At 48.5% G+C, this 62366-nt stretch overlaps 10 protein-coding genes across 10 annotated transcripts; 4 read left to right on the plus strand and 6 right to left on the minus strand.

Annotated features, from left to right (window-relative positions):
• Positions 1-8847: 8847 nt before the first annotated feature.
• Positions 8848-9321, minus strand: UCRPA7_8549 (putative asch domain superfamily protein; the record flags this gene model as incomplete). Its single annotated transcript, XM_007921061.1, has 1 exon — positions 8848-9321. One exon carries the CDS (start codon positions 9319-9321, stop codon positions 8848-8850), a length of 474 nt encoding a protein of 157 aa, XP_007919252.1.
• Positions 9322-16170: 6849 nt separating this feature from the next.
• Positions 16171-17368, minus strand: UCRPA7_8550 (putative ligninase h2 precursor protein; the record flags this gene model as incomplete). The annotated part of the gene is made up of 2 exons (XM_007921062.1): positions 16171-16401; positions 16457-17368. The coding sequence occupies 2 exons, from the start codon at positions 17366-17368 to the stop codon at positions 16171-16173; spliced, it is 1143 nt and encodes a 380-aa protein (XP_007919253.1).
• Positions 17369-18403: 1035 nt separating this feature from the next.
• UCRPA7_8551 (putative short chain type protein) lies at positions 18404-19308 on the minus strand (the record flags this gene model as incomplete). Its single annotated transcript, XM_007921063.1, has 3 exons — positions 18404-18643; positions 18706-18953; positions 19014-19308. 3 exons carry the CDS (start codon positions 19306-19308, stop codon positions 18404-18406), a joined length of 783 nt encoding a protein of 260 aa, XP_007919254.1.
• Positions 19309-26827: 7519 nt separating this feature from the next.
• UCRPA7_8552 (putative hexose transporter protein) lies at positions 26828-27644 on the plus strand (the record flags this gene model as incomplete). Its single annotated transcript, XM_007921064.1, has 3 exons — positions 26828-26859; positions 26922-27127; positions 27187-27644. The coding sequence occupies 3 exons, from the start codon at positions 26828-26830 to the stop codon at positions 27642-27644; spliced, it is 696 nt and encodes a 231-aa protein (XP_007919255.1).
• Positions 27645-37981: 10337 nt separating this feature from the next.
• UCRPA7_8553 (putative feruloyl esterase b protein) lies at positions 37982-39328 on the minus strand (the record flags this gene model as incomplete). The annotated part of the gene is made up of 1 exon (XM_007921065.1): positions 37982-39328. One exon carries the CDS (start codon positions 39326-39328, stop codon positions 37982-37984), a length of 1347 nt encoding a protein of 448 aa, XP_007919256.1.
• A 1786-nt stretch (positions 39329-41114) lies between these two features.
• UCRPA7_8554 (putative sugar transporter protein) lies at positions 41115-42941 on the plus strand (the record flags this gene model as incomplete). The annotated part of the gene is made up of 4 exons (XM_007921066.1): positions 41115-41359; positions 41432-42462; positions 42515-42767; positions 42821-42941. The coding sequence occupies 4 exons, from the start codon at positions 41115-41117 to the stop codon at positions 42939-42941; spliced, it is 1650 nt and encodes a 549-aa protein (XP_007919257.1).
• Positions 42942-43595: 654 nt separating this feature from the next.
• On the minus strand, positions 43596-46694 carry UCRPA7_8555 (putative alpha-l-rhamnosidase protein; the record flags this gene model as incomplete). Its single annotated transcript, XM_007921067.1, has 1 exon — positions 43596-46694. One exon carries the CDS (start codon positions 46692-46694, stop codon positions 43596-43598), a length of 3099 nt encoding a protein of 1032 aa, XP_007919258.1.
• Positions 46695-52341: 5647 nt separating this feature from the next.
• UCRPA7_8556 (putative fad binding domain protein) lies at positions 52342-53972 on the plus strand (the record flags this gene model as incomplete). Its single annotated transcript, XM_007921068.1, has 4 exons — positions 52342-52361; positions 52449-52887; positions 53062-53183; positions 53741-53972. The coding sequence occupies 4 exons, from the start codon at positions 52342-52344 to the stop codon at positions 53970-53972; spliced, it is 813 nt and encodes a 270-aa protein (XP_007919259.1).
• A 460-nt stretch (positions 53973-54432) lies between these two features.
• Positions 54433-55708, minus strand: UCRPA7_8557 (putative aldo-keto reductase protein; the record flags this gene model as incomplete). Its single annotated transcript, XM_007921069.1, has 6 exons — positions 54433-54728; positions 54790-54984; positions 55036-55149; positions 55208-55351; positions 55410-55488; positions 55550-55708. The coding sequence occupies 6 exons, from the start codon at positions 55706-55708 to the stop codon at positions 54433-54435; spliced, it is 987 nt and encodes a 328-aa protein (XP_007919260.1).
• Positions 55709-56660: 952 nt separating this feature from the next.
• Positions 56661-57806, plus strand: UCRPA7_8558 (putative aryl-alcohol dehydrogenase protein; the record flags this gene model as incomplete). The annotated part of the gene is made up of 1 exon (XM_007921070.1): positions 56661-57806. The coding sequence occupies one exon, from the start codon at positions 56661-56663 to the stop codon at positions 57804-57806; it is 1146 nt and encodes a 381-aa protein (XP_007919261.1).
• Between the last annotated feature and the right edge of the window lie 4560 nt (positions 57807-62366).

The following is a 62366-nucleotide window of genomic DNA, read 5'->3' on the forward strand; positions in this document are numbered from 1 at the left end:
GCATAAATTGAGCTGAATTGATTGGCTTTGTGGATTTTGAGAGGCCGATGTTGACGGCAAAACATCGTTTCTAGCATCGGCAACAATTGAATCGGGCGGAGTACCAATGGTAGCCGCGGATCTCTGCTCGAGCACACAAATAGTCGACCATAATCTGGCCGTATACGGAAGTTGCTTTTCACTGTGATTACTTTCGACGTAATGTTGCTGATAGACTCCGCCTAATCGAGCAACACGAGATGCTTGTCCTGCCTACTTGATATCAGCATCCGTAGGTCAAAAGCTAGATGTGTTACTCACATATAGATATGCAGCATGATGTAAATCAGCCGCACGTGCGTAAAAAGCCAAAAGGGCGAGTGCCTCAGAAGAGATCAACGGGCTTTGGGCCAATTCAATATTTGACGGGAGATTTTTGACGCCTTCCAAAAACTCTTTTGTACCAGGGGGACCGGAAGTGTCTGAGCCTTTTTCGAGGAAAAGTTTGCCCAACGCAATTATTAAAAGCAGCTTCACATGCCACACTTTTGATGAAGGCGACTCGATCGGCACTTGACTCTGATTGAGTTGATCTATGAACGTCTCGTATTCAAAGATGCAGTAATTGGGGCTGAGGTGAAAGTCCGCAATATGAGCGAGGTAGATGATATGATCTTTGGGTGGAAGATGAAGATCGAAACAGTCAGACGAAGCGCTAAGATCTAGAGAAACTCCGTAGAAGCTTCCTTCCCCAACGATTGGCCAGCTCCTGTCACATTCTGGATCAAGAATTTGGCGAATATTCTGAGCAAGAATCGAGATTGAGACGTGCCTGTGACCTTGATGGGATTAGCCTCAAGAAATCTAACGGATCTCTTTACGAAGGAGTGGTACATATATCTGTGGCCGTATTCTTCGAAACAGAGAAGACGGCATTTACTCTTCCTGATTCGGGGAATGTTGGTGCTTCTTGCTGCACATTACCCGTCGCCAAGTGAGTCGATACCGGGTTCGCACATTCAGGAGCGTGTGATGTGGCGGCACGTCGTTGAAGAGCACGCAAGTGTCTTGACACCAAAAACAATTTAACACCGATTGGGCAAAGGATAGATTAATAGCAGAAACCAACCTTTCCAATATCACGACCCTTCTGTCCGCTTCGTCGTATATGCAAGACTGTTGTCGACTTGCGCAGCTGAGGCACGGCACACCTCCTGAGCATTTTACTTTTCGCTGTCGACATGCTCGACACCTGATACCAATGAAATTAACAAAGCCATCTTACGGAGGCCTGGACTGCGTACGCGTTGCCAACTCTCCTCCTTGCTCGACCTCCGCTTGAATCAACGCCGATCCTCGGACTTGACATCCCGGCCAATTCGGGCAAACCGAGAATTACATGTCTCTAAAATGCTTCCCGAATTTTGATGAAATGAAGCACACGTCCTCTCGGACTAGGCATCCGAGAGTAATTTAATCCCTAATGTAGGCGTGGCTGAGTTGTATACTGATGTTCAGATCAAAGCGATGGATTAGTGTGGGAATGTTCCAAGAGGGTCTGTAATTCCGCCGGACCCGCTTATCGTCCCCCATTGAAAGGGCCCCTGGGGTCGGGGTGTTCGGTCCGAACATACCAGTATAAGTGGCCCCTTCTTTGGGTTTAGGCACTCTGACTTTGCACGAACAAAAGTCGTCAGTAAGTATCTGACATGGCCATCGCTAGGTTTAACAACTTCATACTCTGAGATACTCAATCACTACGATGTCTATCAATCCCCAAGACACTATCTTCAGCGTCGATGCAGTTGCTTAGGCACCTGATGAACCTCATTGCGTTGTTGAAAACAGCTTAGCCAGAGGACGACTCACAGGTAAAACTTGATCTTGGCAATGGCGCGTATAAAGGCAATGATTCCAAGTGTTGGATTCTACGAAAGGTGTGTCGACCATAGAAGGGTTGCCCTTTTTAACACTGAATTTCATAGTACACTAGAGTGAGGAGATATATCGTAAGCTAATTGCAATAAAATATCCCCCAATCTCAAAATTGTCTAGCTTTATATCGGCCGCTCAGACTATAAATTTATAACAAAACTCTTCTACAATCCCAAAGGTGTTTAATTTTGACTGATTATGTACATCATCTGGTATCTGTGTTCTATACCACTATTGATCAACAATGAACCCGTCCCGATGAGGTCGCATTTTGATGGGCTGGGGGCATGCTATTTTGCAGTCGTTCTTGCCAGCATCGGCCTTTATCCGACCAATCCTGGAGCTAGCTCTTGGATCAGCAACAATCTTGCTGTTGCTGCTAAACGCGCGATCGGAATTGCGTACATGACTTCGCTGACCAATATTGGCGGAATTGGCGCATCCTACATTTTTATTGATTCAGAGGCACCAGTTTACCCAACTGGATTTGGCACTTCATTGGCCTTCTCTTGCATGGGTGCCATTGCATCATTGTTGCTCGACTTCATCTACATTCGAATTAATAAGAAGCGATCGCTCCTCTCGGAGGCTGAGGTTCGTGAATCATATACGGAAGAACAGCTTGCAGGGCTTGGAGACCGATCGCCATTGTTTGGATACACGTTGTACTTGCTAATGTGCTCGTACCCGCTTCACGATGTACATCTCCTTATAGAGAGCGCCTAAGCACTTCAACTGCGGGTACAGAGTCAGCCTTGTTCGATCCGTGCCCTTTATAGGGTAAATATCATAAAGGATCATATGGGTATCTTTTAATGTCTGGCATTGGAGGACTGTTGTGGCGCCAATCAAAGTAGTTGTTCTCCACGATATTCACCTAGTCTGCAATAGAATGGGTTCACTCAAATCCCCAGGCATTTATGCACTCTCCTACTTTGCTCAAGGAAGATTAAACCAAAGCTCGGCTTAGCCCAGATAGAAAGGACACGTCGCTGGGACCTGCCATCCTCAAAGAACATCCAAATGTGGCTCTATATTAGGGTGGCTGGCACTTATGTTCGGGCTTCGAAAAGTCTTGTTTATATTTGGTATCAGATTTAAGTGGTGGGTGACCGGAATCACGATTTCTGAGCTCTTTGGGTCTGTTGCCTTTCTTCTTTCCACATCCAGGTTTCTTTTCAGTCTCTGGTAGCACAGACCTCAGGAACAGCTAGCGTGAGCGGGACTACTTGTGGGCTGTTGATAGACTGTTTGGGAATGCTTATCTCCTTGCGCTTCTCGTCCCACCGAAATGCAAAGTGTATGCCGACGAAAATGAACGCGGTCGTTACCGCGAAACCCATGTACAACTTGGCTCCAATGTGCCAATGAGGTGCTTCAGACGCAGGATAAACTGCGATGGGAACGAATGCATTTAAAGTGTAAGCAAGGATGGTTCCAGATGCAAACATGACAGTACGCACTTCGGGTTCATTCTGTAGATGCGTCGAGCCCCAAGCGCAAAGAAGCATAGTTGAGACTCTATAAGATCGATTAAGCGATACCGAGACAAGAAACTCAAAATGACAGGAGGACACTTACGCTCCTATATAGTTCATGTACCATCCGGCCATATATGCGCGCTGGTTATCAGGGCGGACAATCAGTATAGCCAGCGAGGTAATATTGATAACCTATACTCATCATAAGCGGTGTGTATGTTTCAAGCTTAAACATTGGCACGTCAACTCACGGAATGTAAAAGGAGCAATGGTAGTCGCTGGCCAAGCAGATCGCTGACACCGCTGAAAAGGAGCTCAGCAACAAGCTGGATAGCTTGTCCCACAATTGGCAGATAATTGAGCATAGCAACAGAACTAAATACGATAAAGTAAGCAATTTGAGTGAGTGAATAAAGGATCAAGCAAGCTGATGATTACTATTTGGGGCTGCCATCGGGATTATTCAAAGACTTCAGCCAAAGGTTGAAGTAGTTTGTCGGAGTGGTGTTGCTAGCGATTGGCCACGAAACTGTAATCTTTATAAGAGCCCTGCGCATGAATGGGAAGCACGAGCTTAGGATCGCTTACGAGCAATGGCCCAAATCTGCCAAAAAGTAAAGCATCGAAGAAAGCTTTTCACAGTAATACCGATCTGAGGTTTTCGATTGACACGACGGGCGCGTGCCCGAGCAATTTCTGGCAACCTTTAGCATGACGTGGTTTTCTCCGGCTATGCAACCTTAACAATTACCAATATGTCTCGGTTTCATATAGAATTTGGACAATGGGTTTTGACGCTCAGGCTGTGGAAGATTGCTATCAGCGCACGAGCAAAGGTGCGATATGAATCAATATCTTGTCACCCACATAGCCAGGAAGCAAAAAGAAACCTCCTAGAGCAACCCCAATGGTGCACACGCCCTGCTTTGTTAGCTGCGTATCAACATATTCTAGTAATATAGCCACTAACATTGATTAGGAACGCCCATCGCCAGCCGCTACGGCCAAGCACGCCTTCCAAGTTGGTAGAAAGTGCGCCTTGCATTGCGCCTGATAGCATGGCTCCAGTCGGTTGTGCGATATTATAGAGACTCATTCGTAGGGCGACTTCATGAGGTAAGTACCATTGACTGAATGGTCAGTAGATGTGGCGTAATGCACGTGAAGACGATAGCGCCGTTAGAGCATACCTAATCATGGTGAAGTAACCTGGCCATGCGGTTCCTTCAAAAAAGCCGATGAGGAAACGAAGACCGTATACCTTGATTGCTATGTTTAGTAAATGCTCGAAAAAGCGCCAACCGCTCCGGGGAAAAGCTTTTCGTTACCTGACGCGCGCTTTTGACTGTAGACAAGCAGCAAGTGAATATACCCCACATGACCTGCAACTATAATTAGATTCATGATGTCAACTAGACTTCAGGAGTGCACAACTTACCTCGCATGCGGGCAGCCATTGAGAGGGTCCAATATGAGATATTATGATGCAGGATGGGTAAAGCATAATCATGTATCCGATGCTAGGGATATTCAGCCAACGCAAAGACTGGTTGGTAAGGCTGGATTGAGGAACTTACTTGAAGAAAGTGGTGAAGTAATTGAGCTCGTCGCCGTATAGGGAAAGGTCTTCTTTCATGCCAGAGACGTAAGCATTGCTCTATTCAATAAATTAGTATCTCCTTCTCGTGGCAGATAGATATCACGGACAATGTTAGTTTGATCAAGGTACTTGAACATATAGCCCAAAAATCCGATAAGCAAGAATCCAAGATCAAGGCGCCAAAGCTATAAAGTCAGAAGTCGTATCAAGGAAGTTATGGGTTAACATACAAATTGCCTCTCCTCTTTTGGGTCAACATCGTCGACGAGTTGATCATCTGTCGCCGTAGAAATTTGATCATTAACCTTGTCTGGCGCTGTTGGCGAACTATTCGTAATCGCGCTGAGCTCAGTGTCGCTTACAATTTTGACAGCCATGTTGCCAGCGTTACTATTTGCTATGACTTTCGTATAAGTCAAAATTTTAAACGAGTACTCAACTGTACGGAGAAGAACTGTACAGAAGCTGGAAATTTGTTGGGCTTAGATTGAGTTTCTATGTGGCCGAATCTTGGTGGTGGGATGACATCAGCTGCAAATCTGAAGACGTGCTCATATTCATGAGCCGCTCCATGCTACCGCTTAACGTTGTTGGATCGTGCGTTGACTGTGGAAATCAAAATGGCGCAATAGAATATTGCAGTTCCGGAAAGATTCGTCAAATAAGACCCCATTTACACGCGTTCCACTAGCGTGGGGGTTATCACAGATCCGAGCCTTTACGCATCTCTAGAGATTCAGCTGTACCATGTTAAACTCTTTGTCTTGCCAAGTCTCGTCAAGAAAGAATTCTATTTTGCATATGCAGTAATAATCCAACGATGAAAGAAATACAGGATGCACCCGGACCAAAAAGCTGTGGTGGTGGAGACATTTGGGGGGGGAGGCCGAGAGAAAACAGGGGCAATATTCGCTGGCTCCATCTAATCGTGCTTTGCGTCATTATATGAATGATTCCCGTCCCCGATAGCCTCGCTTATTTCATACCAGTTATACTTAATGCAGATGAAATCTGGTAACCAATTCAAGAAATAGCTTAAGACGTTGAGCAGAAACCTCCTTCTTTCGCTTGCCGATATCTCACATTTTATCACAACAGTCGGTCCAACCCAGCGGCTTATAGTGGTTTTGGAATCTTGCAATAACAATTCTATGAAATTGTCCATTTTGTAGAAAGCGCCAGCGTGAGATGCCAAATTGAGCAACTACTCGGTTGACAAAGTTCAATCAGACTCTAGACTGCATACACATCAGCACAATGCGAAGTACGCTTTTGGCTATACTTCGTGATTCTATTTCAGTGGGATCGACAGAGAGTTAGCTTCGATCTATCAAGCGGGACAACGGATGCAAAATGGTCACAGAGATCCGCGGCCGGGTATTCTTCATCAACAATAAGATCAGAATACGTCCGTAGTAGAGATGCTAAAACGAGGTACATTGTAGCGAGGCTCAAACTATCAGGCATTAGTACTTGAATCATGAAAGGGTGATGTTAAACCAACTCTTTTGCGAAGCACTGGCGATTGTCCTTTCCAAACGTATTCAAATATCTGTTGAGGTGTTGAAGTCTTCCATCGCCAAGCCACCTATTAGGGTCGAACATCTCATGGTCTGGGCCCCAGATCGCGGCATTGTGATGGAGAACATATGTCCACACCCCTACAACAGTCTACCAGGATAGTCAGCAATCTGTCCTCAGACAACGCGGGCACGACTTACGCCAGTGGGGAGATGATGGCCATGAAATGTATCTCCTGGCTCCGGAACGACTCTTGGAAGCCTTCCAATTGCCCCGTATGCTAATCTCAATCCTTCATTGATACAAGCCGACTACCATCGAGGGTTAGCAGACACTCTAGCTGCCACATTCAATAACGCACCAGAGATGGTAATCTTCTTAGATCCGAGAATCTCGGTTTATCATCATTCTGGAATTCGTCCAGTATCTCGGCACGTACTCGCGCATATATGGTAGGGTTGGAGACGATATGGTATATTGTTACAGATATCGAGCCTCCAGCATTGAAAGCTGCAGCAGTGTTGAACGTATAGGCTTCATCTTTGAGTATCGCTTTGTTTGCGAGGTCATACGTTGTTAATTTGCCTACAGCCTTCTTGGTGACAACATCCTCAATGATGGATAGAGGAGAACACTTAGAATCCGTGTTTTTGGTTTGGTCTGACGCATCTGTTAAAATCCGAGAAATAATTGTGTCACAATTCTAGTGTGGTCAGTATCACCCTAGGGCATATAAAAGAGCTCGCATTACCATGAACAAGTTGAAAAACTCGTCATATCTGTATCCGTTATGACACAAGTATGCGACAATGTGTTGAAGCAGCCAACCCAAGATAGGGCTTGACATCTTGAGCCAAATCCCCACAGCCCCTTTAAACATGTTTGAAGCGTATGCATCGCCATATGGGCGGCTCTCGAGAAGCCCGGCACCTTTTGGCAAGGTGTATTCAGAAATGATGTCAATCATGAGCGCGTGAAACAAGCCCTGGATTGGTATGACTCCCGTCTCTTTCCACTCTAAGTCTGCCTTTGTGCACACTAGGTCGACTTTAGACCGTATGAAACCATCAAGACCATCAACAGCAGCATTAGAAAAGTATCCTGCCCATGGAGCCCTCAGCTGTCGGTGACGCTCATTGTCCCCCGCACCAAACATGCCATGAAACACGCCCATCGCGTTGTAGAAGCCGAGGTCTTTGGTGTAGCGGGTACGGACGTTATAAATACGCTCAAAATCTTCGCCGTCGCTGAGTGATACCTCGTTGGGAGCGACTCGGACAATTGGGCCAAATTTCATGTGCATCTGATGGACTTTACGATAGTAGATGCTGCCCTTCGGGGAGTAACACCAATATGTCTGGTATAGTTTTGTGGCGCCGGCGAGCCTATATCCAGGTATTTTGGCCAGTGGATGGAGGGTGATGTTGTAGATGGCAACGAGAACATGATAAGCGACGACTAGGAGCATACACGAAGCTAAGATGACTAAACCCTCATTGAGTGAAACGAATACCCGAGGCATGATTGTCAAACTTTCCACGACCTAGGACGACAACAGGTGTGTGCTCTGCCTGGACACGTTGGGGGACGACATTCTTAAGAAAATGGAACCGAGCCAACTTCAGCTCTCGGGAGGCAGCTGCTACATGCTAAAAAGTACCGTGCTGCTAAGCCCAAAATGATACACGTCACCCTGCCTGAATGCAGGAACTTTCAAGGGCGGCCAAGAATACTATTTGATGCTTGAGCTGTGGGCCGTAAAGCGTATGCTGGTAAGCTGTAAAAGCAGTCTTGCTGACATGGCGGTGCTGATCTGCAATAAATACGGAACTCACGAGATGTCATTGGCACCCCCATGCTGAGCTTGATTCCTTAATTCCGGAGACTGGAACATCTGCAAGTCTCGGCTTTCATTCTGTTTCCGAAGGATTGAAATCTGGGAGCTATTCAGACATGCTCGGCCAATGGAATGCTGCGTGGTAATCCATTCAGATACCGGTATCTGATGACGCTACTCGGTACTCGGCTCGCAGCATATGTCCGGATCTGGAAGTTTCTCGCAGCCGTATCTCAACATTGACGCAAATAGTTCAATTAGCACTACAACGCTGCTAGAACTGAGGCTGAGCATGGCTTATTTATGCTCACAATTGTTGGCTGGTCCTGCTGAGGTGGAGTTGATTCCATGGCTTGCATTCCCCCCGTTTCTGAAGTAATCAACTCGTCTTATTCCCATCTCAGAGATATTTTATTGATACCGTTTGACGAAATTGCTTGATTGGGGATGTGTCTTGCCTATGAAACCACGGTGCGATGTGTCAAAACACAATGTTATGATTTGTCAGCGTCCATCTTCGGGTAGATGACCTCGAATGTCTCGCATAGCACCATACTCTCATCACCGAATTCATGGCCATTCTCCTGCTGCCCATAGAACCAGATATGCCCCGTGCGATAGCTCTCATAATCTCCCTCCGCCTCGGCCAGCGCAAAGTCCTCCGCAACGTCCTTGAACTTGCACTTGACGAATGAGAGTGTCCGCATGATGGCGCCTGGCTCCCCTTTCCCGTTCATGATGACTGACAGATCACCTGGTCCCCAGTACAGCGGATCAGGAATTGGCCAGGACGTCGTTGCTGTTTTCTTCCCATCAATTGCAAATTGAAGAAGCTTGTCTGTCAGTGTGGGGTTGCTGCCGCCAAAGCCGAAGACGTCTTTCGGTGCGGGGAGGTCGCTGCCAAGCTCTTTTGACGCCTTGGCCATGAAGGCGACGATGTCGGATCTCAATGGGTCAATGCCCGACATGCTTTAGGGATGAAGTACTAGAGTTCGATGAAAAGCAATTGATGGCGGGGCTGCTTTATGAGTGGATCGAACTCGTAAGCAGTGAGAGTGCGCATCAAGTGCCTTGCATCTTCTTTCTTGAGATAATTGACAGACTCTTATATGCATCTAAGTCCATAATATTGCCCTACATATCTGAACTGGGGCTGCTGGATCAGAGGCTGCGAATGTGCACAAGAAGTTGCGGCCTGAGTCACCGGGTGTATGTTAGCTGCATGTGGCTTAGCATGGATAAGGGGCTGTGATACAGCCAGCCACAAACTTTATGTCAACATTACTGACAAACGACGTCTAGATTTCTTGGTATACCACATGTACTCAGTCGATTCTAAGGTTTTCAGCAATAAATGAAACACAAGGAAATAGGATGAATTTAATCTAAAGAGACATTCAATGAAGTTGATGAAGATAACTCGAGTCTGACAATGTCTTGACGTTCTACTGCATATGCTCTAAAATCGTGGCAAAGCGGTATTTCATTATTATTGTTAGTCAAGGTCGCAAGTAGGGGTCGCATAAGGGCGTGGTCTCATGAGCCTCCAGATGGAAGACAGCTGGCTACCTCAGAATAAGAGCCGCATACCTACTAGAGACATGTGTGATGGACCTGGGGAGCCTACCTGGTAGACAACAGACAGACAACGTTTGCCCAAAAGAAGACACAAAAATAAGGTAATTGTCTAAAGTAGATGTTTGGAGATAAGACGCTGCTTTGTGTCTATCACGAGACCCATCACAGTCATAGAAAGCTACGCCAGTGCGTTAGCGTGCCTTCCCGGACAGTCAACTCACACCTTTTTAAGGGCAACACGTCACCAATCTCACTTTCCTCGTCCTCAACGCGCGAATTTCCTTGTTTATATTTGTCCATCCTTTCTTTCTCACCAACTATTGCCGTGAGCCTCACCCCCGGGTTTTATAACCTCATTCCACATCACTCTAGTTCTCTCACCTTCCAACCGCGATGACTGTATAACTCCTCCTCAACATCACCGTTATAGCAGAAAAGTACGACATGATGCAACTCCTCGTGCCGTTTGCGAAGACGTGGTTTGACCAGGTGCACTCCAATCCCAAATGTCTCGATGACATCGAGGACGCTGCTGCACATATATGATCAAGTGCCCAGTTGGGATCCCAAGAAGGATTCGAATGTGCTGCATGGACGTTGATATGGGGTGGAGCCTGCGACAACGTGCCAGGAGAATTCAATGGTGATGGCGTGCGCCGTCTCGAGAAGCGTGATGCCGAAGGAAGGTGGATACAACTGGAACAATCCAAGTTCTCATACCTCGAAAAACTGGACATCAATGGTCTGTCTTCTACTCAACCTCGTGATCACCTCGAATCCACAGCCTGTAAAGAAACTGATATTTCTTCCAACAGAATGTCTATGGATGGGAAGGGATGTCCTGATCCACCAACTGTACAAAGACGCGGGCGTCATGCTCTTTGACTTCGTATCGAAGTCCGAAGTGGGAGAACTTTGGAACAAATTATTGGATGACCCAAATTCCTTGCCTCGCCCACGTTCCTATGAATCAACATCTCGGTTGGTAGCGGAGCTAAACCAGATGTTCACCGGACCCATACCAGAACATTGGGAGTGCGCCTATTCACCAAGACGCATGTATGAAGCTTTTTCGTTGCTGCTGGAGATATACAAACGCCAACATGGCGCTACCTGGGAGTTGCAGTCTACGAAAAAATATCGCAAGGAGGGTCTACTTTGCCTTGTGTGTCGTCCCTGGGATTGGTTTAAGTCACGAGTAAGGGCGCTTAACATGCTAGATAGAAGACCCTCCACTTACTCCAAACTGAAACTGCGACAGCTTGGGATATATAGTTCATGGGGGCCTGTTCTAAGAGTATGAGATAGGTCTTGCTAAATTACATCGTTACTGTGCATCGCCATTGAACTTCACGCCTTGTTTGCCGTTTGAAATATTGATCGATGCCTCATTCTTCCTTAAGCGGGTCAACTAAAATCAGGTGACTAATTTTGAGACGTGTGAAGCTTCGATCCGACTTTAATTATTCCTCGCTGGCACCGAACCAACAACACCGCCTTGGCAACTTGAGCTTCCTCGGTCTTTTTTATTTCTGGCCCTTCTCCGAGAATTTTTCATCACACTTCTGCGTCCCATTCTCAAACGAGCGGTGAGATGTAAAAATATATCACTAACCTACCTCGCGGATTTCGTCTCTTGCTACCCATTTCACTCACCCTTTCTCACAGCAATATCACTCAAATAGCTCCTCCTCCTCGTGTCCGTTCTTAACGCTGCCCTCCCTCTTCCCGCCCTCTTTCTCCTCTTTTATTCTGGTCTCTCAGTCACCAGCATGCCACTTTCCCTTGCGTCATAACTTTACCGTCTTCTACTCTTATTTCCTCAACTTCTTTTAACGACGCCCAACCTTAGATTTTGCGACTGTTCTCTCCTAAGAGGTTCACCATAAACACCCACCTGCCATCTTTGGGCCGAAGTATCACGACGCGCCGCTCTCTTCTCCAGTTTTAGTGCATAATCATCACTATTTTATTTTCTCTCAGCAGTCACCATCTTTCCAGGCGGAAAAAATCACCTTAAACCGTCACTGATCGTTTCCAGTCGCTCATAACCTCACGCTACGCGTCGAACACCACCGCCACCAAAGTTCGTCACCTGAGGGACGGAACGCGTCCTCGTCTGCGATTTCACAAACCAATCTTCCAAAATTCTTCAGTGCCAACCCATATGCCTGCCAACCGTTTCATCTTGAACGAAATCTGGTGTAGCCAAAGAGATGCTAACGTGCCATAGACAAAAGTTCACTCATTCTCCATTCATCCCATCTCACTTTCCATTCAGGTGCGTGTTTCCCGTTTGTTTATTGCCGCCTACGTATGGACTCCTAGCCCAAACACTCACCCTCATTCCCCAAACCCGGCGACTCCTCCCATCACCGTCGTTTCAGCTCATTACACACTGTCCCCTTCTTCATTTCTCGCGTACCGCCAATAGCTGACCCTTAGCTTCGCCAGCTCTAGACAACACGGAGCTCTCGAGCTCACCCAGCACTCACTTGCACAAGCACGATTTGGCGCCTCTGTCGACGAGCATCGAGTCATCACACCACCGACCTGCCTCAATCAGAGTGTTACCAAGACTGAGTAGGCGAGTTCAGAACACCCCACGGTGTTCTGGACCTCGGGATGGCCTCCTAACCCTCCGGGGGGGCGACAATGGTGGAATCAGTTACCGGTAGTTCCCTGTAGCGTCTTGACTGCACCACTATACCTTATGGGAACGTCTCCGCAACCGAAACTGTAGGACACGGAGGGGGCTGTCAATCCCCTTCCAACGTCCGGCGCCGGGCCATCCACTCGAACCCCACAACTCGAGTGGCGGAATGTCGACGCCGAAAGGGTAGTTTACCTCCATAGATCGTCGTCACCTCTGTCGGAAGGGTGGACGCGGGGGGCCGGTCCCGAAGTCCGCTTTGGGTCAATCCGAATCGGACCACGGGCTCGCCGTCGGCGCGAGCTGGGCTCTTTGGTCCAACGTGGCCTCGAGTTTTTTCCATCACAGGGGTTCACGCGTGAGCGGGCCTCAACTCGCAGCTCAGCTCTCGCCGGCGACGGGACGGCCTCCTCGTCAACTGCCTGCTGTCCTGCCAGCAGCGCAGCTTGCAGTTCGGCCGATTTTGTGGAGAGGGAAGCTCGATTGCGTGTGTCGTCCGCCCTGGCCCGCGGGAACATCAGGGGAAAAGCGCGGTACGGTCCCCCACCTGCGAGGGCTCTTCTCCGGATGAGGCCTCAATAACGGCGGATTAGTGTTCCAGAAAGGCTCTCCCCTGTCTTGCGGAAAGCGACGTGCGGCTTCTAGCGGCGTCGGCTGGGGTTTGCGTGGCGGCATTGTGGGCCACGGGGGATCAACGCGTAGGTCTCCGTCGGCGCAAGCGGGAGTTCTGTTTGATGCGTCCCCTGATTGGCTTCGGGCGCACTTGCGAAAGTGGGTGCAGCCGGTCGGTGGTTGAGGGCCGTGACGATTGTTCATGTCAGGTATGTCGTATATCAAACTGTTGAAGTCGCTGACACGCAGCTTGGGTTGGGACCATCTCTTGCTATAGTCACTGACATCATCAACATTCCTTCGAGGTGAGTTCAATGTGTTTTTTATTTATTGCACGGCGTGGGTCTGGCACTGAAGAAGATCAACAACATCGCTGGTAAGTCTCCTCTTTTCCCCCATTGCCTAGGGTGGCTGGTTCAGCCTGGTGAAGGGGGGAATCTGGAGTGAACGAAAACCCATACGCACCCTCCATCTACAAATCCACTATGAATACCAACAAGAGTTCTCGCAACTACCGACTTTGACGGCAAAAACATACTCGAACGGCAACTTACAACGGCAGGCCTTTGCCAGAACATGGTAAGCCAACGCTTCCTTCGCACTACTAGCTCCCTGGCCTACCCGGAGTGCCTCCTGGGGAGATGAATGAATGAGAACATACAGTCATCACAAACGAACGCGCTACTTTGCTTCTTCCAACACAATTTCCGTCAGCCACAGTCCAGCTTCCGCTTCTCGCTTCGTCGTGAAGTGCGTTATGGGGCAGCTGCCAAAGACATCGCCATCCAGATCGTGTTCAGGAACTCGATCACGCCACTTGTGAGAAACCACAGGAGCCACAGTATCTTGAAGAAGATGAAGACTCCGGACATGATAGCCATAAGGCAGAACACGGTCACGAAGATCATCATGCAAATTTGCATAATTTTGACCATGATGGCTCGGACGACCCGGCCAACTCGCCCTCGGGCATGAGGAATGCAACCCTCAATCGCACGGTAGAGGAAGGGAATAAGCTGGGTTGGGTCGTATTCGCCTGCTACTTCTGCCTGAGCCAGGTCGTCGGGTGGGTAAGCTTCAGCGATCACCCTGCCGGAATGGCCACCAGGGACGGCTCCAAGCTCAATGTCATCGTTCGCACTGGCAAGGCGCCCGCTCTATCGGGTCGGGTCGGAGGAAGATGGTCGGTTCGAGAGCCGAGCGTTCGCCATGATGATGATGCTGGTGGTGGTGGTGACAGTGGCTGTGGCTGTGGTTGTGTTGCTCGCCGCTTGAGTGAAGGAATGGATGCTTGGATGAGTGATGGAGACGGAGCAACAAAATTGATGATATCTGGGAATGATTGTGCAAGCTCAGCCGTTGCTAGCACTGCTGGTTGGAGATAACGAGTGTTGTCCAAAGGCGAGAGTGTGTATGTGTCTATGATAGAGGAAGAGAGAAGAGAAAGGCAACGATCGGGAGCGAGAGAGGAGATGTCAACAAACCAGCAAGGACGGCCTCCCTTGGACACGAAAGGAAGTCGCGATCTTAAGAAACATCACTTGATGACTGCTTTGGAGATGTTTAAAAAAAGAAGGAGCTACAGACGACGCATCGCCTCAAACTCGTCTAATACAGCTCGGACTTCCAAGGTTGCCTTGAGCGAGACAACCTTCGTACTGTGCCTTCCTTACCTGAACGAAATGGAGTCAACGCCAGCCGTAGCTTCCGTCTTCGTTGCTAACAGCTCCTGCCTCACGATGCTTGCAAAACCATACCCGCTCAACTAGTTCAGAGGGCACTGAGGGAGACCGAGGGAGACATTTGAATTGGAAGAAAGGTGCCACGATCATCCAGGTGCTTCTAGAAGTGAAACGAAACAGACAATGCCATACCCAGGTACTGGACAGGTGTCCTTTCAGCACCTCGCAGCCTGGGACCCCTAACCCATAGCGCATGAGCAATCCTTCCACAGGCCACTATAGGCCGGGGTCCAGAGCTGTTCCAGGCGAATGGGTAGGCGGCGTGGCGGCTGAGAGCGGTTAGGCGGGGTGAGATCTCCCCACAAACCACCCGCTGCAAGATCCGCCGTAGCGCAACTTAAAATTGACCTGCCCCGCCTAATACCAAGAACAGCCCAGGACTTTCGGGGGATGCCATGCCAACCGGATGAACTCATCTCGCCTTGCTCAATAGCTTCGTCTTCGAGATTAAATACGCGAGATTGCCCCAAACGCGGCCCGTTGCCAGGCACTCGTATCGAGACGGCGTTCAACATAACAAACAAGCAAGGCGTGGCGAAGAATAAATAAAACGTCGTTTCCTCTCAGGTAAGTTCGTTGGGTGGTTCTCTCTCCCTTTTGAAGTCAGCTTCGTCCTCGCTTCAGAGGCGACAAACAACACACCAGCAGCATGCTACTACTCGCACTACTCTACTCCCTCTTCCTTCTACCCGCGGTAGCTGTGGCCGCCTTGGGGTACACAGATGGCGCCGTGAAATCCGCCACCGAAAGCTTGCAGCTCGTCAAATCTGGACGCTCTCGTTCGTCGCAGAAGGGGGCAATGGCCACGACCAACCGAAGCGCCAGGAATGGGCACACTGCCGAGCGGTCTTTGCTCGTGAGTCTCTACTGACATGCCATATGGACCAGTTTAGTACTAACACTGGCATAGCCCAGCACGAAGGGGAGAGACTGGGCGCACGCGTGGGCCAGAAGACATGCGGTCATGTTATCTTGATCGCAACCGTAACTGCAACTATCGCGCCATCAAGTTCCTGGCTCTATGGCCCATAGGCGAGCAAAACATGCGTGCCGTATGCGCCTCGGATGGATGGGCTTTGGTCTGATGGGCTCACGAATGATGAGAGACGACACTCTTACTACAATAGCAACAACAACAACAACCCCCCAATGAATGACCTGTACGATATCTCCTTTGTCCATAGTTATGACCTAACGAAATACATGCGCTCCCCAACGGAGCTTGACACAAATTACAACAAACCCACAAGCAAGCTCGCCAGTGCCGTGAGCAAGTCGCCGTTCCGCAGTGCTTTGGCAATCTCTTTGATATTCTTAGTGGACTTTAGCCAAATGTCGAGAAGAGCTTGGTCAGGTGCACTGTATGTAGCTGTCGAGGCAGGAAGGACCTTGGTGCACTCCGTGAGGTTATTGATGTTGTAGACACCCAAGAGGCTCATACGAATATATTCCCGTGCATAGTCCTGTGTGAAAGAGCGTTAGCCTCGTGGTCGAACACGGCAGGCGAGGGCGACATACCTCGTTCCAGTGCTTCTGCCCGCCCTGCCCAGCAAACTCCTGAAACTCCTCGCTGATGCGCGGATCTTGAGAGAGGACGACATCGCTCTGGAACTTGAGCACGCGCTTCGGTGGATTGCCAAGGGTTTGCTTGTAAAAGAGCACATCCCACACGCCCGGCGTGCTGTCTTGCGGATCGCCTGCGCGAGCGGGGTCCACGAAGCGCTGCTGGCTTGTGGTGTGCGCTCCAATCAGTGCCGTCAATCCATGCGGCCGGATGGTCTTGTTCTCAAACATCTCTATCAAGAAGTCCGCGCTGCCGGTGACTGGCGGGAGAAGCCCGTCGGGGCACGCGGCGGTGCTGTCTGGCCGGCCCACATACGATCGAATCCGGGGACCAAGGGGACAGACGACTGTCGCGACGGTTGCGCCCATCTGAATCAGGTCCGCCATCGAGACGCCATACGGGTGATATTGACTGTACCAAGTCTGCATCTGCGCCACGATTTCCTCGAGACCCTTGTTCTCCTTTCTCTGCATCTCCGCCGGCGCCAGGATGATCGAGCCGTCTGCACCACCTCCCGGCGCAGTGGCCTTGGACCAGCCAGCGGCATCGTGGAAGCCAAGGCGGACGGCGCCGCGGGCCAAAGCCGTGCAACGGCCGGACTTGCCACGGAATACCTTCTGCATGTCGTTGGCGACGTACTGCCAGATACAGCATGTGTCGGCGGCACATTGCGGCGTGTCCTTCTTGGGATAGCTGGTCCACTTCTCTGAACTCTCGGGCTCGCCGTCACCGACCATCATACTCTTGACCTGCTTGCCGACAGGCGTGAGTTGATCATCTGGCAGTGTGGCTAGGTCTCCGGTAACTTCTGTCGAGTCGCCGCCGTCGCCTTGTCGTAGTCTGAGCTCAGACAACGCTTTGCCCATTCCTGGGTAACCAAACACCTGTGTTATGTACACGCTTCCCACGCATACGATAACGCAACCCCAGAGTTTCATGATGAAAGCAACTATGAACCCAAGAGAAAGTAAAGAATAGGAAAGATTGGCATTGAACAAAACCTCGACATTTCGAGCAACATCGCTGCAGCTCCCTGCTTTATATATGGCTGCAGTCGCTTTGTTGGCCGCGCACCTTCGCAGTATCGGCAGCAGTCCAATACCTTTGGACTACCAAAGCATCGCACCGGAGTTAGATACGCTTCTACTTGCTTGTTCTCGCGTTACGACCGTATACTGCTCCAATTTACAATATGCAATGAGGTTAGTTCTCCTGGTCGCTGACGAAGCCAACATAGCGGCAACGATCTGTCCCGGAAATCCTAATACGAAATAATGTTTCTTTAGCCTTATGATGCAGGAACCCGCGGAATAATCCGATGTCGTGCAGCCTCTTCCTAGGATAGTGGCAGCCACCGTGAAACCCTCGTTGTCTGGTCATACTCCTCTAAAGACATTTTTAACGAGTAATTACGGAGGACATGGTACGTTCGATGTGGTCACAAAACAGCACGAGGCTGATGTATCGAAATCGATGATACCTTCAATCACACTGATGAATGTTGCTGCTTTTTCAACACGGTCCGCTGAGGAATCGTAAGATTCAGCCTCTCTATCAATAAACAGATCCATGGGCTCTTCCAGGCCTTGACTCCACTGCGCCTTTAACAACGGCAAGTTCAGCCTTGGGCCCTTATACTTGCTTCCTCGCCGATAGCTTGGTTCGCGCCACATGCAGCTGAACAGCCACATTTGCCGCCATCGCGACGACGCCCAGCAACGTTGTACAAAGCTTAAATAGTCTCTGCTGTGAACTGCTGTTGCAAGTGTCACATCTACGCATACTATTGATGTCGATCTCAGTAGGTGCGATTGTGCTTGAACTGCTATTCGAGAAGGAAATACACTGTCGTCTCAATTCTTTCAATATAGCCCAACGACTCGGATGTGAGACAACATTCTTCAGCCACCTGTGATACCTCCACTGACCGAGATGTGCTGCCCCGTGATCCACCGACTCTTCTCAGACGCCAAAAGCAACACCGCATCAGCAATATCTTCCACGGTTCCAGGCCGCTCCTCCGCCCTCGTCAGGGGTGCCATCCCGTCAATGAACGCCTGCATCTGATCGGGCGGTAGCCCATCCGTCTTCACGGGCCCAGGTGAGACAGTATTAATTGTGATACCATAGCCGCGACCGAGCTGAGATGTCTTGTTAGTTTACTACTTCTCCAAGTCAAGATGCTAAGAACTAGTCGACGAACCTCGTGCGCCGTGGAGTAAGTGAATGAGTCCATTGCAGCCTTGGCTGCGGAGTATGCCGCAATGTGACCGATGCCCATCTTGGAAGCGACAGACCCAATGTTGATGATGCGGCCGCCTCGAGGCATGTGTGGCACCGCGGCTTGGATCAAGAAAATTCCGCCGAACACAATGATGCCGAAGGTGCGCTCAAGACCAGCTTGAGTGGCCTTCATGATTGGGCCGCCTTCACCACCGCCTGCGTTGTTCACTAAATCATACAGTCAGTAGCCAATATTTCGTACATGGCTTCTATATACTCAAGACACACCGATGATATCGACCTTGTTGACATTGAATGACTTCAAGGTCTCATTGACCAACTTAGTCGCCCCGTCGGGTGAGGAGATGTCAGCCTGGACTGCCGTTGCCTTACCGCCGCTGGCAGTGATCTTCTTCACTACATTGGCCGCTCTCGGTGCCGTGGAATCAGAGACGTAGTTGATGGTCACGGAAGCTCCATTCCGGACGAGCGCCTCTGCAATGCCGGCACCGATGCCGGTCTCTTTGCCAGAGCCAGTGATGATGGCGACTTTGCCTTGAAGGGAGAGAGTATCTGGGGCCATACTTGGATGTCTTCAGTGGCGGAGTGTGAAGGAAAAGAGCAAAGCTATGCTGCGGAAAGTCATTGTCAAAGAGCTGGCCATCAAGTCTACTTATAGCTTTGTATTCATCCTTTCATGTGGATCATCTCCTGGCTGTTGCCTTCGGTCGGAAAGATAAATTTCACCGCGCTTGAGTCATTGTGCAGTATCCATGACTGAAGAATCCCCTGATTCCACGCAATGCGCTCCATCTTTCGTTGTTGATGGATTGTGAATGAAGCATTTCGGGAGTTTAAGAGGTTAGCGCTAAGCCTTAATGGGAGAACGGTGATCCCTGTCTGCAGACGGCTAGTGTTCTGCGCCTTTCCCAACACACCTTAGTGGGAGACTTTAGTGCAGGTCGCAAGCGACTAAGCCAAATCAATATCCCGAGTCTTCCTTCTGGAGAACCGTAGTAAATGGGCTCGATGAGGTGTTGAAACCAACAATTTGAAGACGCCGTACACCTCGGAAGAAAATACGGTTCCGTTACGAGCATGATTGGTTTTCGCAACTCTTTGAAGAGAAATAGACGGTACATAACAAGTAGCGGTCTGGCAGAAAATCACACTTAGATATTAGACCATTCATAAGCCAAACTGGATCGTAGGAATTCGACCTATTAAAATCTATGATTTTGATTGCTGTCATAATGCGATGATGTGAAGCTTCCTGCTCAAGGAAAGTGATATGATTTTTATGCAATGGACTTCTCCAATGATACAAGAAAATAAAACCCACGATCATGAAGACTGGTTGGCGTGACCAGACTATCCATTCCCGCTGGGTGTCGCACTCACGCACGCCGCCAACGAATACACCAGACTAATAGCAAAGTCCGTTTCTCATAATGGGAGTTCTTCAAGTCTTTGACGGAGTGAAGCAATAGACTTTGGTATAGATTCAGCGCATCGCGCCCATTTTCCGCTCAGCTTCGGGAATGTTTTGGAAGTTTGATCAATGAGACGTCCAGAGAGCCGGAGAAGAACGCTTTTGGATTTTGGCAATGACTATCTGGCAACTGAGTTCGGTCGTGTTGGTGATGCTCTGAAGTCCTGCAAGCCGGACATCAGCGATCAGGGTGTTCGGCTCATTCTTGGCTAAGCACCTAGCATCGCTATCTGTCCGACTGAGACGCTAGTGAGTTCTGTTATCTTCCCCGCAGGCCTATCACTTTGTTGGTGTTAATAAACACACCCGAACGCTTTTCCGATCGCTTTGGCCTTTCTTTGTTTCTCCGTACTACTCCGTTTTAAACATCCGTTTTGTGCTTGGGGCCGCGGAAAAGATGGAACCCGACCTGTCTCCCAACGCATCCCTACACTCCCAGGACGCCAATGGAGAAGCACCGGGATCAGGTGTGGGCTCGAGAAGCCCAAAACAATTTGGTCTCAGTAGGAACGACAACGGCAGGGTCCGCAAGATCCAGCGAGTCAGCCGCGCCTGTGATGCGTGTAAGCTACGCAAGAGCAGATGCAGCGGCACCAACCCTTGCCGCACTTGTGTGAGCAAAAGACTTCAATGCCTTTATTTGTCCAGCTACAGTAGAGGTCGTCCTCCGACACCAGTTCCAGCCCCGAACTCGAGCCCAGCCGCAAGCACGACGCATGCTGGGCTACGAGAGCCTACGGCGACAGCCATCGTACCGGAAACAACAGTGGAAAGCGTCAGTCAAGGACAAGGCGGATGGCCCAGTACATCCGAAGCATCGTCTACGATTCCAAGGACTCACGGCCAAACTTTTGATTCCGCCTCTGGACGGGGATTTTTTCATCGAGCTTGGAATGCATTATTAGCGACGCTTAGACAGCCGTCTCTCGTCAATCAATGTGAATTCGCTGGCAGGGAAAAGAACCAGACGCAAATAGCGGCAGGTGACAAGCCTTTCGATGTCTTCTCGAAGTCTGACGAGCAACAATGGTTTCCAGAGCGGCCCGAAGCCCTCGATCTTTACGCATTCTACTTCGACGTCTGCATTGCAACTTACCGTTTCCTCCATAGGCCAACAGTCGAGCGGTGGTTACTGAAAATTCTTGAAAACAGTGAACAATGTCTCCCACATCATCATGGTGTCGGTGAGCTCAGAACTTCCATCGTATTCGGCATTTTGGCCATTGCAAAGTACCATAAGGCCCAGTCTCTACATGCTGTATCACGCGATGGAGAGGCATTGTTCATCCGCCGCAGCGACCAGCTCTTCACCAGAGCAATACGCTTGGTAGAGAGCGCTACTGGTTTCCCAAACATTGAATCTGTCCAAGCAAGGTTGGTTCAGATCCTATATTTACTTCATACTTCACGTATGAACCAAGCGTGGTATATGTTTGGCATTACTTTGCAAATGATCACGGCCCTGGGTTTGCACCGATACGAGACACGAACCCGAAACAGCGCGTCCAAGAATTTTCAACTAGATTACGTCCGATCACAATGTGAGAAGCGCGTCTTTTGGGTCTCTTATATCCTAGATCGGTACCTTTGCGTTCTTTTTGGGAGACCACAGCACTACCATGACGACGACATTGATCAGCTATTTCCTGATTGTGTTGATGATGAGGATATGACACCAGAAGGAGCTAGACCACCGCATCGGGCGAAGGATTGCGTTGTGACAGCCCTAGTGTTGCATGCCAAGTACGTATATAACTTAAGCTGTTATATGCCCATGATGATTGATCATGTTCTACAGGATTACTAGAATTTTGGGCCACGTCATGCACGGCATGTATTCGACCAAACCTCTCCCTCCCAACCGTCTGTTCCCCTTTGTCAACCGTGTTAGGTCAGATTTGCGTGAGTGGAAGGCACAGCTACCGTCCTTTCTTGGTGCCATCAATCCGTCCAGTTTAGCTCTCCCGTTTCGCCGCCAGGCTACGGTGCTCAGATTAGCCTACTCACACGTTGTCATACATGTCACTCGCCATTTCCTTGCAGGCAATATTGGAAAAGACAGCGACTCTTCGGATGCCGTCAATGAGCAGATATCAGACTGCATCTCAACTGCAAGGCTCGTGCTGGAAATTGTGGACACGACGGCTAGCGATGACCCGCTATTTCAAACCCTCTGGTGGACTCATTTTATCACATTTTGTGCTCTAGCGGTGGTTTACATTTGGGGTATACAGCATCGGCTATCTCGTCTAAACTTATACACCCAAGATTACCAGGAGCAGCTATTCGCCCTGGCGGAAAAGTGCCAAACACATCTAGCTAAAGCCACGGCATCAAACTCACCTGGACGGCGATACAGCATTATCTTGAAAGAACTTCAAGCGGAGGCGAAGCGTGCAACAGCAGCGCCTACTTCTCATTCAATACCCGAGAGACAACAAAATGATAGACCCGTCTCCGAATGGAACGACACTTCAAGGGAGGAAGAAGACTTAAACGTACGACGGCACAGTACACAATCAGGTTTGGGTCTTGTTGACGTAGAAAAAGGTGCGGAATTGCAGCATAATCTCTGGGATAATTGGCAGACACGAGATTGGCTTGAAATTGACTCATTGGTGAGATTCTAATCCCTCTTCAGCTAGATTTGCAGTGAAATGCCGGCTGACAAGTTCAAGGTTTTTGATCAATTTCCTGTCCTCGGATCTACACCAGGTTCGTGGCTTACGGACATACCTAACTCGCAGGGATAGTGTTATCACACAAAGTTCGTACGATTCATATCTAGCAATAGACTGTTACCGTCCTTCATTTCTAATAGTCGTGATCAAAATTCTTGTATTTGTATGTTTCTTTCAATCTGCATCACTTCACGCTACAGATTTCAGCCACTATGTTTTTGAAATGACTAGAATTTGAAGCGAAGCTCTCGAACGCATCGTAGTCAGGAAGGAGGATATTCACATTGACAGCTAGTACGACTTGGCACCAGCAAGCTTCAATAACTTGTCGCTTAGTTCAGGCATCTCAAGTGGCTGGGTACGATCTTTGGGATCCCTTGTCCCATCCGGAAGGATGGCTTTGGTTGTTTTCGGATAAACCTCGTATGGCCAGTGAAAGGTAAAGCCAAATTCCTCAAAACAGGCCTTCTTAGCAGCTATCTGTTCCGGGGTTGCCCACTTTGCTGGCATGTACGTCGCATAGATGGCGTTTCTGATGGTGTTTCCCTTCGGTGTTGCATCTGATGCGTAATGGACAGTTCGGGAGTCCCAGAGGATTAAGTCTCCCGGTGCTGCACACACCTTCTGCACTTTTATCCCTTTCTCTGCAAACCAGGCCATCTCCTGCTCAGAGAACATATAGATGTCTGAGATGTAATTCGCAGGGTTAATTTCTTCGCTGATATTTTTCGTCGGCCTATGGGTCCTCCAGAACTCATCATGCAGCTGGCTAGAGCCCGGGAAAACACATAACCCACCGTCCTCAGGGCCAGAGTGACACAGATTGATGATACCTTGAACACAGTGAAGGCCTCGCTTGTGTGGACTTTGGTCGACATGCTCCCAAGGCTTCCTGGCTTGAATATCCTTGCGGTTTGGTAGTCCAATGTTGAGACCACCGAAGCTGACTAGCAACTCGTCTGTACCCCAAATCTTAGCAAACGCGTCTAGAACACCAGGTTCCATCCTTGCATCCCACATGAATTTCTCGTGCGGGACACAATAAGCGCCATAAGCTCGGATTTTTGTTGGGACAGGGAGGTTCTTCTGTACCCATGTCTCGGGATCATCAAGGTCGAGATCAGTGCCAAATGAGCAGATCCAATCTCTGCCCTTCTGTGCATATTGAGCTGCTCTTTCTGGGGGTATGGCTCCCTTTACCACCACAAAACCTTTCTCTCGAAGATCATGCCGAAAGTCTTCGTAAACAGCCGATCTGGGCTCTTGAATTAGCTTTGGACTTCCCGTGGTGTTGTTGCAGATCACTTACTTAGGAAGAGCTTCGTATTTGGGATACACTGGGTCTGGGAACTTCAGCTCTTCAGCAAAATCTAGGTCTGACAACGCAGTTGGGGCCATCGTTGAAATGTGTTCCTTAAATGCTCCTTATAAAGTATCGTGCAAAGTTGACGATATTTGGTAGATTACTTACGGCTTTTTTTTTAGCTGTAACTTTGTTTAAGGTGGATAATTTAGCTCATGTGGACTTACGCTGTCAGTCATCATATATAGCATGGACTCTTAGAGACACCGTAGCGCCCAAGAGATTTCCGCCAAGGGGCCATCGGACTTCCCCGGAACCCCACACTGTCAATTCTAAAGACCCGGAGTAGTTTCCGGGGGTCGAGTCGATCTCGGAGTATCTACAAGTTTCACCCGTTTCTCCGAAAACATGCAACTATCACAGATCGCCAGATCCGACTCTGAAGGGAGCCTTATCGTTGCAATTGGAGCTCTTGACTTACTGTACGAGACCAAACCTGGTATCTACTCGTCAGATACCAATTTGTCACAGCCACTATAGCTACCGAAAACTTGCCCGGTACAAGGTTGGGAGTTTGACATATCACTGACATCATGGAAAAGTATTACAGTAGACAGTAGTCTTGGCTGTTGGACAGGCTCTGTATCCAAAATTTAACGACCTCCACTTTTTACAACGAACCCGTTCCGGTGGTTTGTTCGACTTCTAACGTGATTAGCATGATATGTACAGCATCTGGTATGCTTTTCGCAAAATTCGAGTTTAATGCGATATAAAAAGCGTGCAGTTTCAATTTTCGATGCACCTAGCTACTCATAGAAGTGAGCTTCGAATCATCGTCTATTGATGCCCCAACCACTTTCACGAAACGAAGATTGCTCTTCGGTAATACTGCAGGGCTAAGCGTGGCGCTATTGTACGACCTGATTTCTTCTAAGATGCCAATGCTATTCCCGTACGGGAGTTTATCAGGTAAATTTGTAAAGGAATGAAATGGGGAAATAGGTATAACGAATGACATAATCCTCATTTAGATGAGATAGTCATTAACTCAGATGCAATCTAGGTACTACAACTTCTTTATATGTTCCAGGTCTATAACCTTTTTCATCCCAATGATAGCGGCTCTTAACAGAAAGGACAAAGTCTTGTGATAAGTAACTACATGCTCGTATTTGAAACTCATATCTGCCTCATTAAGAAAATGTAATGGAACCGGGCCATACGACGACGAGAAAAATTGGCGACTCCGACCGTTAATCGCTCTGGGTTCTGCTATCTCGGCAATGTATATCCGTTTCATCAGAGACATGGTCTTAGTCTGACGGTGTATAGGATCAGAAGTATCTTGTCCTAGGAGTCTATCGTGTGTGCCTTGCAGTGCTACAATCATATTCTCCGATGATCGTCCTTTGTGCCTGCCCATACTCCGATGTTCTCCGCTATCTCTTCCCGGGTTGGGCGGATTTCAACGGAACAGCAGATAAGCTACCACTGGCGTCTGATAAGGGCAGACAACTAGCAACTTTTGCGCCTAGCGTACCCCAACCTAGAAGGAGCCCTATCTTGATCCAACCACATGTACAAAGATGAGGAGAATTCAGTGCTTCTTGATCGTTCAATGTATAAATATGTTCTGTCGTCTCATGCCTTGGACTTCACTTGGTCACCTCACTTTAGATTAGCTGGTCTTCTGCACACGAGTAACGACAAACCTACAACTTCCTGAAGATGACGTATCAACGCAAATATGTCTCGAGGTTCTGCCCGAGCAGTTCTACTGCCCTCTTCATCCTGCTCACTACTGCGGGCCTCGGTGTCTCAGCGGCATGTATACTCTCATCTGACAATTTCTCTTGAGTTGGCACGTTAATGTCCCTATTTGCAGACACTCGGATATGACAATTCTATGATGGGTGGCCTCAACACGCTGCCGGAATACAAGAAATACTTCCACTTGAACACTGCAACTCGGGGCCTCAACACCGCTTCTATTAATATCGGAGAGCTGCTGGGTTGTCTTCTAGTCCAGCCATTTCCTGACCGCTTTGGCCGCAAGAAAGCAATTTGGGCTGCCTCGGCCATCTCTTTCCTCGGCATCGTCCTCCAGTCAGCCTCCCAAAACATTGCTATGTTTATCATTGCGCGAGTCATTCTTGGTGTCGGTGCGACATTTGCGGATGCTGTCTTCCCCACGCTTCTTGCTGAGCTGTTGCCGGATAGAGAGCGTGGCCCACTCATTGGTCTGTTCTTTACATTCTACAAAGTCGGAAGCTTGCTATCTAGTCTTATCAACTTCGGCTCGGCACATGTTCACAATTCGTGGTCTTGGCGGGTACCTAGCATTTGCCAGTTCCTCCCGACGATAGTGACCTTGGCATTGCTCCCTTTAATTCCGGAATCCCCGCGTTGGCTCATCAGCAAAGGCCGAGAGGACGAGGCACGTGAAGTCTTGTTGGTTCTACAAGGCGGAAAAGATGACGAGGTAGAAGCAAATAATAGCCTGCTTACTATTAAATCCGTTATTACTCGAGAGGCTGAGCTTGATACTTCGCATCCGTTCAAGGAACTCTACTTTGCGAAGCGAAATCGGAAGCGTCTGTTCCTCCTTGTGGCTTTTGGAGTTATGTCCCAAACATGGGGTAATATTATCATCTCGTAAGTTTGAGTTTCGTCCGTAGAGACTTAATTTGGAATGTTGTCACTAAACACAGACACAGATACTACATCAATACCATCCTTGATACCGTTGGCGTCACCAACACAATTGCACAAAACCAAGTGAATGTCAGCATCAACTGTTACACTTTGGTAGTCTCCATCGTTAGCAGCTTTCTGTTAAACGTACTTGGTCGGCGAAACCAGTTCCTTATGGGCGGTATAGGAATGACAGTGTCCCTCTTCATTGAGGGCGCGCTTACAAAATGTAAGTATCGGTCTCTACCGATTGCTCCGTAAAGCTGCATGTTAACGAAAATTCCGCAGTGTATGCTACTAGCGACAACAAATCTGGCGTATACGGTTCTATTGCGCTTATCTTCATTTTCCAAGGGTTCTACTCCTTTGGCGTTTCACCCTTGATTTCTCTCTATCCCCAGGAGGTCTCATACTACAAGATTCGTGCTGCTGGAGCCGCCACTTGCCGCGCAGCGTCTGTTACGATGGCCTTCATCTTTTCGTTTGCTATGAGCTATGCCATGCAAGATCTCGGATGGAAGTTCTATCTCATCAATGCCTCATGGGATGTCGTCTTCTGTATGATCATCTACTTCACATGGGTAGAGACCAAGGGCCTCCCACTCGAGGAGATCACTGCCAAGTTCGAGGGCCCAGACGTTTTGGAAGGAAGCCCTACGACGGGTTCCCTCAGCTTTGTCAACTCTGGGGTATTTCAAGACCCCGATCAGAAGATGCCAGCTAAGGTGGAAGCCGGGGCACTATAACTGCAGATAATGAGGCAAAACAGCGCAAGATGCCGCCGTTGAGGTAATGTAGACGAGGGTAAAGGGAGTGTTGTTGATTTGTTGGAGAAAGTCAAATGTGGTAAGGTCATTTTTTCATATTAGAAGAAGTCAATATAGGCATCCTATTATAAATCAATCAAAGAGTCATCTTGAAAGAAATACTTTCATACCTTCTTCCAAGCCGTATACTGATATTTTCCTGATGACGCGGGTCGAATTCCAAGGGTGATTCGGCAATGACTCAAATGAAAGAAACTTGAAAATAGCTTTCACAGTAGCGCAATTTAAGTCGGAAAGGATAAATTCTCTTAAATATAATATTTATCAGATGGAATAGAGCGCGTCTCCCAAACCGAAGTGCAATCTCATGAGTTTTCAGCCAGGCAGCGTCATCGGGCAAGAAATCAAAGAGATTCCCATCTGCAAGTAACACTGCTACACTTGCAATATTAGTTGGGGCACTGGCCGGCACAGTCGAGCATCTCATCAGGAACCATTTCCAGCAAGAGAGAATTGGAGTGAGAGCCAGAAGAGCATAGAGGATATGAGGAGACGCTTTGTCTTGGAAAACACGCAGGTGCCCTGTCGAGTCTGTGGCAACGGCGTCGAAATGCATCCTCCAGTCTAGTCCAGGGTGAAGAAACCATCGAATTTCCGATCCGGTTCATCAGTCAGGATGTTAGGGATGCCCCTAGCCGTCGTGCTAGCAAAGTCAACTGTACTGGTGATAATAGAGGCGAAGTTGAGTGTCATAGACTCGTTGGTTGGCGGGATGTAATTTGCTTCATGTCCATCCAAGAGTCTCCGCACAACGCTTAATCGATGCCTCATTAGTACTAGATAGAGTGGTTTCCTTAGTTCATGGTGTTGTACAGGAGTGGTTCTTGGAAAATATGATGTGACGACCGCCAGACTGTATGCGAACATGTATAATCGTGTTGGAATGCTTCTATTGAAGTCCTTTGCCCACTAACAAAAGAGATATGAGCGCGATCGCTCTTTATATAAGGAAGGAAGCCCTGCAGTGCGTTAGGTAAGGCTTTAGGCGGTCCCAATTGTCTCATATGAATAGGTTTAAGGGAAGGTACTGAGGTTAAGACGGGGAGGGGAGAAGGCAACATAGACAATTAGGTTAATAGGCTCCCTCTAAGCGAGAGGAGGGGGTGGCCATGCAAGAATCCTTTGAATTGTAAACCGCTAAAGCAGGTGTTGCCTCTACACTCATCCTATTGACCTTCTTCTATTAGGCGCGAGAACCCAGTGATATTCCGGTTCATGATTGTCAGACTGGCCTAACTCCCTGAGCAACGCACGAGCTCTATCCACATCTCGAAAGTCGCGACGACTCGAAGCTGGAAACAAACTCGGTATTGGCGAATTTAGATAGTCTCTCTGGGGTCTTTGATAGTGTGGGCTAGAGTTCTGATCACGCGAATCATACGATTCGCGTGAAAATGATTCGCGTGACATGTCAGAGAGCGTAGACGATTCGTCTTCTGAATCTACGGACGTCGATTCTCTGTATTCAGCCCTGCGTGGCAAGGTCACGCGGAACCTGGTTGATCGCGTGCCCAAGAGAAATATTCCCCCGGCTTCATGACTTGCATTCCATAAGCTAAGGAGACCTTTAGGACTCAAGGACATCTTCCACATTTTTGCGCGGATGTGGCCTTGTAAGGCAGCAAAAGCTACCTGGGATAGAGGAAGTTCTCCAGAGATAGTGTTGCTCGGCACCTCAGTATTTGAAAATGCGTGTTCGAAGTTAAAGCTATAGTTGATGGTATTGCCCAAGTAATCCGGGTCAGGTATTGCTATATGTGCATTTGCAAGGTCGAACCTGACCATCAGACTGTGATCATCTCCAAACCTCTCTATGCTTCGGCATATTGCAGCTTGGAACCCTACATGGTAGGAGAATATAGTAGCTGTAGCTTTCCACATGAAACTGCCAGTCATGCACACTGCTTGTATAGCTTGATCGAGGGCGTGGAATGTCTGCATGGCGTGTCTGCTCCAAGATGTCACGACGGTATCAGTTTCTTGAACAGCACCCAGTGCAAACTGAATCCTTCGCTTACCGTCCTCCGTAACAGTCAGTTCGTTCAAAACCCTTTTCGCTAAGTTTAGCGTCCTGTCAATTTGTGCAGCTTGAAGTACTTTTTGCACAAAGATATCTTTGGGAGCGTCATACAGAAAACCAAGCGGGCTTGTCTCGACCATGAGATACCTCAGTACGATGCGTTGGACTTCTGTTCGTTCCATCCAGATAATCATCGTATGTAGTTGGCTTTTGGACTTCCAGTATCCCAACTCATGATAATCCTGTTCTTCAAGATTTGTCGGAGTGCTGTTATCCCCTGATGGAAAGTCTTTTTTGTTTTGAGAAAACACTAGGCGCTTAACTATAGGAAGGACTAAATTAAAATCCCTAGTAATACGCATATCCTCACGGTCAATCTCCCCTGGCACGACTTTGGCGATTCGAAGTCTTCCTTCAAAGGTCCGGCGACCACTAACCGATCTATGATCATCTTGGGCACGGTTGAATATAATATATTCGCCATCTGGACACGAAATATACCCTAACATGAGCAGGAGTAAGTTTTGGATTGAACTGGCTTTCATTCGTGGCAAGGCCTGCAGGACAACTGGCAACGAGTGCATTTCGAAAAATAGCCGAACTTCCTCAGATCCTGTGATTTCTTTGCCATATAGAACACTGCCAGAAAGTCCAGATATAGACTGTTTCCAGTTTTGTGTCTCGATTCCCGCGTCTGGGACCACGTGAAGAGGTAATCCATAGTCTTGTCGGAATGCATATCGATGTATAACTCCCAGCACCAATATCCAATTGCGGTGGACAAGAAGATAACTCTGTTGGTCTTTGAACACCAGCGCATCTTCCCCGGCGATGGTCTTCATGCTAGGAAAGCTGGCCAACATAACCTGTGCAAAGTTGACCCAACTGGTTGTTGACCTCCGCGGTCCTAATTTACTGGGATCTGGCAGGGACTCTAGAAATCGAAGGTTGGGAGACCAGCGAAGATCCGGAACCCCGATGATTCTGTTGACTCGGATGCTCGTACCAGGGATGTGAAAGCCAGTTGAAATAAATATTTGACTAGGATCATCGACTAGAGCAAGAGCCCGGGCTTTGTCTGTCATTGACTTCTTGTAGAGGAAATAAGCTGGAAGGATGGCTGCTAGGGCGACGATGGCGATGAAAACCGCCACCCAAGTTCCAACAACTCCCGCTATGTTCGTGGCATCTGACATGGTGAACGGCCACTTAATCTCTGGTGTTAGATTTGTGGTGGCGAGTTGGGGAGTGCAATTGAGCAAGTTGTCGGTGTAAAATGATGAGGTCGACTAGCTCTAGCTACCTAGCTACTAGTTTACGACCAAAAGCTGAGGCTAGCTGGAGATAGCAAAAAGCATCGCGCGGCTCAAATGCCGTATCTCCCCAACAGTTCTACCCCGCTCTATCCATCCGCGACGGCCGCACAACGCAACAGGTGGGTTGCGCCCTTTGGTGACTGACCTGATTGGCCAGGGGTTAATCTATACTAAAAAACTTACTTACTTTACTTAACTATCATTATAGAATATAAGAATGGCTACCTCTTTCATTCTTAATTTGTTTTTTTTTTTTGTCTTAAAGGCTTCTTTTTGTGTGTATGCTATATGATATCTTAACGGGTGTTGGTCAGTAGTAGACACTGTTGTCCTGTTTAAGTAATAGTGGCCCACAAGATTTCGTAAGTTAGCTAGAGCTCGCCGGCATTTCATTATGGTTGTAGGAACGTAGGCAAGGCTATACATTCTTTATAGACTATATATAGACTAGCTTTCTAATAAAGGATTTCTGCTACTATTTATTGAGACAATGATTGGTAACCTATAGATTCTCTAGATATCTATATCTAGCTTAGGATGAATTGACTGGTAAACTTCTCTTATCTTTCGCCTTGCATAATTGAGTATTAATCTATTCTTCTACATGAGGTGTAATACTGCCTATGAATACAGAAGGACCATCGGCCTATATTAACCGACACTGTTATAGGCTTATCAGGGCCTGTTAGAGTCAGAGGCCACCTACTTCCGATATCAAAGCACTCTATTAGCGTGGTAGAAGTCCTGTAGACTTTGCATTGGATCGGCGCTTTCCTCCCTCCGCTTAGGTTTTGAGTCTCTGAAGCGCATTATAGATCGCTAGTCTTCTTTTGCCATAGCTAAAGGATCTAGTATGATGATCTCCTGTACGTTTAAATAGCATAAAACTTCTAGTGACTGTTTTAAGTCAACTGCCCGCTTGTCGAGTTCATAGCCCTTAAAGGGGGTTGAAGGAATTATGAATCCTTCTCCACGCAGGAAATCTCTTTTAAGTGGTAGCCTTCTGGCGAACAGATGTTTTTGTTTACTTATATCATAGGCATCCTAAAAACAGTAATTTACCTCAAAGTCCTCGGAAATTCTGAGCATCATAGTCCATTCCCCCTGATTTGGTAGTCTTTCAACAGAGAAACGCAACCAGTTACACTTGTGAAACTCGTCCAATCTGTCAACGGTCTCATCGAATTTGTCCCTTAGGTGTATTGCGCTCACACACTTATGAAGATGAAGACTTAATGAGCGCATTTCAAATTCGATGATATCATCCTTATTTGGCTGGTAGAGGTATATTCTCACAACTCGAGGCTGGCAGTCTTTGCCTCCAGGAAAGTGTATTGCTGGCACAGAGTCAAAATGTGGTCGGTTCTCTACATAATACTTATGTACTTGAGAATTCAAATTATCGGAATCGTCATTATCAGCTTGGTTAAACGAGTGCCTGTGGGTCAATCGTGCTGACGTGTGCATCGCACCATGTTCTCGGACAGGCTTCCGTCTCGACTTAACAGCATCCTGTACTACGGACAGTATGTTCGTGTATGCCGACATCAGCCCAGCCGCAATGAGATATGTCCGCTCTTGAAAATCCATTTTAGGCAAGGACTATCTTGGATAAATGAAGTTATGTTGTTCGTTTGTATGAATTTTGCAAGAGACCAGGACGTGCTGGCAGAGCGCACACGCTCTTTTGCTACATTTGATGTAATCCGGGAAGTCAAATTGGAGTTCGATGAAATAGCAGAGAAGTTGCATCTCACAATGCACACTACCTCTGTCGTCATACTTGTCGATAGTGATGTTGATGGAGTTTGTTAACTCTTCGACTCTGGGGACCAAATCGGCCTACGTTAAGATCTTCTGCCGGTAGACTTTACCATTCCACTCAGCCTGGTCTACGCTAATGATCTTATAGTCGAAGACTATGGCGCTTTCTTTATCTCGGAATTTAAGGAAGTAATCATAGCTAGAACGCAGATGGCCCAGAAATAGTATCCCAACAAGAAGATCATCGACTGAAGTGTTCTCATGAGTAGCATCTAATAAGTGACCGGAGAGAGGCCCATGCCCGCGATTGCGCTGGCGGTCACGCTCAATTGCGTTGCGAAGATCGCGGAAATGGACATCGCGATGGGCCTCTAAGGCCAGTTCAGCACATCTACCTAACTTCCGTATGCGGTCTTCTGCGAAGTCGTGCTGTTCACACTGGGCAATGTCGGTTTGAATGAGATGCCAGTCGTCCGGGCGTCGGAATTCCTCCGAAATGCCCTCAGAAGCATCAAGCACCTACGTGATGTAGTGCTTAAGTCGACTCTTGTTGGAAATAACCAGAAATCGTCAAAATTCGTCGTCCCGGCTCGGCTCTCTTTTCGAAGTCGTCGATGTTGTTGGTGAATTCAGCCAGGAGAAGAATTCTTTAGCGAAAACCTCCTCTTTGGAGGGTGAAGTATATTTTTTGGCAATCAAGACTTTACATTTCTCCTCCTGATCACCCTTCAAAATAGCGGTGGCAGTAACATTTTCCGCAGTCTCTTCAGAGAGCTTGGTCCAAGCAAAGCAATCTGCCAGTCGGTCAAGAAAGGCGCGCGTCACGTCATGTGTTAGAGGATGGCTGGAAAGTGATAGAGCACTAATAGTCCTCCGGGTAAGGTGAGCATAGAAGGCAAACGCGTAAAAGGTGTCCTTTTCAAGGCCTGGGTAGTCCCAAATTGTCACAGCACCCGGTGCAGTACGTGAGTCAGGCTGACGCGATTATGAATCCTCGAACTTCACGGAATATCCGTGTCCCGGATCGACAGCAAGCTTCTTGGATTCCATGAGAGACTCGGTATGCAGGATACTAAAGAGTATTTTTACAATATGAAGCAGCGGAAGTTGTTGCACACGGAGTGTTCCAAAGTCAGATTGTGAGCAGATTCTGGTATGGAAATCAAGAAGGCTAAGTTGCTATGCAGCTTGGTTGTTTCTATGGTAAGACCGAGCCCGAGATACGACCACTCGGCGGAAAACGCGGCGAATCACACAGCTTAAATCCGCCGAATGCCGGAAACTGGATTCCATACTAGGCGTTTTCCCCTCTCACTGGCTTGCTGTAGGCTGCCATGGCTGCCTCACGGTCCGCCGGAATTGTTGCCTCGCCTCCCCATCAGCTTGCCTACAAATTGTAAGGCTGTGAGCCCCAATGAAGTATTTCGCAAGGACAGCCCAGTCACCTTCAATGCGCACTTTGTACCCGATCATCTAGATCATAAGAAGGTCAAGTTCAATGCCGATTTTGCAAGCACTAATAAAGGGGCATCTATCTTTGTTGCCAGGTTTTCCGATGGGATGGATTTCCAGGGAACGAGGAATCATGACTTTGTATCTGCCACTTATGTCCTCACGACTGAGCGATTTGTACTTGATATTACATCTAGCAGTCGTCACAAAATCCAGGATACGTTACCAAATTGTTTCCGTTATGTAGTACTCTTTCTGTTCATCTCAAAAGCCTGAGAAATCCGCTGTACCTTAGTGACTGTTTCTTGAGCCTTACATCTAATTAGTAGTCTCCTGCTGGTGTGACGATTATGACTGTTTAATAACGTGCATCTCCGGCAGACTGAGCAAAAGCGAGAGGTCAACCCCATGCGGCCTCCCGGAATTGGATTTGAAGCAAAGTTCCATTGAATTCAGCCTTCTTGTAACTTTGTAGGGCCCGATGAGCTCCATCTTATCTTTTACCCACTTTGATCGATCGCTTGGATGGTTGCTCCATAAACCTGCAAGTCAAATTTGCAAATATATGATTAGGTTTGATAATAGAAGTCTGTTTACATCGTGCAACTAAATCTCAAGCAACTTGGCATAGAGACTTCTCGGATCTCTCTTCAAGGCGGCTCACAAATGTTCATAGTGAAACCCGATGGAGAGAAAGCTTGTCTGGCGGTAGAATGATGCCTAGCTGCGATTGCGAGCGGTCTGCATGGTCAAACATCCCGGAAATTTCACTAGAAGAACGCAACCAGAAATATGAGGAAAAGAAATTGAGAAATATTCCCAGTTATAGAGCTTTTTCTACGCCCACTATATCTGTGATGTTTCCATTCCATATCAAGCGAGTCCAGAGCAGGTATTGGGTTTGTTAGTGCACAGCGTGCGCCCGTACCTACGATCACGTGCGGATAGGCTAACAGTCCACTAGTAATTACGACATAAGGTGATGTATTGAAGCTAAGCTGAAGAGAGTGTGATCTCCGTGGACTAATTACGGCTATGTATGGTTGGTTCTGAATGATGACTAATCCACCCGCTAACAGCCCCATTCCATTCCAGTCCCGTATAATCAATGTCTGCTGACGACCTGTTTCTAGAGTCACTTACTATGTCATGGATATTCCCCCAGGGAACCGACAACGTGAGACGACGAGGCGACAAGCCATCAATGTATTGCCTGCCTTTTTCCCAAAGACTTTCCAGCTAGAACGGAGCATTGCTAACACTACATTTCAAGGTTTGCTTGGCTTGTCGAGAGCGCAAGATAAGATGCGATGAAGGAAGGCCGTCGTGCAGTCGTTGTAAGCGCCTTGGCTTGTTGTGCTCCTATGTTGAGACGACGAGCTCTAAGTATGTCAGACTGTTGCAATAATCGTACATGTGTAGACATCTTGCTAAATCATCCACAGAAAGGCCCTTTGTACCCAAGATCTGCACGACACACTAAAACGATTGGAATCCAAGATAGACACGTTAACATATAGTCGTCCCGGAGACGTCCCATGCGCAGCCACTGATTACACGAACCCGGGCAACCCGCAGATTCTTTCAAGCCCATCCGTGCAGATTTCTCCGCAGGAAAGCTGGTCATATCCTTCTGACAGCTCGTTTCAGCCCATGCACGAGCTTGCGATTCCCAAGAGACACCTCACAGCTCCACAGCACTTACTATCGTGGCCATCGTCTCCGGTGAAGCTAACCGGCCTGGGACGGCGATATCCCCTGGAACTGGAGGTAAAGAGGCCCAAACAAGCTCCTGTAAGCTCTGCGGGTACCATCCGAGACTGGCTTGCTAAACTCTCGATAACTCGGATTCGCGACTTCACTAGGCTCTACTTTATTTATTTCCATCCACAGTATTTAATCTTGGATGAAGACTACTTCTACAGCCAACATCTCAATCGTGCATTCCGAAACGGCTTTGGAGAGGACATCGAGTCCTGCCTCGTTCTTGTAGTGTTTGCTCTCGGTATCATGATCGGTCAACACGTGGAACACGGGGACGAGTGGACCGAAAGCGAGCTCACACTAGGCAGTGGTGATTGCGAACTCGGGTTAATGGAGCTGGTGGCGGAGATCTTTCGCAAGGTTTACGAAACTGACTGGATTAGCATCCAATGCCTACTTCTTATAGGGTGAGTGCTTGTTGAACATCAAGGCAGTTGGAGGCTACTAAAAACGTGTGCAGTTTATTTCACAATGCGAAGCTGCGGGTTCATGACTATTGGCAAGCTGTTAATAAAGCTTGTTCTATGATCATGATTCTTCTGCCACTGTAAGCTAAGTAGCTGGCAGCCAACTTATGCTCACTAACGTTTGCTGACAGGCAAACAAAATTTGAGGCGCAACACTGTCAGCTCTATTGGATTGCGTATCTCCAGGAGAGGTATAAGCAAGTCTTCACATCGATGACACAGAGCTAACGATGAGGGTAATCCAGTCAGATTCTGGCTGAAGTAGATTTCCCCCCTAGTGGGTTGAGCGGCTTGGAGGGCATTGTACCATTACCCCTTGCTCCCGACTCCCAAACAGAACCCTACCGCGCGGAGTACCAATCGTTCTTTCTCGCACTAATTTCAATGCGGCGGTTACTCAACCGTATCCATTCCCATATCTACAACCGAGGTATGTTGATATTTGAGACCGGGGACTTGCTTTGCCTATTCCATTACCCTTTCACTTTTGAATATTTGCTTATTCTCAATTAGATAGCCTTTCGGAACCGCCTCAAGCTGTCTTCACAGAGCTAGATCGCCAAATTGAAGAGTGGAGATCTTGTTTACCTGAAGTGCACCAATTCCCAAATTTATCTCTTGCAGAGGAGCTAAAAGCAACGCGACTCTTCCAGATACGTGCCTTGCATGACAGATTGAAAGGTCACCTCAAAACACGGTATTATGCTGCTCGGGCCATTCTCTACCGGTCATGCATCTACTCCGCGTTAAACAGCTCGATTACTACTCCCTTACAGGCTCACCACATCCGTGGCGCTCAAATTGCGTTGTCGTCGGCGCTCCAGTCTGTTTTGAATGGCGGCATACTTCACGAGCCTTGTGAATTTCTACTTCATCCACTTAACGCCTGGCGAACGTAAGCACCATTGCAGTTTAAATTTACGAGGAAACGTTATTGACTACCATAACCCAGGCTTTTCGCAGCGGAAGTACAGACAGCACTCATTCTCAGAGACGACCGACTCGGCGTATCTATACTTCCTGCAGGTTGGGAGATCATTCAATGGGCACGGAAGAAAGCTGTAACACCAGAAGCTGCTTCATTGTCACCGACGCTTGCGCGAGACTATGAGTTACTTCAGTCGATCATACGGTCTAGCCCAAAGGACAGTCCTTTTAGCTGATGTTGTATTCCTATATGAGAATATATCAGGTTCACTTTAAAACACGATTCTCACATTCAAGGGTCATAGTTTGTGACCCAAACTTCACGATACTGTTGAAATAGACTGACATCATGGCGCGCGACGCAAAGTACGTGACTATAGGTCTACCGAAGCAAGGAACGACATGCTAGGACCGCGATAATGACGGAAAAGTTATGTATACTGTGTATAATGGTTCCTATCTTGGCACGTTACTTGCATTTTGAAGATGTCAAAGGTGCAACACCACTGTGTTCGTGGTATTATGCTTGGAAGTCAATGTCTATCATTACACCACACATTCCCAGTTCTCCGCTCCTGGCCCTCCAGAGCCCTTGTGCACGTTGCGATAAGGCCAACGACAATGATTCCTTTGGTATGCTACACCCGCCACCTCGCTGCCATTGATGTAGGCAGTTCCAGTGATCGTGTCGGGTGCAATGCCGTCTTCGACCCAGCGGACAATTGCCATCAGCACATTCCCTGACGCATCTAAGGTTGCAGCGTTGCGCTTCTGGTTGCCAATGAATGATGCACCAGGTCCACCACCACAGTGGCCCATACCGGAGATACGAAAGAAGCGGTAGAAATCGTCTACCTGTGTTGGTGTCAATCCCATCGTATCTAACACATGGTTATAGTACCGTGGCGAGTTCTCGCTCGAAATAATGCCGTCGGCCTGTCCGTGGTAATGCAAGAGCTTGCCACCTCTAGCCTGGAAAGCTGAAAGATCACCGTCCCATGTCTCGATATTGAACAGGTTTAGGCGTTCGGATAACAGAAAGTCGGCTGGAGTCAGCATCGATGCGTTCCACTGGGGATTGTTAAAGATCGCATAGCGAAACCAATCAGCGGCACCGAACTCTTGTCCAGTATAGTACGTAAATGTGGCCTCCGTTGTTTCTGAACCAGGCTGCATGCGAGGATAGACGAGATTGCCATCTGGCATACGAAGTGGAGAGAATATCTTGCCCACGGTATCGGCTTGTACTTCGGTCAAGCAATTACTCGTCTGCCCAGCCGCACAGACAAGGTCGCCTGGGTTGTAGTCGCAGAGATCAGGCGACTCAAGGATACCATCAACATATCCGTCTAGACTATCGCATTGTTTCAGGATGTCGGCATGTATAGTCTGCCACATATCCACAGGGACGAAAGTCTCTGATCCAGGCGGCCCGGTGCGAATGAGAAAGTCACAACTCCATGAGGTGAGGTTGTTGAAAGAAAAGGCTGGCGCGCCTGCGACTATCCCATCAAAATCGTCAGGAAACGTCTGGGCTTCCTTAAATCCTTGGCGCCCTCCAGTTGAGCAGCCAAGATAGTAACTCTTGGTGTACTCGGATCCATAGAAGGTATTAGAGACCTGTTTCCCGATAAGGACTCCCGTATGTAGCGCGCGATAGGCGAAATCTTGGACAACATCTGGGTTGTTCAAGAAAGCTTGTCCGGTCATACCGTTATGACCATTGTTGGTGCCCACTGCCGCAAAGCCAAGCGATGTGGCATACTCAATGTCCTCGTATTGGATGCAGCCGCCAAGGCCACCATTCCCGGTGCTGAGGAATCGGCCGGTCCAATTCTTCGGTAGCCACACCTCCATGTCAATGCCCGAACGATTCGACGTCGACAGCGTCATGGCTACACGGCACAGGCTCGTGGTGACTACCTGAGAGGAACGCCCACAGCTGGGGTCGCCCCTGGTTAGGCTTAGGTTTGTTCCCGCGGGAACATATTGGGCCAAGGATACATCACCTCCTGGGATGCTCAAGGAGTCGCGTAAAGATTCGCAATCTGTCTGGAATTGACATGTTTGCGACGAGCCACGAGTAATAAAGCTTGCCAGAGCAGCAAGATGAAGAAGGTAAAGGCTCATATCGCTATTCGGCGCTTCAACTTGACTGTATGAAATGGAACAGCTGGGTCAAGCTTAGTAGTGGCTTAATTGAATCTATCCAAACCGAAAAGTCAGTTATATTCCTTCATGCCCGGACGCCAATTAGCTAGCATAAATAAAGCGGCACATGTGCTGAGGTAGGGCAGTTTTCCCATGTTTCCATCAAACAATTAATCCCTGGGATACAAATATTTAATCCGGAAGGGGTAGACTGCCGATGCGCACTCCGAGGAGGCATCGTCCGCCTAGTTACTAATGCCCAGTGGAAAGTAAACTGTGACACGCGCGGTGGCCTCATTCTGGTAGCATCAATGGCCGTGTCTTTCTGTCGCCACCCATGAACCGATGTTGCATTCAATGCTTTTGGAGCCAACAAAATGAAACGATGTGAGCGTCCTTAGCGCAGAGAGGCTGCCTAGGTGATCCTAGTCCCGCATACTGGCGACTGATACATGGGCACCCGGGTGCCCAGATTATGTCAGCACCCCCCACCGTTCGCACACAGCCCCTGAGTTCGGACCTTTATCTACATCGTCAAAATTAAAGGTTAAAATGATTCATATACTAACACTAAATCTATAACTTAAGTTCGATATACTAATATACTTTAAATATTATCAGAGAATACTTCATAAACTATCTTTTATAAAGGAAATAGTATAGTAGAGGCGATGCGAACTTGTTAAAAGCGAAAGGTAGGGTTAGTAGAGGGTATTGACATAATTTGGGCACCCGGGTGTCTATGTATCAGTCGCCCCGCATACTTAGATGCTTTGTTGATACTGACTTATGTCTGGCGCCCGGCTGGAACAACCTGAACCTGGTTTCTGGAAACTAGATCGCGAAGTGCAGAGTGAACCCCGAAGTATGGACTCAAGTACCGAAGAGCTCTTCACAATCTTGTTCCGGTTTTATCCCCCCGGAGAAGTTGGGACCGAATGTTTGTTGACTGCCCCATGGGCTTGGATATGCAAACGCCCCGTGGTGCAGCTAATGGCGGCTGCAAGGTACTGCATTTTGCAGAGGATCCATCACATCCCGCAATGAAAGGCAGGAACGGGGAGACACGGAGTCGATCCGTTCAGCATCTCCCCACCACCGTTTCCCCGCACGGCGACCATTCCTACCACATCATCCACAAGCACATGGATGAGGGGAAACATGAAGCAACCCAAGGCCCCGCGGGGTGAGATAAAGCGAGCATCTGGCGATGGAGTTGAATGATCCACCGAGATTACTCCATCCGCGGGCTTGGATTGATGTGTGCTCCTCGACTCCCCACAATCTCGCCATCATGTGGCCTGCGCCACGGGAGAGGGCAAAGTAGGTGGCATCTTCGACTCAGCTGAGGTTCAAGGCCGGGGTCACAACATGTGTAGCCACTCGGCAGACTTTATGAATAAGAGCTGTCCCAAGAGAAGATTCAGGTCTGGCCGCTTGCAGATCGCAACCGGCGTTCCCTTTCACATTTATAGTATTACTCTCCCAGTATCTCATTTGTGCCTTTCGCCCGCCTTTCATTACAGCCATGGGTGGCATCAACCTCGAGCACATCGACAGAGTTGGGAATACCAACGAGATAGAACGAAAGGAAACTGTCGACGACTCTGGTGTTCTTGTAAAAGATGCTGGAGCCATCGCCATTGCGAAAGGTCAGGGCATCTCGGGATACGAGACTCTACCAGTTTGGGAGACCGTGAAAACCTTCAAGTTCAACACATTCATTTGCGGCTTGGTGACCTTCAGCGCTGCCACTGATGGCTACCAAATTGGGTGAGGTCCTTCGGCATTGTTCAAAACCGTCACAGTCTCCCTTGAGTTCTTAACTTATTAGATCTCTCACAGCATGAACGGCAATGTGATAGCCAATCAGGGGTTCGTCAAGCAATTCGCGACCGAGAGAAATGCTTCGGGCGAGCCCAATCTCGCGTCACCCATTCTAAGCGGATGGAGCTCGATCATGTCAGTGGGACAGATCATCGGTATGACGACTCTACCCTTCTTATCGGATCGATTTGGTCGCAAAGTGGCCATGTACTGCTACTGGTCTATCCTCGCTATTAGCATACTTCTGGAAACACTCGGTCGGAGCTGGCAAACCTGGCTTATTGCGAAGCTTCTTGCCGGAATCGGTGTCGGGTGTCTGCAGACAACAATCCCAACTTATATCACTGAAGTCGCCCCGGTGAAGATTCGGGGCGCGTTGCTTATGACCTACAGCTTCTGGTTCTCCCTCGGTAACTTTTTCGCGCCGGTTGCACTGCAAGTATTAAGTAAAAAGGACCCTCATGAGTACTTAATCCCGATCTATACACAGTGGGCGCATGTCGGACTCATGATTATCATATACTTTTTCGTCCCTGAGTCGCCGGCATGGTGCGTGACTCGGGGCAGGGAAGAACAGGCCAAGCGCATCCTCCGGTTCTTGAACTGTGACGTTAAAGATTACGACGTCGAAAAGCAATTCCAGATCCTCAGCCTCACGGTTGAACACGAGCGGTTTGTCGCTGCAGAACAGAGACAGGAGAAATGGTATTCGATTTTCAAGGGCACGAATGGCTTTCGAACTATCATCGCACTTTGGCCGCTCCTGTCGCAGCAATTCCTAGGGCTGACGTTGTTCTCCACATTCTCGTCTTATTTCTTCCAGCAGGCTGGTGTCGAAGATCCTTTCATGGTTACCTGCATCACTACTGCAATTGGGCTGGCAACCGGGGTTGTACTTATCGGCATTGTCGACAAGTTTGGACGACGTCTCGCTTGCTGCTGTGGAGTGACACTTTCGTGGCTGTCTTGCGCTGTTGTTGGTATTCTGGGAGTGATTCCTCAGAACGGCGCGACAAACATTGTGCTCATCGTCTTTGCCTGCCTGTGGAGTAAGTGTTTGGTGTAAATTATATGTCCCAAAGCTAATCATTTTTAACGCAGACGTGGGTTTTGTTGCGATTGGATCAACCGGCTGGGGTTTCATCGGCGAAATATCGTCACAGAGACTTCGCCCATATACTGCTGGTTTTGGAGCTGCAACGACGTGCGTTGTTGGGATTATCATGAACGTCTTGACGCCATACATGGTCAATACGAACCAGTGGAACTGGAACCTGAAAACTGGTTGGTTCTATGCGGGGGTTGGGCTGCCGGTCACTGTTGCCGCTTGGTTCTTAATTCCCGAGACCGCTCGGTAAGCTGCAAATAACTTTCCATTTTGCTTTCTGAAACTAATCTTTTACACAGACGATCTGCCGCTGAGCTCGACGAGCTGTTTGAATTGAAAGTAAAGCCGTGGCGTTTCCTCAAAACTGAGACCGCTACTAATCATGTTGTAAACGTTGTTGGGCATGACGGCAGAGCATGAATTCCAACTACCAAGGATTTCTCTGAGATGGCCAGAGGGTGTCTGAAACAGCTTACTCGAAAAGTCCATGACTAGGATTGTAGTGTGATTACAGAATTAACGGGTTAAGACAGTCATAGCTAGAGATATATGATTAAGTTCAGATGCGGAAGGATGGAAGACGCAAGTGTGGCAGTGAAGGGACAAGTCCTCCCCTTGTTGACTCGTTCAGGCTATGGCGAGGCTATATTGACATGATGTATAGGGTTACAGTGCTATAGACAAGATATGAGGTGTATGCCGTACTTACACAGTTATGTCATGCCACAGGTCCGACTTAGTCTTCCAGAGATTCAGGACAAAACTTGAGAAGAAGAGATTATCGCGACTTTATGTCATCAGAAGTGTGGACCTTTGGCTGCAAACTTGAATATACAGGTTGGCATGAAACTGGCGAGTCTTTATTCGCTCTTTTACATGAACAACATGACGGCTAGGGGTTTGTGAAACGAAAGGTTGCCTTCATATTAACAGCTAACTTGCTGTGAATTGAATTGTGTACTTGAGCCTCTGTATCATCAAATCACACTAGCCTCGGTGCGTGCACCCTTCCTCGTGACAAATGTCACCTTTGCCCCATATAGCGAAGCATGCTCAGAGGACCACAAAGTCGACCTACTCCAAAATTGTAGTATTGAATGTATGCATGCCGGAGGGGACAGTGTAGATGGTATATCCCTGTCCGGTGCCAGCACGCTTGGCACGGGGAGAGACTTTAACAGCATTTTGGCCAGGTACGCGTACCTCGGCGTTTGTGTTAGCGGGTACCGTAACAGATAATGTGAAAGCACCATCAGTCGTGATTCTCCATTCACTACGCGCCTCCCCGTGCTGTGTTTGATAGGATGCTGCAGCATTCTCGAGGTCACCAACCGGCTTAGGGTGGAACACGAGTTGATCTTCCCAAGTCTGGCTAAGAGTGGTGAGGGAGTTGGGCCGGATGCCTGCAATGCCAGCATGGAACCATTCGTCGATCTGGGCTAGAATCATGTGGTTCTTGGATGAGCCACGATCCCACGATTCACCAATGGTGGTGAACCCGTTCGGATTGGCCACTGTTGAAGCCATGAAGTAGCCGTAACTAGGTTTGTCGTCTTGCTGTAATGCACTCCAGAGTAAATCATCCCGGTTGCCTGCTGACAGCGCGCGGACAATCGGTCCTAGCCCGATCGTACCTCCGCTGAAATGTGGCCCACTGCTGTTGCTTGAATGATAGTCATTGACTAGCTCAACTAGGGCGTTGAGTACCGATTCCCGATGCTCACCAGGTACAAGGCCGGCATCTAGGGCAAGGGCCTGGGCGGCCTGGGTAGCATTACTGGTGCTATTGTTGCCAGAGTTCGTGTAGCGACCACTAGCATCATTGTAAAAGGCGGCGTGGAACGCGTCACGGATCTCGGCAGCTAGACTCGCGTAACGCTCAGCATCGGCTGCGTGGCTGGTCAGATTGGCCATACGAGCCATGGCACTGATGGTGAGGTAGTAGCCCCAAGTACCAGTAATGCGACCCGAGGTCTCACCGTTGTCATCCACCCAGTCTGCGAGGGCTGCGTCGACAATGTGTCCTTGGGCCTTTTCGCGCTGGATGTAATCGACAAAGTCAGTCATCTGGTTGTAATAGGCTGCCATAACCGTCGTATCACGGTATAAATCATGAAGCAGGGAAGGAACTAGAACGATGGCGTCGCCCCAGTTGATCTCGTCGCCGAAGCGGCCACTATACCCCCAATCGTAGACAGGTGCTTTGAGGGCAACATTGCCAGCCATCGGGGTGTCCGCAATAGACTGGGCCTCTACCAAGTGGTGTATGATTGTGCGTAGAAAGGCGTTGATGTTGAAATTGCGATAGATAGCACCCATGGGCATAGTGTAGTCAGCTGGATACGACAGTTTCTCGCGCCCAGGACAGTCTGTGAAGACCGACATCATATTGCTAGCAAATGAGTACCACGCCATTTTGTGGACTCTGTTAACACGTGCGTTGGACGAAGAGAAAGTACTCGCAACTGGAGCGTCGACTTGTAGACGTATACCGGTGATCAGGTCCGCGTCCGGCTTGAACCCGGCCGGGAGGCCGGTGACCTGTACCCACTGCATGCCGAAGTAGTTGAACTTAGGAGACCAAGTCTCGCCACCAGGGCGCCCCGACGTGGTGTAGGTGTTGAACAAGTCAGTACCACGGGATCCGGGGCCAAGAGATGACTGGTCAACGGTGCCGTTAGCATTGAGGGACTCGGCAGGGGCCATCTTAATAGTAACGCCAGGGGGCAGCTCGGGGAGTTTGAGAAGGGGCCAGCCTGCAAAGTTCTGTGCAAACTCAAAGACCCATGTGCTCGCGACCGGATTCGTGACAGATATTGCCTTGAATGTCTCCTGCATCTTGACAGGCTCAGCGGCGCGAGCAACCAACTTTGTGGCAAGGTTGGGTGGTGGAGCAAACCCAGCAGCAATCCAAGTTGTCAATGCCAGGTAGACGCCGGGAGAATCCCAGTCGGCTTGCTCGCGGCGAGCATCATAGTCCGAGCCCGAGTACCATTGGTTGGTCACCAAAGGGCCGAGCGTGGTGCGCCAGGAACGGTCGGTGACAATGACATCTGTGCTACCATCAGTGTAAACGATCTCCAGACGGCCGATAAGGCGCGGGGTGACAGCAGCGCCAGCTGATGGATCGCTTGCAGCAATGTTGTTGCCTGAGCCGGTGATGATAACCCCAGATTTGTGTGCCAGAGTGAGTCCAGGCGTGAAGCTGATGGTGTTGGTGCTATTGTCAATTACCGTGATGGTGCGCGATTCAAGAGCCTCGCCGCCATCGCCGGTATCAATATTGATAGTGCCTCCTAAATGGTATCTAGTGACATTGTTGAGATGAACAGTTGTACTGCCGGCCTCTGCGTTGGTAATGAGAGTTCCATTGCCCTTGAGCTGACTCTCCCACCAAGCATAGGGTGCGTTGCGCCCAACGGCTGCATTGGTGACGCTCCGACGAATGTAGGCAGGCCCATTGCCCAAACTTACACCAATAGAGTTTGCCCCCGGCTTCAGAGCTTTCTTGACATCGTACGTACGATATTCGCTGGAGAGTTGGTAGTTGGAATAACCCGGTGCAAGGACCTCATCAGTGACGTCCTCTCCGTTGACCGTAGCGTGGTGCATGCCGACGCCGGACAAATAGAAGCGCGCATAAGCAACCTTCTTGCTCTGGGAAATATTAAAATGGCGAACGAACAGTGGCAGCGGCTGGGTTTCCGTGCGTGTGGGATGGTTGATCCAACGCGCTTCGCCCCAGTCTGACTGGTTAAGCAGGCCTGTGGTCCAAGTTGAAGGCGGCGACCAACCGGAAGGGGTGCCATTGGCATCCCACACCCGCACATGCCAGACAACAGTGTCGCGTGAGTTGAGATCACGGCCGAAGCGTACCTGCTGGGAGTTACTGTCGACTTTCCCACTGTCCCAGACTAGCCGGCCCGATCTTAGGTCTTCGAGAGTCGTAGCCGCCTGGACTCGGTAAGCGGACTGTCGGTCGCCCGGGCATACAGGCTCGTCGCAGTCTCGGACTTGAATCATCTGCCAGGCAAGAGTAGGACGCGGATTTCCAAGACCTAAAGCGACATCGGTGCGGCCATCGACGCTGAGCCGGACAACCTTGACTGCCGAACTGTTGATTCCCCGTGTAAATACGAATAGTGCCGCTAGGAGTATCACTGAATACCACATTTTCGGTTGCTCTTTGGTCAGCAGGCAAGGGAGGACTCCTATTTACCGGCTACGAATGACGTCAAAGGATGTTCCAAGGCTCGCCTTATATGAAAGAAGCTCACAGCAGCAACAGAGCAGTGCCTTAAAGTGCGAAGCAGCTCACAAATGGGAAAACGAGGAATAGGTACGAGATCAGCCTTCGCCTAGTCAATCGCCCGGGAGGTCAATGATCTCGAGCCATCGCGATAATTTGAGCCGAGCAAGCGGCAGAATTACAAATGAACGTTGCAACATAGTCGTTCATAAAATGTCGTCCCCATGTCAATACACACCCCAGTCTCCAATCCCCGCAGTCGATCGTGCTGGGTAATCCGTGGTTTGGCCGAAGGAAGCTAACGTCTAGTATGTTATATTTACGCCCCTATATGCACCCCTCTTTGTACGTAGCTTAGCCTCAATTGTCGGTTTTTAATTGAAAACGAATTCCTCTTCACCCAGACTGAGTAACCTCGAGCGTGGGATACTGACCTAAGAACCCTACCGCTAGTACGGCGCGTTTTCTTTAACGAACTCCCCCAAACTGGGTATAGCGAGTTAGTAAGTCAGCAAACGTCCCACCCGGCATAAAGACACTTAGGTCAGCCTTCTCTAGCTCCAACACCCATCCCCAAAGGGCCTAGCTAGTCTAGTCCTATCCCCCCACCCCCCCGCCTAAGACAGTCAGCTATCTTTATCTACAAACCTCCTTTATACCATATATCATTATAAGATAATATAAGATTAAGGAGATATATCTAAAGTTCTTAAAATATCAGATCTATCTCTTCTTTCTATATGCTCAGTATCTGGAGTACTTATTGGCCAGGGATCTCTATCCCGATTTCAAAGGGGTCACGCTGGAGACATATATCACAGAAGTCCTCGAAGGGAAAGGCAGGAAAGTATATGAGCACATCCTGGACCTACCATCCATTACAGCTGTCAATAAAGCCTCGCAGAGCTAGAGGTTACGATTTGGTTCATACCATAGAGACAACTGGCCTGCTGCTATAAATAGTATGGATCAAGAATCACGCGTTGCCCTTTCGAAATTCACTCAAGAAATCACAATATTCTCGCCGTAACAGTAACCATCTCAGGAAGATCTAGGTCAGACTAACTACAGCCCCGGGAGTTTGTGCTACAATGCTGTGTCGTACCTAAGGGCATCAGCCTCTAAGGCCTCATGATGTTCCCGTGTTGTTGATTCAAGTCAGTGAAAGTAATTCCAAGAGTCGCCCTTGGTTCGCTCCCAAGCTTTGTCCAAAGCATCTACCACGCTGCTGGGCAGAGGTCCCTTTTCTAGTGCTTTCAAATTCTCTTCAAGTTGGTTTCCACTACTAGCACCGACAATGATTGCATCTGCAGATGTCACACATAAGTACGAATGATACGCCAACCAGCGCAGAGCACATTCGACTTCAGTAAGACCATGCTTCTTCGTTGCGTTCCTAATAACTTCAAGTGCCTCAAACACCGAGTCTTTCCAGTATCTGGTGCGGTACAACGAGCCTTGCCTAGTTTGCGAGTCGAACCGGGATCCTGGAGTCAAGGATGCATTTCCTCGATGATAACGCGATGTCAAGCAACCGCCGGCTAGTGGATTGTAGGCATAGAATGACATGCTATAATGACGTAGACATGGGAAGAGTTCGGGTTCCACTGTTCGGTGAATGGCATTATATACCCCCTGATATACAGATGGACGAACCCAACCACTCTGTATACAAAGTTCATTTATATATGCCACCTCCCAGGCTTGGTAGTTGCTAATGCCGAATCGCTGGAATAGCCCTTCTTGGTATAATTCATTTACAGTACGAAACGTATCCTCAAAAGGTACTGAACGGTCTGGGGCGTGTAAGTACCATAAATCGATCTTGTCAGCTTTGAGGGCCTGTAGAGATTCTTTCAAATACTTTCGGAGATTCTTGGGCGAGTGTGAGACACCTTGTGAGCGCAGCTTGGGGTTGGCATAGAACTTTGTGCCCATGACCAAACCCCGGGCTTGCCAGTCTAGCTGCCCAAGATACTCTTCAGACGATCCTTCACCGTACACACGCGCGGTATCGATTTCTCGGTGGCCATATTTCTGGAAGATGTCAAGCACTTTTGAGGTATCTTCAAGAGTGTGGATTCTGGTCTGTTCAACACCTAAAATTATTAACGTAAATATTGCAGCGCAGAAACAATAACGAACCCGGTTTCCCGATAGTCATCGCACCAAAAACGATAGAGGGCTTTGGACTTGCTGTTGACTGCATCGTTAACGGTTTATAGAGCCTTCGTCTGGCACGGAGCTTCTGTCACTACTTATGATAGCTATCAAGACCAGGTTCCTTTTGGTGCTTGTCTTATACGTGTGTAAAACTATCAGGTAACAAGGGCACACAATATACGTAGAACGACGGTCAGACCGGTAGAGGTACAATCATGTTTCGAATGCGCCGCGATGCGTGTAACCTGTTCTGGTGGTAGCCCAGGATACCACATCCTCCCATGCTCGAGTCAGGATACGCAAGCCGAAGTTGGTTTGGAGCGGCGGAGTTCATCCCCAGGCCAAGGAACTTCCGCTAAGTAGACCTAGGTACAGTAATCCACTTGCATTACTGTGGAGAGGCATTAGCGTCTTGTTGTTCCAATGATAGGGCGAGGGTGAAGTCTAGGGATAATAAGGTATAGCGTAGGAGAAACTCTAATAAATAAGGTACTCCACTAATGAACCAAACGCTACTCCGTAGTCTGTCAAAGGGATCACGACTTTTGCAACAAGGATGTCGCTACATTTGTAATGCTGGTGGGGCTTGAGAAATAAAGGATGATATTCTCACTCTTGACGCATTCCCTAGTGGAGGTGTACATTCAAGGAGTGGTAGAGAGGCCATGCGGTAGGCAAAGATGGCCTAGGTAGCTACCATATTACCACGCCGCTTGGATGATGCAAGTACGGGGAAACACGGAGATTGTCCGCTCCCCACGAACACCACGCTTGGAGAGTGCGGGGCTAAGCGGTGGCAGTTTCTCAGCTCGGGTTGTCGGAGCAACTCCATGTTCCCCCGCCCCAGGCCACTATTACATATACGACCGTACAGCAAAACTGATAGTGAGTGCCATGGCTGACCTGACAATACATATAGATCACACCAAAAAGTTGGTCTGTGCTCTATACAGCCACACAACTCTACATACATTATCAGGTTTGTATGTATACCCTCAGGTCAACTCTCTCAAACAACTTAGCAATCTATGTAGTCATTTAAATAGTTAATTTAAAAGGTTAATATACTAATATATCTAGCACATGCCTAACTTAAATATCCATATGATTTAAGGGAAGCGAATGACAACTTTTAGTTCCTGATGGATGTATTGATTGTAAGAATGAATATACTTTTCGGAGTCGGATCAAGAAGAGGCAGGAGTGCACTCGCTATTTGAAGCCATCAAAGCTCGGAGATGACCCAATTTCGGAAATGTATCCGCTATCATCAACGACACAACGACATAACCTCAAATGTTTCATCCGACGATTAGATGATTGCTTGTTTGTTATCTGCTTGGCAGCCTGGGGGTGTAGAGTCGAAGATGTTGTATTTGTCATCCAAATTATGTAGTCTCTGTCCCCTGTGACGCGCCTTTCCCCTGCCCCCAAGATCTACCTTAGTTCTGATTATGCGTGATCCTTCCCGGGTAGCCCGTCATGCCAAGATTTTGATAGCGTGAGCTTATGCAAATGGATTACCGTTGCAGCAGTCGCCACACTGTACTAGTTCGACCACAATTTCCGGATATATCCCAAAACGTGGCTCTCTGAGCTAGGAGTTGGAGATGGCGCGTATTGATTCCGCCAAGAAACCTAAACCAGGTTGCTGATGAGGGTCAACAAGCTCGGAGTAACATGAAATGCGGGGCATCAGCCAAGTTAGAGCCTAGCCGTGGTTGGGCTCCATAATGACTATTGTAGTTGACAAGGACTCCCTACTGTAGAGCTAGCAATGCCGAGAGTCTACGGCGTGATGTTCGCAGGAAATCATGACGTAAGTCAGGATCGAATTGCCCGATTACAATAATATCTTAATGAATATGTACTACAACTAGTCACTGTCCGGCGATACACTTAGTACTGTGATTGGTCTGAGTCTGGGGACTAACACATATATGCTCGATTAACATCCCTACAAAGTCTGGCATCATTCAAACCACCTTTTTCTTGGGTTTCAAAGGGAGAGACATGTTCAGAGTTGAAGCAAGGCTCATTCGACAGGTCTTTTGAAAAGGCCGAAAACAGGGCAAGCACATTATGGTAATACCCGAGGTCTCGAAGCGACACTCCACACACAAGCAATCTACGCTATACATATTTCGAAGTCGAAATTGTTAGATACGCGGTATGTCAGCAAAGACAACTATGCCTGAATTCAGTGAAATTTTAAGCCTGAACAAACTCATCTACAGTATTTAGTGATCCCGCTATCATCGTGTCCGTCCACAGCGCTCGTGTCCACTTTTAGTGGCGGGATGATGTTGCATCCAAAGGTTCCGTCCCGATTTTAGTGCCGGGCACAACGTCAGCTATTGTAACGAAAATCAATCGAGATCCATGAATTTGCTTAGCTTCTCGACCTACGGTATGTTCAGTGGATCTAACGCAACATTGAGAAGATCTGCGTAAGGTGCAACACGTCCTCACGATCCCTGCACGGAGAGCCCTGCTCATGCTCTACTGTAAGACTGAGCACGTAAAAACACATCTTTGCCTCTTCATTTTCATATTCTATTCCGTCTGAGTACTTTTGTTCTGTGACAACCTTCTTGCGAAGTTTGTATTGGAAATGAAGCGGCGCTTTGCTCTCGGCCTTTGTCCTCTATTGGGTTTTAGCACTGAGCTCTTGGGATTACATCGCCAAACGGCAGTGGGAATATCGAGTCATGCGCGCATCGGTAGAGGCCACTGGCGGCGGGCAAGTCGCGTGTAACCTTGGATCAAAGAAGGCCCTTGAAGATAGTCCATGCAAGCATGTTGCGATAGAATCATCGTACGTCTCGTTGCAAGGTCCGCTTCTTCTCTTAGATACTATGGTACATAGCTTTCGTTCCTGCGGAGCCTAGTCCGATTTGCCCTGAGAAACGGAAATCAACCAGATATCGTATACAGTACGGCAAGACAGTTTGCACAGTCTCTGTTCGTTACTCAAGTATTATGGAGAAATTAGAGGCAACCCACCAGCGAACCTGGTCGATCACATACAGAACGAGTCAGACTCGCGCACCCCGTATCATACACAAACTTAGCTTCCTATTCCGGGACTATCTCGGGACAAGTCGACTCGGCACGATATCTGCAATAGCGGACAGTCATGCAGGTCACGTCAACAATGAGGCCTCTCTGGGAGCTTCAAGCACGGGCCACGTCAGAAGTGTGCCAGCGGATGCTCGAAGAGTTCCATAATTCAGACGCGCCTGGCGCAAGCTGTCCTGCAGATGCTAAACTCCATCCCTCCAAACAGGACTTTCATTGTCGACAAGATGAAGCTCGCGCAGCATTTGTTTTCGATCGGTTGTTTGGTCATGTCGACAAGCGTTGTCGACGCCAGACTTGAGCGGAATTGTTCTCTCCTTCCAAATAATGGGACGTGTCAGCAGGCTGTGAGTGTGGAAATCTGACTGATGCCTGAAAACCATTGTCTAATAGCTGGAACAGTGCGCTACTTTGGCCTCCGAGTTCCTTGACAGACTGCACTACGATGGCTCTGATGACAACTTCACAATCTGGGACCAGAAGCAGTTAGAAACCGTCTATGTCTGCCGTGTCGAGCCCGCCTCCGCCAATGAGGTTTCCCGAGTACTGCAGGTTCTGGTGGACAACTGGTGCCGGTTCGCTGTCAAGTGTGGTGGTCACTCACGATTTCCGGATGACTCCGTCTCTGTCGGCGGTGTTACTATCGATCTAGGGCTGATGAACAGCACGTTGGTTTCAGATGACAAAACTACTGCTCGCGTTGGAGGCGGATCTCTCACACGTCAGGTTTTCGCTGCTCTCGATCCGTACGGTCTAGCCTATGTTGGAGGACGGGTCGGACAAGTCGGCATGGGTGGTTACTCCCTTGGTGGTGGCACGTCCGCCCTCTCCGCGAAGTATGGTTGGGCCCTGGATCATGTGCTGGAGTACGAGGTGAGAAGGCGTTCTGGCCTGACTTAGCTTTGCTGATCTCTTCAGGTTGATTTGCCGAATGCCACGATTGTGACCGTGTCCGAAGATTCGTATCCGGACTTGTACTACGCCCTTCGAGGTGGTGGTAATAACTTTGGTATTGTAACGTCGTTTGTTGTAAACGTGTTTCCTCAGCCATCTGTCTACACTGGGGCTCGCACCTTCCCCGATAACCAGACTGGTCGATTTCTCGAGGAAGCCGAGAAGATATTCACAATTGAAGACCATGAAGATACTAATATTGGCCTTGAGTACCGGTACACTTACTCAGCACAGGCTGGGTGGATCATGTCGAGCACCCAGCGCTACGCCGAGCCAGTCATGAATCCATCAGTGTTTGATGCCCTTAATAGCATTCCGGCCTTGGGGAATCTTACCGGAGGCATAAACAGTCTAGCGAGTAGCACTGCCTTCAGTGGGCCGCTGGGAATCACGAGGTCCGAGTTCCAAGAAACATCCATCATTACCGTAGCGCACTAACAGAACAACAGGAACGTTTTCGCCACTCTAACGCATTACCCGTCGGTGGAGGTGGGGAAGAAAGGCCTCGAAACTCTCAAGAGCAAAGTAGAATCAGGAAATTTGACTATTCTGAGTCCGCAGCTCATTACGTATTCTATACCCGCCGCGACGATGCGAATGTCGAAGTTACGAGGCGGCAATGCCCTCGGTCTTGACGTCCAAGGGCATCTCATTAGTAAGCCTGCTCACCCTTCTCTATATTCTCATGATGATAGTGTGCTGTAGATACAATCTGACAACTATATTTAGTCAATCTTCTTTCTCTGAGTTGGACTGACAGCGTATTGGACAGCACAGCATACGCTCTGGCAAACGACTTCATTGCAGATTTCCAAGCTGCAGCTGAGAGCGTCAATGCGTTACACCCCTTTCTGTATATTAACTATGCGGACAAGGGGCAAGATGTCTTTGCCAGCTATGGAGACGAGAACAAGCAGAGACTTGTCGAAATCCAAAAAGCTATTGACCCGAACGGTGTTTTCACGTCCTCGGGACTCTGGACTGGATTCTTCAAAGTACGTTGATGGCTTACTGACGTGGTAAGAGAAGTATAGAAGAGAGCAGAGCCTGAACTGGCACTATAGGGTAGCCGAATATGAATTAGGATTGAACCTGGAGAAAGTCCATATTTACGTGTCATGAGTGAAGCTCTTCATCTTTGATGGTGCGATCAAGGACTAGTAGTGCAATCGAGTCGATCTGATAGATTCTGTCACGATGAGCGCAGACACAATCAATCACCGAACTCTATTGATTCTTGAGACATATGATGGGCTAGGTGTCCGAAGCTAGGCGTCTCAAGACTTGTGACGAGCGGAAGAAGACATGCGAGCATGAGAATGTACTAAATGGAGCGCCATAGTGGTAGAACGAGCGTACGCCTTATGTGTAGGCAAAATGGAGCTCCTGAGGGTTGTATGTAAGCTATAAGAAAGCAGGGGATAGATGGTCCTACCGTGACAAGACTCGATTCCAAACTTAAGCCTAGTGACCGACCATTGACTGGAAGATAGCCGAGAACCTCTCTCCAACAGGCTTGGCATCGTCCACAATCTTTCGCATTGTCTTCAGTTCCTCCTCCGTCAGCACAACATCTCGAGACCTCCAGTTCTCTTCCAGACGTGGAACTTTGGTTGTGCCTGGTATAGTGATCAAACCCTGTGCGGCGACCCAAGCTAGCGCGATCTGCGCCACCGTGCAGCCTTTGGCTTTCGCCAGCGTTTTGATTTCATCTACAATTGCCTTGTTCTTGTAGAAGTTTTCGCCCTGGAACTTCGGCACTGCAATGATAGGTATCAGCGTTTCCGTGAGCGCAATTTAATGAGCGTAATGGTAACCTACCGGTGCGTCGGAAATCATTGGGTGCGAAGTCATCGGGGGACTTGAAGTCGAAGTCATCAACGAGCCAGCCGTGTCCCAATGGGCTGAACGCTACGAATGCTACGCCTAGCTCCTTGCATGCATCGATGAGACCACTAGTCTCATGTAGTGTCTCGAAGGCAGAGTACTCGGCCTGAACAGCATCGATCTTGGCGACTTGAAACACGTCAAAATCTCATAGGTTTTCTGTCACTCGGGGTTACTAACTCGAGTTTGCCTTTCGCAAGGTCGTAGCAGAGCACTCGGAGAGACCAATATACTTGGTCTTGCCGGCACGGCGTAGTTCATCTAAGGCACCAATAGATTCCTCGAGGGGGGTGTCTTAACTGTGATGTCAGGGTCAATCCGGACAAGGCTATGTGGAAGATTTCAAACGCACTGGGATCGATTCTGTGTAGATAATAGAGGTCAGGGGTGAAACCAAGCCTCTCAATCGTGCCCTCGATATATTTTTTGATATGAGCCGCCGAGTTGGTCACTGTTCGCACAGGCCCGAACACATCAAAACCGCACTTAGACGCCACTGCGCAAGGTCTGTCGTAAGCCGCCAAGCACCGCAGTCATGAGGCGGTTATGCTCACCGAAAAGCCTTTCACGAACGTTATGCCTCTTGACAAACTCCCCGATGAGCTTCTCATTCTCGCCATTCTTGTAGGCGACCTGAAATCCGGAACGGTCAGAAGTGATGTAATTCGGCTTCCTTCACGGACTCGTGACTTACAGCGGTATCCCAAAATGTACAGCCGAGCTCCACGGCTCTCAGGAGGACAGGCTCAGCCTGTTCGTAGTTGAGATCGCTCCCCATGGCGGAGTTAAGCCCCATAGCGCCATAGCCAGGGACAGGGACCTCCTGCTGTCCAAAAGGAAGTGTCTTTACCATGTTGGGCGGATTGTGGTAATCTGGGATAAGCGTCATTATTGACGATGCCTCAACGCAGAGGTAACAACGAAGAAGATGAAAATTAGACGGATGCGGCCACCAGGGTATGCAGAGAGGCTTACTTTTGTGAAAGCGGGATGTCAATTGCGACAGCTGACGCGTAAAGGGCATGCATGAGAATGGGAGGAAAATGTTGATCGACCGAGTCAAGCTCAGTTTAAGTAATGGCGTCGACAACTGAGCTGGCGAAACTAGAAACTGGCTCCGCGTGACCATGCTCATGCCGAGTCATGCTTTATGCGGTTTGGGCGTGGGGTGTACCCAAATTCATTTTTGTTACAAAATTTACCGTCTCATATCAAGTACACTGAGGTACCATATACACTCGAAATATTTGTTTTTAAGCTAAGAGCAAGAAGACAAATCATACATAATCTCTCGATAATATAATATAACTATCAACGATAAAAAAGAGAATTTAGCAAATCTAGCCAATGAGCTAAGGGAAAGTCGCTAAAGGTGGTCAAGCTTAAAAACGAATTTTTCGAGTGTATATGGTATTCCTGCAATTGTTGCTGTATAATAGTAGCTCCCACCTCTTGTACATCAAATAGGCCCGATTAAGTAGTGTTGTATATGCATCAGACATCTATCTAAGATAGTGCAAACTGCAACCAGCTGACAGGTGGGGACTTTAGAGATCCGCCAGCTAGTGTACTTTCCGAACGCGTCCTCGCCAGTCACCGAGACGAAGCATCCATATTGTCCAGCATTTCGTCCAAGTTTTTGAGCATCATAGTGTCAATTAGTATAAACTCACGAAAATGGTGCCCGGTTCAATGCGAATCTCTCCCTTTCTTGAACTCATTTATTTCCCCTCGTTTCCTCGCTATACTTCCGCTCTAGCTCACCATCTAAGCAACTTCAGGTTCATATGAGCCACATCAAAAACATGACCTTCCCAATCCCACCAGAGCCCAAAACCGAGCTAGGCCGCTACCGCGTCCTGGCTGGGACAGCGGGTGTGAGAGTGTCGCCGCTCGTGTTGGGGGGTATGTCCATCGGAAAGTCGTGGGCCTCATGGATGGGGGCCATGGATGAAGAGCAATCTTTCAAACTGTTGGATGCCTATGCCGGTGCCGGTGGTAACTTTATCGATACTGCCAACAACTACCAAAATGAGGACTCTGAAGTGTATATAGGGAATTGGATGTCTGCTAGAGGTAACCGAGATCTTATGTTTGTGGCAACCAAGTATACGAATGATTTCCGTGGGTGGGATATTGGTATGGGGAAAACCGTTAACTATGCTGGAAACCATAAGAAGTCTTTACGGCTATCTATTGAGGCTTCGCTCCGCAAGTTACAGACAAGCTACATTGACTTGCTCTATGTGCACTGGTGGGATTGGACAACCTCAATCGAAGAGCTGATGGATTCACTCCATATTCTTGTTGAACAAGGCAAGGTCCTCTATCTCGGTATATCCGATACTCCAGCCTGGATCGTCTCGGCGGCCAACACCCACGCGAAGGCGCACGGGAAAACACCTTTCTCTGTATATCAAGGCCGCTGGAACCTGATGCTTCGGGATTTCGAGCGAGATATCATTCCGATGGCACGGCATTTCGGTATGGCATTGTGTCCTTGGGATGTCCTCGGTGGCGGTCAGCTGCAGACGAAGACACAACGCGTGGCTCGTCAAAAGTCTGATTCGACTGGTCGTGGTAATCAGCAGAGTGAAGAGGCACGCAGAGTTAGCGATGCGCTGGAAAAGGTGGCTGCTGAGCACGGAATCGAGGGCATTCAACCTATCGCACTAGCATATGTGATGCAGAAGACATCTCATGTTTTCCCTCTAGTGGGTGGTCGGAAGGTCGAGCACCTCTACGACAATATCAGGGCGTTGAGCATACAATTGACAGATGATCAAGTCAAGTATATCGAGAGTGTTAAGCCCTTTGATGTCGGGTTCCCACTGGACTTCATCGGTGATGACCCCCGGGTGACCAAACAAACACCCGAGATGATGCAGTCATTGCTCGGGGCGAAGATCAGTTGGGATAATGCACCGAAGGCTATAGGACATACTTCATAGGGGCAGTAGCTAGAAAGTTGGCATCACAAAGATGTTGTCGGAAAGTCGATATCATAGGAGCTGCTCAACGGGGCCAAATCAAATCAAATCAGATCCATAGCTCTCAAACTTGAATTAAATCAAATTCGAGGTTCAATTTGATTTGATTTCTTTGTTTGTAAGTCTGGTCTCTGATCCGGTCGCAGAGAGCTTGATTGAATATCAGACCAATCTCGTATCGGAACAAATCAAGGGACTTGGGAGAATGGTGTTCCGGTGTCTGATGGTCTTTGCTCTTGCAGCGTTAGCTACCACAAGGTCAGCGACTTAGGGATAGTTGACTAGGCTTTATATTGAGTTCTCTGCTACCATAACTATCTAAATGCTTAATTAAGGGTCATTTTGTATAATCTAGAGAGTTAAGATAATTTGACTTTCGTCTTTTTTCTATGTCAATATCTGATTGCATAGTTTTATATGATTGAAATGAAAAGTTATATATTTATGGAAATTTGTATTATTTGCTATATTGTGTCATTCGTTATGTATGTATGTTGAAGGATATTATTATAAAAACGAATAGCTTATATAAACTACTATTAACTTTTACTTAACTTATTATTCTTAGAACTTATATAGCTTTCCTATATAATAAGAATATATAATCAACATATAATATAGTTTCGTGAAGCCTACATTTAGCGTAGCTGGTTGTAGTCTGTGTGTAACGATGTGCTATATCGCTACGCCAGCTGGCAAAAGGTAGGCATTGAATGCAACGATTGCAGTCAATGTAGCACAATAGTAGGCGTTATAAGGGTTACTCTCTTATACTATGATACCATCTCATCCGTCGGCTGTAAGCCTTACAGGATGGTAGGTCGCAGCGAACCCACCAGGACCGGGCCTGAGAAAGGCAGCTCTGCCTACAGTTCATACCAATATGTAAGTCGATAGCAACACGAGAAGAGCGAGGCCTGGCAGAAAGAAGGCAGGAACTAAAGCGAAAAATTGCATTCTACTAGGCCGATTTACCTCACAGTTCCACCTTTCCCTCTCAACATGGTCGTTCTATGTTGTTAACTAGCTGCAGTAATAAGAGTGGAATATAGGCCTGTGAACGGTAATCAGTCGAGTGTAAGATCGGCAGCAACACTCGACCGCTCTCTTTGCCAATTGGAGAACTTCGGGCTTCTGCAGAGAGGAAGGTCTCGTGAAGGCTCTGATTTTCTGAAATTTCGGTGTCGCTAATTCGAGGAGAGCCACCACAATGATGGAGCTGGTCTGCTCGGTTGCGCCGAGGATCGCAACTTGCATGTTACCAGTACGAAGTCTACAATCAATAGACAGGCATTATATTGGGAGTTGCGCCACTATTTATATACCGCACTGAACTGAATCACGAACCGCGGTTTTGATTACTAATTTGATACAGATTCTGTGGACATCGTTGATACACGCAAATGACAAATCCGGCATAATTGATGGGCTGCAGACCGTCTTGCCGGACTTACTACTTGGAACGTCTAGCGCCTCGGTTTCGGGCTCTGTTTGCTTCCCGTCGATTTATAACCCCCCACACCACGGCTCGCCGGTTTACTCGTAACTATCAACGCCTGCCCAGCGGCCCAGATATCTTCTACTAGCTATTTCTTCTGTTCTTGGGGCTGTATTTACGGGCAATCAATAGTCAACCGTTTTATTTCAATCCCTCAGCATGGCGACTATCTTCCGCCAGTGTTTCTTTATCCCGAAGCCTTCTCTCACCGAACAGAATCTATTCGATCAGACAGGCAAAGTTCACATTGTCACCGGCGGCTACGCTGGGTGCGGTCTACAGCTGACCAAGATCCTGTACCAGAAGAATGCTACAGTCTACGTGGCAGGGCGTAGCCCGGATAAAGCAGCAGGAGCTATCAGTTCCATCATTCAACAATGTCCAGAGTCGAAAGGTCGGCTGGAGTTCCTCAAGCTTGATCTCGCAGACCAAGCCTCCATCAAAGAATCCGCCGAAGAGTTTATGTCTAAGGAACAAAGGCTAGACGTCTTGACGAACAATGCCGGCGTCATGGTCATAGAAACAGACAGAAAGGACGCCCAAAGCCATGACATACACCTCGGCACTAATTGCCTTGGCCCATTCCTCTTCTCCGAGCTTCTCCTCCCCGTCCTCCGCAGGACAGCCGTGTCATCCCCACCGGGGTCGATCAGGGTGACCTGGGCGTCATCACTGGCTGCCGTATTCGCAGCACCCAGGCACGGCATCGAATTCGAGGCTGACGGCAGCCCTAAAGTCGGGGATGTGCATACGAACTACGGCATATCTAAAGCAGGTTGCTGGTTCTTGGCCGCCGAGTTCGCTCGCAGATATGGCAGAGACGGCATTGTCAGCAATGCTTGGAATCCGGGGAATCTGAAATCAGAGTTGCAACGAGAAGTTGGCACACTTCTCAATCTTTTGACACGTATACTGCTCTACCCGGCCGTGTACGGGGCGTATACGGAGCTGTATGCTGGTTGGTCTCCAGATCTCACTTTAGAGAATAATGGAGCGTATATCTATCCTTGGGGTAGGATTGGTACAGATACCCTGAGAGCTGATCTCATTGCTGCCTTAAGGTCAAAAGAGGATGGAGGTACGGGTGAGGCAGGAAAGTTTTGGGACTGGTGTGATAAGGAGACGAGGCAGTTTCGATAAGGTCTGTCGAACCACCGCTAAAGTCTACTAAGGCCTGCTTCATGCCTTAAGTTATCTCACTATTCATCCCTCCCCACCTAGGAGGGCAGTGATAAGCTCAATAATGGCCTAGTTACTGCCGTAGCGATTGCAGACATAGGATGAAGTTGCCGGATACTTCACGCCGATAAAGCTCGACAAACTTTGTTGTCCAGCCGTTCGGGATTCTTTAATATATGAATTTCTTGTTACTTATCGCCCAACTCTAGGAAGGCAGCTTAAGCAAGATCCAGTATTGATGCTAGAATTGAATTTCGTCACGGCGGGGCCGAATCCGCAAGAGATTATATAGAGGAAGTCACAAGTTGCCATGGAGTTCGATAAACTTAAAGCTGTGTAAAAGCTGACGATTAAGGAACGGGATTGCTCTGCATTGATTTAGCCGCCTCTTCCACGCGTTGATCTGGCCAAGCCATATTGATTCGTCACTCGGTATTGGGTATCATATCTACTGCAGCAGTCGGGCGCCGTTTTGGCCAAACTAACATGTCGGTGGAAAATGCAATGGCGCCGTGAGTTCAAGCTATCGTGGATGGGCTCGCCTAGCCACAACGAGTTGACTGTGCAGCAGCAGTGGCCTGATAACCACACCTGTTGAAGGTGAGCGACCTGAATCAATCATTGAATTTGGGAGGCTCAGCTAAGGTGTGCCCTTCGTGCAGCAGGTGATCTTTCATTGCAGACTGCAGTTGTATCATGATCATGATATCATAATTAGTGAGTGCCGCGAGCACTGCCACGGCCTCTTTGGAGGTAAACGCCTGTATGGCACAATTACGAGGGCTCGGGAGCCACGAAATGCGTTAAACTTCGTTGGTCGTAAAAATTGACTAGAGACGCCTCAATGGAGCACGGTGTGGCGATCGAGCTTAGAGGTACGAGACATAGCCATCATGAACCTGCTCTTCTATGTTGCGTCATTTGCACGCTGGTTGGTGGGCTGGGTCCTGCGCGACAAAGAGATCAGTTTTATGGGTATATTAAGACAAATAGGAGGGCCCCCAAGTCCCGGATTTTTGCTGCTTGATATCCGCGTTCAACCATAACTACATTTCTCCATTCCCGCATCAGCAGCGGGCCAGCATAGCAGTTGAACATGATTGTAGCTGTCAGTCTTTGGGGTCTTATGCATCGGTTTCTGGACTCTTTAATGGGAATATGTCAATTGATAGGAGTCTGATCCCTGCTTCGTAGAGCGCGATGCTCTTACTGAATTGGGCGCTGAAAAGATCACAGGTTCAAAACAGGGAAGTAGGCTGGCGCATGCTAGATTGAAAGGTCAGTTGATTTGTGATAGAGTCAAGAGTTCTTTGAGCTGACACGGATGAATAGACTGGTCGGTTTTTGCACGAATAGTAGCCGCTATGGTGGAAAATAAAACTCTTGTTGCTATTTAACCCTTTGACGGAATGGAGCGAGTGACGGAAACGCCAAGCATATCTCGTTTGGAGTGCTTTATTTGATAGTTATTAACTGCATCTTGCATTGGCCCAGTCAATAATACAGAAGCCAGACGTTCACGATTACGCAAGAAGACCCTAGATTTTGGTGAAGCTCTCGCCTCTCTTTCGAAGTTGGCCACCATCCTGACGGTTTTCGCAGGTATCAGCGAACGGACACCACTCTCCAAGACTAAGATCCGCGGCTTTGTTGATTTCTACCACATCAATATGGATGAATTCGAACCTGCCAGTATTGAAGCCTACCCGGTTTATACCCACATGACGCCAACACTGCGAGCTGCTGATGGCAAACAAGACATTTAAAGACTTCTTCATACGAAAACACCAGCCAGCGATGAGGCCTGTCTATGCTCACGATGATGAGTTGGGGGAGCAGGGTCT

The sequence above is a fragment of the Phaeoacremonium minimum genome, assembly GCF_000392275.1.
Source record: "Phaeoacremonium minimum UCRPA7 unplaced genomic scaffold PA7_03_scaffold_597, whole genome shotgun sequence".
NCBI lineage: Eukaryota > Fungi > Ascomycota > Sordariomycetes > Togniniales > Togniniaceae > Phaeoacremonium > Phaeoacremonium minimum.